At 40.6% G+C, this 72,089-nt stretch overlaps 3 protein-coding genes across 3 annotated transcripts; 2 read left to right on the forward strand and 1 right to left on the reverse strand.

Moving 5' to 3' along the window:
* Nucleotides 1-10,636: 10,636 nt before the first annotated feature.
* Nucleotides 10,637-18,529, forward strand: ANKRD1 (ankyrin repeat domain 1). Its single transcript, XM_054382251.1, has 9 exons — nt 10,637-10,663; nt 12,035-12,214; nt 13,489-13,626; nt 13,726-13,833; nt 14,490-14,588; nt 16,251-16,349; nt 16,484-16,582; nt 16,745-16,843; nt 17,658-18,529. The coding sequence occupies exons 1-9, from the start codon at nt 10,637-10,639 to the stop codon at nt 17,766-17,768; spliced, it is 960 nt and encodes a 319-aa protein (XP_054238226.1). The 3' UTR covers nt 17,769-18,529.
* A 2,738-nt stretch (nt 18,530-21,267) lies between these two features.
* On the reverse strand, nt 21,268-41,844 carry RPP30 (ribonuclease P/MRP subunit p30). Its single transcript, XM_054382404.1, has 11 exons — nt 41,763-41,844; nt 40,755-40,810; nt 39,571-39,627; nt 38,841-38,915; nt 38,251-38,322; nt 31,841-31,930; nt 28,589-28,705; nt 25,190-25,219; nt 24,798-24,835; nt 23,698-23,777; nt 21,268-21,473 (listed from the first exon to the last, which is right to left on the reverse strand). The coding sequence occupies exons 1-11, from the start codon at nt 41,842-41,844 to the stop codon at nt 21,364-21,366; spliced, it is 807 nt and encodes a 268-aa protein (XP_054238379.1). The 3' UTR covers nt 21,268-21,363.
* Nucleotides 41,845-48,239: 6,395 nt separating this feature from the next.
* Nucleotides 48,240-71,738, forward strand: HTR7 (5-hydroxytryptamine receptor 7). Its single transcript, XM_054382491.1, has 2 exons — nt 48,240-48,766; nt 70,988-71,738. Exons 1-2 carry the CDS (start codon nt 48,240-48,242, stop codon nt 71,736-71,738), a joined length of 1,278 nt encoding a protein of 425 aa, XP_054238466.1.
* Nucleotides 71,739-72,089: the final 351 nt, after the last annotated feature.

Below are 72,089 nucleotides of genomic sequence, written 5' to 3' on the forward strand. Positions count from 1 at the left end.
AGAGTAGAAGGGAGAGTCAGCAGCTGCTGAGGTTATTAGTCCTCAGCCCAAACTCTCCAAGCTTTGACCCTTCATGTTTTCCCTGAACTTACTGGCTCCATGATCATGAGGCTACAGAGGCTGTAGAGGTGGTGTTGCCCTTGCTTTGACAGGGAAGTGTATTTGCAGCTCCATGTTTAGCTCCTCGGAGTAGCTGAGTTTGTCCACTTCTGACTGATACTTCTAACAGTTAACATGACTCCTCTTTCTCACTTGGGACTATTATGACTAATAAATACCTTATGACATTTTTGTAAAGGTACTGTGAGTAGCTATTCCCTTTCATCTCTCATGCTCAAGCCAATTTAATGAGGTAGGAAGTATGTTAATTAAGCTCAGAGAGCTCACTGCACTTGTTCAACATAGTGATAATCTCACAGATAACTGTTCTTGCTACCTGAGGAGAGATGATTGTGGAGACTCTTCTACACTTAGGACAAGCAGAACTCAGTTATTTTTTCAGAGAACCTGTGTCCATTTCTTTCCTGTGAGCAGAACTGGTATTAATAACTTGTTCCATTCTTGTGGTTGAGTTTTTGTGTCTTGTTGACTTTGGTTAAATACCCAACCAAAAGAGACATGAAAAAGCCTTGACAAAGAGAAAAGCTCTGTGCCTCAACGTGGTGAAGTTTATGGCCATTTTATTGCATCTAGCAATGCCTGCCACACAGATGCTTTTCTTCCTGTGACACTTCTTTATGAGCCAACTCACTGGCTGACAGCACACAACCAGCAGGACATAAGGGAGATATATTTGCTGGTGAAAGAGAAGGTAAAATGGTTGTTTATTATCTTAAGTTAACTGGGGTCAAGTCCAGTATAACTATGGCATGACCTTCTGTGAAGATGCTGAAAGCAGTACCTGTTTTGTGGTGACTAGGTTTTCAGAAAGCAATGAAGACTGATTTATGATTTTGGAGATTTCTGTTTTTAACTGATGGTGCTCCTATGTAGCCATGAAATAGCTCAAGGGATTCGTCTGTTAGTGTCATCTCTGGTTTGGACATATTATTACCTTCACCCAGGTGGTGTTTAGACAGTTTAAGGTAAGAGTTGATTATGGAGGAAGCATCTCAGGAGACTCTGAATTTTAGGCCACAGTCTTCAACCGTGTAAATTATTAACTTTAAAGCTTACTACCTGAAAGGAGAAATAGAAAGAATATCCTAAGTCCCTACCAATTTCTGATGACTAAGAAATTGCTGTGCTTAGTTTTATTTTCAGTGAGAAATGGGTAATTAGTCTCTGAATGTATTAGATACTGCTTACAAAAGCATACATTTCACTGGAGTACTTCTATGCCAGGCGGACAGCTTTGGGACAGTCCATCCATGCAAAAATGTGTGTAAGGAAGATGAGCACTTCACTGCAAGTACAGAACCACTATGGGTCCTTCAAAATTGCCCAGGCCACTTACCTTGGGCATTTACAGGCGGCAGAGGTTACAGCATTTTTGATCTCTTAGCCTGAGTTTGAAAAAGTTCCCTTATAATATTTTTTTTAAAAATAAAAATGCTGTATAGATGCCAATGAAACACTATCACTCTGTGAAAGCTGCTACCACACGTCCCTGCCATTATTTGTAGACTATAACAAGCAAGAAAATGTTTATATTTTCCCCACAGTCTGAAGGCTCCATTAATATAGACAACTGAGATCTTCCCAAGCAGTAAATAATCATACCAATTAATGAACATGTAAAGAAAAACCCAAAGTAGAAAGAAAACATGCACTTGAAGGGACTATTCCTATGCATGTGTGTGCCTCTAATTCTAATAGTGACAAGTGGGAGATGCCCACACAAACAAAAGGAAAATACCCTGGGAGAATTCACCACGCTGGATGGAAAAAGGCCAGCTTGGAACAGAGTGGAATGCATAGAGGGATTTAAAGCAGGATTACAGATGCCTGTGGCAACTGCTCTCAATAGTCAGATCAAAGAAAAGTAGAATGCTTTGATAAGAGATTAATGAGTGGCATTCTCAGATGCACAGTTGTAATTGGAAAAAAAATAATTACATTTTAACTCCTTATTTCAGGTATTCTGCTATTTGTTTCTTTTCCTTTCCCCTACTTTCTAGTTTTATTTATGAATGATTTCTTTTTCAATGTCTTTGTTCTGTTGCAACCAACCATCAAAAAATATGCCATTATTCTTAGGCACTCACCAAGAGTTCTGACACAGGACATGAGCTTGGAAGTGTGGTGTTAATTTTAGAAAGACTAGGTGACACGCTGCTGCAAAATGGTAGAGACAATCAGGCAGCAAGGCTGCTGCTTTTCTGCTTTCAGCATTTCTATTCCACTTTCTACCAAAACTAAGAACTGCAGAGAGACTGTGTGAACAAAACAAAACAACTGGCCAAAACTGTGCTGTGTTTCACAAGCCACACTTCTCTTGGCAAAGGTCATGGTGATTTCTTATTTCCTTCAGACTCATTGTCCCACTCATGCTGCTGAGTGGGAAAGCAATGCCCTTTCCCCTCCTCATCGTGCAACATGATACAAAAGCATAAGGTTACTCAACAGAATTGAAGAGCCTGGTCTGAATCAGAGTGTCAGAGAAGGGAGCAGCATCTTTGCTCTGTTCAGATGGGAACATCACTGAATATATTCACTTTTGTGGTCAACTAATGAGAACCCTTGGCCATCTGAAAAGTTTGGCACAGGTAAATGAGAATGCCCTTCAGTAATCTCATTATCTTGTTGGTCTGTTTTTGTTTTGTTTGGTTGGGTTTTTTTTGTTTGTAGTTTGGTTTGGTTTTGGTTTGTTTGTTTTATCCATCAGAAAAAGGAAAGTATGTTTCTGTTTTCTTCACCACGAAATTCAGTGTTTCATTTGGATTAATGCTGTCCTGTATCCTCCCTCTCAGTGCCCTGGAAGGAGGAAAAAGCAGACTCTCCCTGGTGTTTCTATCGTGTTATAGTGAGAACAGCCTACACTGGATTTGACACACATGTGGTCTAAAAGACATGAAAAAAACCCTGAAGCTCACAGAGTGTTTCTTACAGGGTATGTGAGTTAGATGCAGGCAAGGTATGGGTTTGGCACAGCCTCAGCAAAGACTACTTAGTCACAGCCGAGTCATCCTTCTATCTCCTTAATTTGGATAACAACCAATTCTGGGGGGAAAAGGTTTACTCCATGGTCTCCTTGCACAACTGACTCTGGCATGAAGATGCCTTTGCTGAGAGAAAATAGCTATGGGGGAAATTTCTGGTATTCTCTCTTGTCAAATAACTTACTAAAAATAGTGCCTGCAGATGAATACATTGCATTTTCTAAGCCCAGAGAAACCAATTTAGATCACTCACACCTCTTTCATGAATTGCCTACATTTCCTTCTGACATAAAACCAAATACAGAAATCTCATACCAAAGGGTCATAACAGGCTCTTGTAAACTTCCATGTGCTACAGAAGGGCACAAGGTTTTTACCAAGTTCATCATCTAAGATAAATTTGCCTCTGGGTATGACACTTCAGAGGAAAAAGTGGACTTGGAGGTATTTTGTTTGTTTCTGTTTGTTTGTTTTTTAATTACTCTCTTCTCTAAATGAATATCAAATTACATTTTTAATATATACACTGTGCCTGTTACAAACTGATTAAAAAAGGGAATATTTATTTTTTTGTCTGTGCTTGCAGTCCAGAAATACTTACCCTCTAACCCTAAGAGGATGACCAGCGTAATATGATGTAATTCCAAAGTTGCACCAGTGCTTCTCTACCCTCACTGGTATTAGGAGAATCAAAGGAAATATTTGTTAAAAATAGCTTTGATGCAAATCCAATAATATCTCACTGCCAATGAAACCTCCTGCCATGTGTCAAGGGTTAGGGCTGGGTTGGCCCCTAAACAAGTGACAGATGCTCTCTATTAACCCCTCTCTCTTCCCAAAGCAGGAGAGAGAGGAAATAAAGGAGAGATACTTATGGATTGGAAAACTAAAATAACTTTAATGAAAGTAATGATAATATAATGAGATATAAACAAATATATATATAACCAATATTGCACCCAACCCCCCTCATTTTATGTCACTGTCATCACTGATGCTGCAGGCAGGGACTGGGGAAGTCCCAGACTGGACTCAGTGGCAGATGGGAACCAGATTCGGGATCTGGATTCAGGGATGCATGCATCAGGATTGAAGGTAGAACAGATAGAGTCTTCCTCAGATATCTTCCATTGAAGAAGAGAACTTGATCCTTGTGATCCTTCAGCTTTTTACTGAATATGACATAAATGGAATGAGATACCTTGTTGGTCACTTAGGCTCATCTGTCCTGTCCACTCCTCCCTTCAGGTGCAGCCTTGGTCTGCATACCAGACTTTGGTACTAACTATAAACACTGAGAATTATCACTACTAGCAGCAGATACTGTGAAAACATGCCATTGCCTTCAGATAGTGCAGTTATTTAGGAGAGACTGAGCTGCAAAATAAATCACTGAACAGAATTAGTTTTGTTTGAACTCAAACCAGGATATCAAGAAAAGGAGTGGGGGAAAGCTTTTCTGTAAGTGTAATGTGAAGCAGATTTATGCACTGATATTTTAATTACAATATGTTAAAAGTAAACAAAACCCTCAAAAAGGCTTGGGTTTTTTCCAGGTAAAAGTGATTTTCAAAATCTCCTCATGTTTTTCTAACACTGTAGAAGATATTGGTTTCAACAAATGAGAAAAAGAAAGGCTGCTCTGCCTCAGCATATGTATTATGCCAGTGTAGTGAGATACTATTGTTTTGCAAAGAGATTACAAAATCAATGTTCTGTGAGTACGTTCTTGTATTTTATTAGCAAAATCCATCCAACTCTTTCTCACCTTGATTCCCTCACCTCCCTTTTATTCACAAGATGCAGAAACCTCCCTGATGCAGTCCACCTGCCTGGGTTGCATCCAAAGATCTCACCCACCAGCTTCAGTGCCAACAAAACAGAGAAGCTCCTTTTAGTTTTTCCTAAGCTCCCAAGATAATTTGACTGTCTGAAAAGGATGAAAGAGAACAACGCACAGGCTGAACTGACTCCATTCTGCAAAAACAGGGGGCAGGGTTAACCAAAGCTTTATCAAGAAATAATCAGATACATTACATGCAAATAATAGCAATCCATGTGGCTGGGAGCAAAGCAGATCTTTTTAAACAAGACTCAACAGGATAAGAGGTCTGGTTGAGAGCAGCATTTGTGTTAATGCAGTTTACTTGGGTCTTGCCAAAGTATTTCATTTATGGGATATATTGGTATGATTAAAAAGCGGGCATTATATGGAATTAAAACGATGTACTTTGGAAGAACTAAAAACTGGCTCACTGACAGATTGCAGAGTGGTGCAAGTAATGAGTGGAACTATTTCCAGCAGATTCCCACAAGGATCAGTTCCTGGTACAACATCGTTTAGTATTTTCATCACGTGTCCAAACAATGATGTGAAGTCAGCCCTGCGATGGTTGGGGGCTGGAGCAGTTACCACGCATGAAACGGCTGAGCCAAACGGATTTGTTCCACCCGGAGATGACAAGGTTTCAGGGAAACTATGAGCAGCCTATCAGGCAGTTATGAAGAAAGGAGACCCAGGCTCCTTACAGAGGTCTGTGGGAAGAGAATGAGACACCACAATCAAAAACTGCAACAGGGGAAATTTCAACTGTATATATGGGGGGGGAAAAAATAAAAGTCACTGTGAGGGTACTCAGGCATTGGATTGGGATGGCCAGGGAGGTTATGAAATCTGTATCCTCGGAGGTTTTCAGGATCTGATTGGACGAGTTCCTGAGCAACTTACTTGTATTCAGTTTTAAACTTGTTTTAGGCAGAAACTAGGACTAGAAAACCTCCCAAGGTCCTCCCTGTTATCACATGTTTTGACTATAAGCTGGTCAATGCTGCCTGGAGAGTGATTTGGGAATCCCACGAGATAGCCACTTCAACCTGGTCTGTAATGTAATGCTGTGTATCCTGAGCTGCTATTTTTGCTGTCCGTGGAGAGGACAGCTAGGACTTGGATTTTTTTCTCCATAAGCAAGGAACTGTCCTGTACATGCTATGCAGCATTTCAGAGGGATGTTTCTACCACCCAAAACTATGCAGTCCCCTTATATTTACACAGCAAAAAGGCACTGTACTACCAGGATGAGAGGAAATGCTTCAGAGCTTTCAGACAAAGGTACAGCAAGATTCACTAACTGGAGGCTTTAAGTAAAACAATGTAAAATTCAAAATAAAAATAAAATTAGAAAATGTCATGGCTTCTCTGGAGTGAAGTTGAATTCTCCCCCACTGCCAGTCAAAACCGCTAGCCATGCATTAATGCAGAGCACTTGGCAAGCACTGGATTATGACTCAAGTGACCAGGATTTGCAGGCATATTCTCAGTGTAAGGATAATAACTTCCTCTGCATGTCTCTACTTTAAGCACTTTTCCTTTCCTGACTGATCTGGACTTGCTCTGCAGTACTTATGAACAGCAGAATATGTTTATACAACTCCACACTGATAAGGAAAAGCCTTTTTGAAGCAGCTGAAGGAATATTGTATTTCCCTGACCACACAAAAATGTAGTCAGAGGTTATGTGAACAGAGCACTGGCACAGGTGTGCTGGAGCAGCACGACCTTGACTGATACCACTGACTAGAAAAGTCAAGCAGCCAGCAGATAAATCCATCTGACCACAGACAACCACCTTTCTGGTGTGTGTTTTGCTGCACTTGTTAACTGAGACCCATTAAGGCGAATCGGGCAGATTCAGATGCCATACAAATGGCATAATGATAAAGCTCACAGCCTCAGATAAATTCAAATCCCTTGTTTTCAAATAAAAATCACAGGGTTGGTTTTTTTGTTTGTTTGGGGGGTTTTGGAGGGTTTTTTTGTGTGTGTTTTTTTTTTTAATTATGTGAAATCCCCAATGCTAACATCATTTGAGGATGTTTTTAGCAATACAACTATTGACTCACTGCTAGTTCAGGTTTTGATACCAAAATTTGTGCTGGCCAGGCCAGCAACCTAGGAGTTCTTTATTTCTTCAATAACAACTGATCTGAAGATACGCAATTACAGCCTCATGCTTTAATTTAACAATTTGTCATATTCTTATCTTTTACTTGAGACTAACTTCATATTCCTAGGTGAAATAGTTTTGGGGTTTTTTTCCCCCCCAAAGAAACAATGTGTCTCTTTAGCAGTTTTATACACAAAAACAGACATTGATGAGAAATCTGCAAGTTGTTTTAGATGATGTTGCCATTCCCTGCTCATATTAGAAAAAAATCACTAAATTGAAAAAGTTAGAGCATGAGTGATATAATTTTGCATATTAGAGTTTACTCTTACCAACGATGGTTTTTGGCAATAAATATCAGAGTATATGTCAGACAAATAAAAATATTTCTTACCTCTTATAGAAAACACACTGCTAATAAAGAGGAGAAATATACTTGTATTATATTTGCAATATACTTGTATTTATTGCTCTGTTGAATGTGGACATATGCAAGGTATGCTAAGAAATAAACAAGCCATTACCTACCAGCAGATCACTAATACAGAAGTAAGCTACAGGTTACTGCTTCTTACATGTACCTTAGCTATGAATTTATCTTTAACTGCACATACGTGGAACATAGTTTGCTGGATTTGTACTCTCATAGGTGCATAACCACTCCCCAGCAACTGATTTTTTTCATACCTTATTTAGTAGCAGGAGATGGACAGAAACAGCCAGGCACAATGGCATTCCAAAGGGCAACATCTTCAGATGCAAGGGCAGAGCCAAGGGCAAAGTGCTGGAAAATATAAGATAGCTCAGTACAGCAGTGATGACATTGAAGACATGATGGCAATATACTTGACAGGAGATGGCAATATCATCTGTGTCACACATAATGCTTTCTCTCTACCATTAATCTCTTAAAAACCAATGTATTACCAAAATTCTTTATGCTATTCCCGCAATTTCTCTTTTGATAGCAGGGTGTGCCACATAGATTTTTTTTTCCTCTGTCATGCTGAGCCTACTGCATTTTTGGTTTTCTCTCTGAAGTTTTTTTGGGACAATATCCAATTGCCTTGCCTCTTGCAGATAATTGCTCTGCCCTTGTCCTTTAGCAGGTCAGCAGGAGTTTTGCAGATTCCCTTTACACATCTCCCACTGACCATATGTTATTACCACCTTAACAAGAAACCACTTGTTGAAAGGTGATTAAGTAGTTACAGTCCAGCTCATTATACTACTTTCCCTTCCAATATTAAGCAATAGTGATAAGCACCCAGCTGAGAGTCTTGGCTGATATGAATTGGTGCATTTCTACAATTTCAGTAGGGTTACCTTGCTTTACACAACATTTAGCTTAAAAGCTTTTACTGTTAGTTTAATTTAGGTTCCAGCCTTCAGTTAAAACAGGTTTCTCAGTGCTATCCTTTTCACACAGACTCAGGATAACCAAGGAAGATTCTTTTCTATACTTTATTATTGAGTCATCAGGGAGAGGAAGTTTTAAAGACAATTCCTGAATTATCTCTAAATAAGCTGGGTTTTTTTCTGGTAGCACTCACGACATGGGGAAGTGGGTTTGTGTTTCCCCTCAGAGCACTGAGGCTTCCTGTAAAGCTGCTCTGGCTCTGGATTTACATACCATTTGCAGAAGATGTACCTACTTCAACCTTACAGTTTAGATTTTGCTGAGTCAGTTTTAAACATTAGGCTGCTTATAAGAGGAAAACAAAAATTAAAAAAGAAAGCTTGAAATACAACAGCTTTTGTTCTTACAGCATACCCCTACGTTTCTCTTACTGCATCAGGTCTCTGCTGTAATCTGTTTCCACTGAACCAGAAGTGGTCTTTGCAGCCTGCTATTAGGGCTGTGGATTTCAAGACAATCTCCCAAATAAGCATCACAGAACAAAATAGACTAAGATAAGTTGTTACAGCACATTTGTAATTAAGGAAAAGCCAAACCATGCTGCCTCTTATCATACAGATATACTGCAGGAGTACAAAACTGCCGTGAAAAAAGCCCAGCAGTGTGATTCGGGACATACCACGCAGGGGGAATGATAGCCTGGCTCAACTTGGGCTTGGAAAGAAATGTTCTGAAAAATTCTCTTGCTGCCACATATTCTATTTTAGTTCTGGATCTCATCCTCTAATATCATATATATTCTGAGCAGTAAAGGAACCACTTGATGTTGAGCTTCATTTCAGGGAAAGGGAGGGCATAGGTATGATGGGCACTAGAAGACAAGTTTGTATGTACTCGGATTACTGGAGGATAGTTCAGAGGAGAGACACCTTGAAAGGTCAATGTCAGGAATGCAGCATGCTAATGATGCTAATGATATGAACGACATTCAGGATAGTTAGGTCTTGATTTGGTGAAGCACTTATGTACATGTTGTACTTGAAGCACCTGAGCAGTTGTATTCATTTCAGCCAGGTGACCCAGATGCCTACAGCCAGGCTTGTGTGTCACCAGACAGGAGCTCCAAGTATTGCAGAATGACAGAACTGATTTTTATTGGCACTTATCCACACTCTTTAAATGCAAAGATTAGTGCATCTTCCTTTTATACAATTGCTTCCAGGATACTCTGATTAACAGCACAGGAAACAGCTTTTCCGAAGGACACAATTACTCCTTTTCCCCAAACACACACATCACCTGTCTGTATCATATATTTATCTCCAAAAAATGGACAAATCACTTCTGTGCCCCTATTCTCTCATATCCAAAAAGAAAATACTGCGTGGGAAAACAGAATTAATTTTACCTTTTTTTTTTTTTTTCCTGGCATAGTAGGATATAATTTATTATTCTGTTTATGATCACTGACAAAGTCAAAGAAAAATGCAAAGCTTGCTGTTTTGAGATCGTTACACTGATTGTAAGTTATCACGTCATAGGCCCCTTTTAGCACCAGAGACATCATTCTGACTTAGTAATCACTTCAGAGAATTCCTTCCAACAAATATAGAAGGCTGTCATCATGATGAGAAAAATCCTTTCCCCTAAAACTGTTTATCATTCAAGATTAAACAGCAATGTGAAGAACGGCTTTCCGAGACTTAAGAGGTCATAATCCATTTGTCAGGAAAATATTGCTACAAGTATTGTACATAAGCCACTTACCATTTCCAGTGTCTTACAGTCAGTTGAAAACATCAGTTGAAAAAACCCCACCAACCAACAGATGAAGTTACAATGCTATATCAACAGACAGCTGTCCTAGTGGGCACTGGGAACAGAATGACTCGCATTGCTGAGTGGTGCAGTCATTGCCAAAGGAATGATGAGCTCACATTTCATTCTGATTCACATACTCAGTGTGGTTAGACTCTGAGGCTCACCCTTCCTCGCCCAGCTGACGCCCCCTTCCCTCACTTGACACCAGATCTGGCTCGTTAACATGTCTGGAATGAGCATGAGCCTACCCAAGAGGCATACTTGGATTCCCAGGTTGGAAGATTATCTCATTCAAGCACAGTTCTCCCAAAGATATATAAGCAAAGCTAGTGTGGCGGTGTCTGCAGAGGTGGTCTGAGCACTTGGGAGTTTCAGCCATACAAGGAAACATCAAACAAACATCAGCAAATATGATGACCATGAAAGTAGAAGAGCTGGTAGGTACTTTCATTTATTCTATAATTACTTTTCCTTCTAGACTGTCATTAGGTCAGGCAGAGAGAGGCAAGCTCTGTGGATCATTGAGGCGATTCAGCAGGTTACCAGTACTGCTGTGATCTAGGTGCAAACTAGTATAAACTTCAGGTGATCCTCTTACATCCTTACTTCAACTTTTCCTTGGGAAGGGGGCTCACCACTGATACAACTACATAGCTGTTTGGATTTGCATCAGAACATAGTTCACCTGGAAGAAAAGACTGACCAAAATTTAGCTATGTGCTTTCCTTGATTTTAATTTTTTTAGAAACTAAAGTTTATGAGGCTAAAGAAGCTAAGTGTGTGATCACACTGAGTAGTTCCAGTCTAGTAAGGGACTGGGAGGATGTATAAATGCAAGGAAACCCAAGAATGCCTGATTTAATCCATAAACTGGGAAAATACTGGAGCATCATGCAGAAACAGCTTTTTCCCCCCAGATGACTATGCTAAGATGTTAACTTCCACACTACCTAACTAGTTAATGCTGTCTTAAAGTCTGTGGCAATGCCCTGACGTTTCTCCAGTGTTAAACTGTAATGAACACATTTTTTACAAGGTATTTGAAAGGAAATGCAGTTTAGGCCACATCAATTTACTGAAACACTTCCAAAATAACAGCATCTACTAAGTTTAACAGGTGCTCTCTTTGTACATAGTTAATGGAGCATCAGAAATATTTCTCTAAGCTACTGAAAGCTGCACTGCTGCTTAGCATCACTTCTCTTCTGCGTGGGAGCTACTAGTGCTGAGTGCTATAAATGGGGAATTTGGTACTGACAGCGTTGGGCAGAATCAGCTTTGAAATTACTCAGCAATCCATTTTAACTGCACTGGTTGTGTTTCAGTAAAAAGAAAGCCTCTCCTTCCACTCTACCTGCTCAGTTCCCCTGCTCAACACTCACAGGGTGCTGGTGGCTGGTTGGCTTGACTCCTTCCACCACAGCCTTTTACAATGTTCTGAATGAGTCTGATATGCTGCCAAGTGAAGAAACAAGAAAATCCTGAACAAACAGGATGCTTCTCCCAGCTCTTGGGCTTTTGTCAATACAGCAGCATCCTGGCCCCAGACAGACAGGTTGTTGAAGCGTGAATTGGCCTCATGAATCTTGATCCTGAAAATGCCAAAGAGGGGTTGCTGCCTGCATGTTGCCTGCAAGCAAGATTGCTCTAGCCATTCACATATATGGTCAATTCAGGCACAGAGTGAAGGAGGTCTGCACTCTGTCACACACTCCTAGAGCAGGACAGGAATGACATGCAATTAGCCACAGGGTGGCTACTGCAGTCATGAAACTGCTGCTTACATTATATCATGTTTGCTTTTACAGGTGACTGGGAAGAAAGCAGATGATAAAGAGACTGGCAGCTTCCTCCCTGAGGACTTCAAAAATGGAGAGTATGAAGCTGCTGTAAGATTAGAGAAGCAGGAGGACCTAAAGACAATCCCTGAACACTCACTGACCCGAGGTGATCTGGCTTATGAGAAAGAGAAAAAACGAGAATCTGAGGTAGGCTCTTGGGCTTTGTGCTTGGCTTTTAATCATCCTGTGTGCACTTTCTGCTGCAGCCCTTGATGTGTTGCCTCTAAGTTAGAAAAACATGCATGGTAGGCTAGACAGACCCTCTACCAAAGGAGGTTTATCTAAAGTCCATTGCAGGCCATGGAAGCAGGTAGTAACACTGTGAAGCAGAACCCAAACCTCCCCCTGTTCAGCCATTTCTATCTGAAATTCTTGTGGCTCCCCTCTGCCCAGATTCACCTGCTGCTGGCTGCCAGTAAATGGCAGGGGGCGGGGCGGGGGGTAAAGCACAATTATAGCTAGTAAGACACATTCAGTTTGCACACCTAATGACTGCCACCAAAAATAATGATCCACAGTCCACTCAGCCAACATAATTATTTTCCATTAAGTCACTGAGCTACAGAACAAACCCTAAACACAGAGAACAATAAAAAGAAGAGGTGGAAACACCTTGAGTAAGAATTCAGTTAAAAACCCCTTATACCATATACCATACCGAGTGTCACCAGTGCATTTACCTTTAATCATACCATGGGACAAAAATCTGTCATCTATATTTACCACAAGTTCCCCCTTGTTTGTGAATCTCCCTCTGAATTCAAGGACACCCTTCATGTTAGCAGTGCCCCATAATGACTGCATGCAGGGATGAAGTCTTGGAATTTTTACTGAACTGCTCTTCCATACATACTGAGGACATTCTTTGTAGCTTACCAAAATGTAACACTTGCTGACTGCAGTGCAACGAGAAGTATAAAACTTGCTCTTCCCTTAAGAGTATATTTTTAACCAGAGATGATAAAGTTACAATCAATCAGGGCCTGCATTATAAAAATGGGTGAAGAAAAAACGCCTTGTGGAAGTCAGCTAAAATTGCAGGGTTTTTCCCCCAGCTCTCACAAGCTGCATGTGAGATTTCTTACAATTGTTGGGCCAGAAGGGACTGCAGTGGTGCTCCAACTCCTGGCCTAACACCAACCAAAAATTCATGACATCTAGCCTGCAAACACAGGCTGAAGCAGTGCTTAGAAAGAGGTTCGATGTGTATGTAAAACAACAGATGATGGAGAATTTCTCACAGCCTTAGTAACTTACTCTACTCAATTAGCTCTAGCTGCAAAAAAAGAAGACAACTTATTTCAAAGTACATCCAGTCTTAACTGAACTCAGGTGAATAGTGTCACATGTTGTCCTGCCACTCTGAAAGGAAGAGGTAGTCACATTCAGCTCAACTTACTGGCTTCCTTGATTTGTTTCAGCTGAAGAAGAAGAAATTAGAGGAGAGGTCAAAACTTGAAAACTTGGAGGATCTTGAAAAAATTATTCAGCTGAAGAAGAAGAAAAAATACAAGAAAGTGAAAGCACCTATTTTAAAGGAACCTGAACCAGAAGTTGTTGTAAGCTATTCCAAAGTACCTTTTTTTTTTTCCCTGGGAAAACATTGATGGGATTTTGTGCCACACACATTTATGCTCTGTACTTCTTCTTTCCATTAGACAGGACCAGTGGATATACCCACATTCTTCAAAGCTGCACTGGAGAATAAGTTGCCAGTAATTGAAAAATACCTGTCAGACAAAGGAGATCCAAATGTCTTTGATGAGGTACAATCTTCCCTCTTACTGCAGTCTGCTACAGAAGAGAGGTTATTACAGGGCAAAAATAACTTTTACCATTAGGTTTCATAGTTTCCACACTTATAAGGAGGAAAAAAGTGGTGGTGGGGAAGTAAATAAACACTGAAAGTTTTGTATATCAAGATTTTTAGTGATAAAGGGGCCACTGGGACCCTTCAAAATAATATTGCCTCAAAATAATCTTTATATTTAAAAGAAACTTGTTGGTGCCCAGGAGACTCTGTGACTTTCTGTAACAGCTGGTCTTCCAATGCTGCAGATGAAGAAACAAGAACTTTGCCTGCAGAATGAAAAGGAATTTGATAGGGCCCATGCGTCATAATGCATGAGCTACATTTGCAAAACACAGTGCACCATGTTGGATGGTGGAACCTCAAGAGGCATCATTTTAAATTTGAATGCCCTACTGCAGATATTTCTCACAACCTTTACAATGCTGGGTAGTCAGCTATTAGGCTGCTATTAAAATTTAGCAGATTTCGGGTTTCAGAAGTATTTCCTCTTGAAAATGAATCAGCATAATGGATGTGTTTGCCATCATCCTAGGGAGGAGGGGAGAAAAGATTTAAAGCTAACTCTTCGTGCCATGTTTGATATCTGACTTTGCTTTTTTTAATTGCCAGTACAAACGGACTGCATTGCACAGGGCATGCTCTGAAGGACATCTAGAGGTAGTGAAGAAGTTGGTGGAAGCTGGAGCCAAGCTTGAACAGAAAGACATGGTATGAACAGTTTTGGGCTCCCCAGTTTAGGTGGGACAGGGATCTGCTGGAGAGGGTCCAGCGGAGGGCTACGGGGATGATTAGGGGACTGGAGCATGTGCCTTAGGAGGAGAGGCTGAGGGACCTGGAGCTTTTTAGTCTGGAAAAGAGAAGACTTAAAGGGGATTGAATAAATGTTTATAAATATCTGAGGGCTGGGTGTCAGGAAGGAGGGGACAGGCTCTTCTCACTTGCTCCCTGCGATAGGACAAGGAGCAATGGATGTAAGCTGCAGCACAGGAGGTTTCACCTCAACACAAGGGGGAAGTTCTTCACTGTAAGGGTCACAGACCACTGGAGCAGGCTCCCCAGAGAGGTTGTGGAGTCTCCTTCTCTGGAGACTTTCAAGGCCTGTCTGGATGTGTTCCTCTGCGACCTGACCGAGATTGTATGGTCCTGCTCTGGCAGGGCGGTTGGACTCGATGATCTCCTTGGGTCCCTTCCAACCCCTGACATCCTGTGATCCTGTGAACATCAGCTTGCACATCTTTCAAATAGTTGTTCAGCGTTTTGTAAGTGCAAAGAGAAGCACCATAGGAGTGCTTCTATGTAAAGGAGGAGCATTAAAAGGTATTATAATGCCTTGTAAGTTTATCCTTAAAATACTGCTGCTGAGAAGAGGTTGCAGGAGGGGGTGTCTGCCTCCCTTAGCTAAAATAGGTGCTGGAAAACACAGGAAGCAGAGGAACTCATTAGTTAGTAGACTGCCACAAACAACAAATCCTAATGCAGGGTAAGAGAGCTAAGATCAGGCTACCACGTCAGCCTGTTAGCAGGTATTGGAGGTCCCAGTGTCCCACACATGCACCCAGGGCTCAGTGAAACGTGTACATCCTCCACCGGGATTCCGAGGCTGTGCTCGGGAGAGACTTCTTCACCTCCAGGATGCCAGCCACGAGGGTAGCTGAGTATCAACAGCTCCTGCAGCTGGTTTTTTGCTCCTCTGCTCTCAGCTCTTTGTCCACTTGGTAAACAGTTGGAACCAGCCAGCCTTGTTCCCCCTCTCTCAGCCCAGCAGTGCTCAAAGAATTTGTAAGGAATAGGAAGAACAATAGACAGGGCAAGACCTTCAAGGGACATTCCATCCCTTACAGCAGATCTAAAGGCAGAGAAAGTAAATTTTGCAGAGGAAAAGGGTTCTAAATTAACTTTGTGGATTTGCATAAGTTGAGTGGGGGTTTTTTTTTCAGTTTTGACTTTTTTGTTTGTTTGTTTGGTTGGTTTGGTTTTTTAAAAAAGAGAACTATTGTTTCCCTTGAGCTTCATTTTCTATGCATTTTAAAATGAAAAAGGCAGAAAAAAATATTAAATAGCACATACCAGCCATATACCCAGCTAAAAATAACTTCTAAATTGACAGAATAGACAAAAACACACTTGCAGCAGCATTGCCAAGATCTCTAAGAGCAATATGCAGGGAGTGTGAAGAGTGAGAAATCACAGTTCTAAAGAAATTAGGGCAAAATAAGAAAAGCTGTTACTAGAAACAACTCAATGATCACAGTGAACTCCTTTAGGTCATATTGCATGAGAATGAATTTGGATTAATTTAGAAATTGATTAAAATGGATTTTTTTTTAATGTAATACTAAATTCTATTTCAATTTGTTTTTCCTGCTGCAGCTTCAATCTACAGCCCTACACTGGGCTTGCCGGGGTGGGAACCTGGATATTGTGAAGTTCTTACTGGACAAAGGGATAAACAGAAATGCCAGAGACAAGGTATGGGCTTCTGTGACTGCAGTTTTTTAAATCAGAGATGAAAAGCTGACCCTTACTCCAATTTTTGGCCACCATTCTTGAAGCAGTCTTTACCTGTTCCATGCCACTGACTGCTTCCTCCTCCCATCTCTCAGCTGCTTAGCACCCCTCTGCACGTGGCTGTGAGAACAGGTCAGTATGACTGTGGGGAGCACCTCATCGCCTGTGAAGCAGATCTCAATGCCAGAGACAGAGTAAGTACCAACTTTCTATCTGCCAGCAAACAAGTAGTGTCAAGCTGCCATCTGCCTGGACAGCTCCACTTGCCTGCAAAAATCCCTAGCTACTTGGCTGGGGCTGGATTGTGGTGCTGGACTGGTGGGACTGATGCTGTGGTCCATGTCTTATGTCTGTAGGAAGGAGACACACCGATGCATGATGCTGTGAGGCTGAACCGCTACAAAATGATCAGGCTTCTGATTCTGTATGGAGCAGATCTAACTATAAAGAACTGTGTAAGTAATAGCCAAAAAAAAAAAAAAAAAAAAGCAGTAATTAAGAATGCTTTAGAGTAAGTTTTCCTTCAGAGCAGGTTCATTGGTTTTAAGGCTGGGAGAGACTTGTGAACAGACAATAAGATCATATTAAAGTTAATTAAAGCAGAGCTGACAAAGGGCAAGTATACCTTGTGGGAGGTCAGGGAGAAGAGGAAAAATCAGTACCTCTTCTAAAACTAGAACCTACCAACCCAAACAACATCACACCTTCCGATGATTTTAATTACATATATCATATATTGAAAAGATAGGTACTGCCTCTCTGCACAACTCCTGGGCTTCAACTACCCTGCAAAGATCTTAGCTTGTCAGAGAAATCTCCTTCCTGTTAAGCCCACAACCAATGGCAAGCCCAAGCTCTACATCTGGATGACTGGCTGATAAGCTGATTGTTATGCAAAAAACCTCTATGCCTTAACCAAACTTCAGTTCAAGAAGCCTCACACCTAACTCTGCTCACAGCCAGATGCATTGCTGGAGCTCTATGACCACTTGTTAAAACATAGCGTATCACAGACCCTTTCTCCCAAACCCAAACCAAGCAGCAGTAGGATGGACAATGTGTTTTACCAATGCCAGTCAATGTCTTTGATTGGTAATCAATCAAAATTCAATCTGCACAGCAAAAGGACTCTGACCTGAGGGATGCAAGAATAAGTCTGACCCAGGGTGTCACATCTGGCAGATGCACTGCACAAATATTTAAGGGAGAATGGAGTCAGTAATCACTGGCTGAAATTAAATCTTGCTTCCCCTCTGCTTTTTTAACCAGCAAGGGAAAACTCCCATGGATCTTGTTCTTCAGTGGCAGAACGGCACCAAAGAGATATTCAACAGCCTGAAAGCTAATTCCTGTAAGAATGTCCATCTAGGCAAGCTTTGAAGAGACAAATCTTTTTGCTACTTTTAAATGCTTCATATGATCCTGGAGGAGAATAGCTGTGAATACAGTATTTTTATTGAAAATATTTATGGTACTGAATTGTTTGAGGTACCTTCACTGAGCACTGAAAAACACGTAAAGAATTTTAAAAGCTGAGTGTTAAAACTCCACTGGTTCTGTAATACCTTTATTTATTACTATTTATTATTTATTTCAAAAGTTATTTTTAATGATTCTGAGTATTACTGTGGCTTTTTTTGAGCTTTACATCCCAATGCAATCTTCGACAGCAACATAAATCTTTTGTCTTAGAGAGCAGTGTTTCCAACTATATTAGCAAATTCCCTCAAGCCTTCCAATAGCTCTAAATAGTGAATAGTTGCAACTGTTGCCTTTTCTCTGCCAAATTCTCACTACTAAAATGTTAAATGAATGTTGATACGTGGAATGGAAGAAGGTGTACTGAGGTGTCAAGCAGATTCAAAGCAGCAGTTGAGTAATTGGGTTTACATTGGGTTTGTCAATTGTGGTTGATGAAGAGCTCAAGGACCAAGCTCCAACCATCATGTAACCACCCACTGCAGGATTCAGATGTAATGTTATTAAAGCGAGAGGAGAGAGTATCAGGAATGTGAACTTTTTTTTTAAGCTAGACTACTGTGAAGTCTGATTGAAGAATGGAAAACCAGATTATGTATATTTGTACATTTGTACTGCTTTTTCTGTACATTTTGTACTGATCTATTTCAGACTAAATAAACAGAGTGTTTCTTTTTATTTGCTGGAGTAGTGATGAACGCACACAGGGCAACTCGGTCTCTCTAAAGAAAGTTCATGTTTTGGCCTCTGTAAAATTCTTTGAAACATAAAGAAAAGTCTCAGCTGCCTAGAGCTGGCAGCCCTTGAACTATCTCCCTGCCCTGTTCAACAAATGCCATCTCTTACTTCTGTTAAATGGAAATACATATACAAAACCAGAAAGACTTTATCTCAATGTAATATGATGTTAGTTTCATTACTGAGTTGGATTTAAAAACTCCGTTTCTTACCAAGTCAGTACTTACTATGTGGAGCATGAGATAGCTTCAGTTATCCATGCCAAGGGAGATTCCAAGTCCTGCCAGGCTAGGCAGGCACCTATTCCTTTGAAGCAGAGCATCTTCACATGGCCACCAGCAAAAGCATCAACACTCAGTCTCACTGGGACATTACACACTGCATTCAGTGAAAATCCCATGGTGTGGCCTCCCAGCAAAATACGCCACAGGCTCCCATACACCTTCATCAATCCATGCTGGTTGGCTTCTAACCAACAGGCTTTACAGCTGGCCAAAGCAATATCCTGGGCAACAAAGTAGGATCAGGAGGGGACAGCAATATATAGTTGTTACTGGAGTGCCAATTGTAGACACTAAAGTGAATTTAGACACCCCACAATGGAGCAAGCAGAAGAAAACGCCTGTTCTGTCTGCAGCCAGCTATCCTAGACTGAGGCAAACAGCTTTAGACAAATGACACTTTTCTTACACAGACACTGTAAATTGTGAGTGTCACCTTGCCAGCCACAAGCTTTGTTTGTGAACACACTCTTCTCCATAAAAGTTATGGCACACCTCTGCAAGCCACTACTTCACTGCTTGTTTCTGCGCAATTACCCAGACACTGGGAGCATGCCTTGCAGGAAACAGAAACGACATCAGTGCTGGGTAACTCTGTTTATCATCCTAACCAAAAATCATTTCAATTTTTCGCACAGCAAAGCGTCCAGAACAATGAGCTTCAGGAAATCTGGGGAAAAGAAACTTTTCAGTCAGTTTCAGAAGTGTTGAAAGACTCAAAGAGCAAAGCAGCAGACTGTAAATCAAGTCAAACAAATAATAACAATTATCTCTAGCATTCAAAAGCCTCTTCCCACATGCTAGTTACCAAACAACTTCTGTCACACTCAAGGCAGGTTATTCCTTGGCCAAGGCAAGATTGTAACTAGTGACAGAATGGGAGGAAATGGCCTCCAGTTGTGCCAGGAGAGGTTTAGATTAGGAAAAAATTCTTCACTGAGATTGGTCATGCATCTAAACGGGCTGCCCAGCAGATGGTGGAGTCACCATCCCTGGAGGTGTTCAAAAACCATGCAGATGTGGCACTTGGGGACATGATTTAGTGGGCATGGTGGTGGTGGATTGAAGGCTTGACTTGATGACCTCAAAGGTCTTTTCCAATCGTAATGATTCTGTGATCCAGAAGATAGCGCCAGATAAACACATTTTGCTGCTTCTCAGGCTAGAGCATCATTTTGGAGGTAAGGCCATAAATTACAAACTACTGTATATATATATTTACCTATACATCCCAATACCTGTAATAAAATAGACTTGAATCACAAAGACAAATATAATAACAAGGTAAAGGAAAAAATATTTCTCAAATGAAGAAAAAGCTGTTGTGATTTAGTCTACTGAGAACTTCATCTATTCTGATCAGTCTACAGACTGACCAACTGCAAGATTCTTGCAATATTTTACATGCTATAAATTCAACTTCTCACCTTGTTGTCAGATGCATATACAGAAGTGGAATATCCACAGTAAAGCTGGCAGGAGAGTATCCTGACTACATTTATATTGGTTTAATAAAAAAGAAACCCACCAAAACTTCTGTCAACATTTGCAGGAGCTCTGAAAATGCTCTGCTGATTATAATCTGTTAGGCTTGCCTTTTTGGCAGACAGACTAGGTTTACTGAAGCATTAACAGGAAGGAAAATGGAAAGGGAGGAGGCAGCAAAATGAAAAGTCTCATCTACAACTCCGCCAGACCAGGACACAAAGAAGGAAATGATGCTGTAAAAATGATGTGATGTGGAGCCTGCTAAGGCCTAGGTGAGACACCTGTTTTGCTGCAACTGCAACATGCTAAGCACACAGTGTAACCTTGGGCTCTTCTTATCTGTGGTAACCATCTCATGTTACTGCTTGGTTTTAGGAGCTGCAGGACAGGCATGGCCTTTGAGATGTATCTGGCAGGTCAGGTCAGTTTATCTCAACGTAACACAAATCCAAGACATCTCCTAGCAAGTGACAGATCCTGGGATCTTCTTTGTAGCCACTGATCACAAAAGAATGGGAAACCAGATTTTTACCTGTTTTTCTTTTTACTGGACAAGCTACTGAAGGTAAACATATACTGGCCAGCAGTTTTAAGGTTTAGTACAGATGTTTCAAACTTGAGAAACCATTCAAGCTAGACTTTGAAGACATGTTCTTAGAAACAGTTTTAATAAAAAAGGAATGAACTTGTACAACTGAAAATTTCCATGTATTAGAAACATTGTGTTGAGTTGGCACCAACTCCAGAGGATGTAAGACATGGAGAGAGTTTCTTGATCTTGGTCAGAAGCCCACCATGTTTCAGATGTGGTGAACTAGCACTCAGTAGTCTCATTAACACAGCTCTCCTTACTTGGAATACCAAAAGAACAGTTCTTGTCTAGGCTAAATGAAGTAGTAAGGGAGGTACTGGGCTGGCTGGAGGATGGGGAAAGACTGAGCACTGGGTAAAGGTGGGATGGAGGCTCCTGTTGACAATTGGTTCAGTCCTCAAGCTTGAGTTTTAGCTTTTTTGAAGGCTGGCAGTGTTGTTTCTTCCTCCTCAACTTTACGAGGCTTCTTCACTGTGTACACAACCCCACAGGCACTCTTCCGAGTTTCTGGAACATACAAGGAAAAGATGCAGGATCTCAAATAAAATGACACTAACACATACTCATTTCAGGAGTCTGTGCCCCAAAGCACAGTTCAACATGTTTAAAAAACAGATAACAGATCCTGCAAGGGCTGAAAGGCTGTAGATACAGAGAACCATAAGCAAGTAGGCCTAATCAGTTCAGTAGTCATAGAAGGACAGATTCTTGAAGCACTGTCCAAAGCAATTCTGCATTTCTGAGCAAAACATACTGTTCTTCAAAAAACCCACACAAATGTATTCACAAACCCCGGGATTCTGAAACAGACTATGCTGGCACAGCTAAGTTGGCAGAGGTTCCTCTATACATAACAAGTAAGTGGCTTTATATAATTTAAGAACAGTTACAACATCCTCAGCATTATCATAAAATACTGCTGTGTGATGTTACCAAACTCCTCACAAGTTTGTTTGCCAAACAATCTAGTGAGCCCAATCAATTTTCATAACTACTGGTGGGAGGCCTCTCTGCAAAATTTGAGGCAGAAGAGATCCCCTACAAATACTGTTAAGCAAAGAGGCTCTGCAAGAACCTTGCCAGAATGCATTGACTTATTCTGGGCTAGTATCCTTTGGTGGACAGGGAAATGACATCTGCTATTTAATTTCACACATAAGATAGATGATGGTCTTGAGAAATTCCACATAAACTTGACAAATTCTTCCAACACACTGTGTCTGTGTAGATGAGTAGCAGGCTGAAGGGCGACCCTGTTCATAGAAATGCCCTCTCCAAGAGATCATAACTACCTGCTGAGAATGACAGCAGGTTCAAGTTTCAATTTTACTGAAATAAGAGATGCAAACCAAATCCTTCTGTGCCTTTGAAGCTTAAAGCGATCCAAGTTATTGGGAAGGTGACTAGAAATCATATCTACCTAACAAATCTTGGCAGAAGCAGAAATTAAGAGCATGATGAGACTATTCAGTTACAAAGTTAAACTACCATAAGAATAAGCAGCAGAAATCAAAAGACACTAAGAACCAATAAACAAGCATATGAATGGGAGGGTTGAGATAGAGAAACTAGTGCTATAGTGGTGGTGGAAACCACAGCCCAGCTGGCCATGGGACAGGAAGGCAAGCTGATGTACCATGCTTTGGGACCAAGGTCATTTACAATCAGCAGGTGTTTGTGTTAAATCCATGAAGCTGGCCTACAGAAGGGCTGAAAGAGGGAGTCTTACAAAGATAAGATGGCCCTGTTTTGGCTAAAACTGATGAAGCAAGGCTCAAATAACAAACGCCCAACTTCAAAGCAGCTTTTGAGGGTCAGGGTGCTCGAACAAATACCTTTGACTAATTAACTGTAATATTAAAATTGACACCCCTCAAAGTGCTAATGAGGAGAATCAAGCACATGCTAAACATATATGACTACGTTACTCAACATTCCTCCTAAATTATGTTAAATGTCACCTAGAAGGCAGGGACAACATGGGCTGGGGTATAAAACCCATGAGAGGAACATCACAGTGAGTGCTGCCTCTGTCATCAGGAAGCACACGTGCCACTGACACTGGTACCAGGGTCAGTTATGGGGGTGTAGCATAGGCCAGCATAAGCATCACTACCTGCTGTTCACAGGCTGTGATCCTTTTCCTCCACCCACGATGGAGACACCTTTCTTGGTGACAATTTGTCATTCAATACATGGATGAACTTGGCCTGCATTACTGTTGGAGCCACCGTGAAGGTTTGCATCTCCCACTGTGTTGGATGTTACCCAGGATTTGTTAATCCTGAGACCATCTTTTTCTATTGTGTTAGAGCTACAGCAAAGGTGTGCATCTCTGGCTATAAATGCAAAACATTATGCATTCCTCAACTTTCTTGAAGACAAAGATGTATTTTCTGCTGGTGTCACTGTGATCAGAATTAGACCATTTCAGAAATATAAGATAGTTTCACTATGAAACATGAACAGGCAGATCTGTGTTTTGACTAAGAAGTTTATGACTCATTAGTGTGGTTAAGCAAGTACTCCAATACACACAGTGCCATCCGTTCAGCCACTGATTTGCTAACATGGCACAAAAGCTCCTCTTCATGCACTGGACAATGGAGCTAAAACCTCAAGCTGACTTGCCCTGTAAGGTCTTGGACCTTTAGAAAATATGCATTAACATGAGCTTAGTTTAACAAATATATATGTTACTTAGATGAGCTTCTGTGTGCTTTTCATTTACCTCCATGAAGTATGGTGGCTCTGCAGTTGGTAGACACAGCTGCCTTGGCTTCGCTTTCTGACAGGCCAAACAGCAAACCTCTGTCACCCTTTGTTCAGGATCAAAATGCACAGAATAGGGAAGTCTGTCTGCACTTAAGTTTGCTTACTCTACAAATCACTAGAAATTAGCAAAGCTGTAACTCAAATTGGCATTTTGAATAACGTTAGCCAGAGAAACTGAGGCACCCAATTGTCCTGGCTGCAGTTCCCCAGCAGCCCTCCTGGAAAGCTCCTGACAACATAAATTTTCTCCAGACAAGAAGTTGCACTCTCGAAAATAAAAGCCTGTCAACATGGGAACATATGCATAATCAAGCAAAAATAATTACTCAGTTGAAAATTTCAGGTTTGGGGAAAGGACACTGATACAAGCAGGGATGATACCAGATTAGGTATGTTAATTAGGATTGAGCCTGACTCCTTTTGTTCAGGAGGAAAGAAAACATTGCACATAAAATCCTTCCAGGCTGCACAATCTCCCACACAGTTCTCACGACTCAGAGCATGCTCCTCTCCTTTGAGGGACAGTCCAGATACACACTTGTGGTGCAGGGAGTGGGAAGTAGCAAAAAATGCATCTGAATTCCTCGAAGGGGAGAAAACACACTCCCCTTGGTTTCTAGACCAAAACCACTTATTTAAGAGCAGATACATAAAAAAAGACTGCAAAATTCAGAACAGAAGTAACCAGCACTCAGGCACCTTTTCTTTACTGATTTAAGTATGATTTTACAGCTTCTTCTACCAAAGATGTGACACCTTGAGACCATGAGCAATAACTTCTGGTTTGGTTAACAGTATCCATAGATTTTTAAGGGTTTTATTCCTCTCTCCACTTATACCCACACACAGTATCAATGCATATCACAGCAAAACATACCTGCAGCTGAACACAGATATTACTATTTACAGTGACTGCTCTTTCTACTCCATGACCAAGACCTCTTGCCACTTCCACACCCACTCAGAGCCCTGATTCATTGAACTAGTCACCAACAAGCTCTGTAAAAGTTCAAGGAGCGTGTATTTCAAAACCAGTTTGATTTGGAAAAAGGATACAGATTAGCCACATCGTAAGGACCTCGTAGTTCTAGAGGCTAAAACAAAACAAAGAAGGTTGGATATGTGCATGCATCCTCTTGCAAGCTGACAGAACGTGAACATGGAAAGCAGTATTAAATGCTACATAACAGCAAGCTGCTGAAGATGCACTAGGAAATATAGCAAATTCATCTGAGAGAGAACTGTCATGGAAAATACTACAGCAAAAAAATAACCACTCTACCCAAACAAAATCCCCCCCAAACCACACAATAAAATTTGGCAAACCAGACTGATTAGCATATACATTAAACATATACAAGTCGTAATTTTAAGTAATTAAAGCTACATTTTCAGACAGATAAATCCTCAAATGTTCTTAAAAAAGACCCCAACAACCTGAGACTTACCCTTTCAGCTGCACTAGATATAACAATGTTCTGGAAAACAAAAGAGGACAAATGTTCATCTGTCAGGCAGCATCAAGAAATGAAAAAAATAAAAATAAAAGTCAGCAAGCAGTAAAAACTTCATGAGCATTAGCCAAATTCAGGCTCAGAACCCAATTAAACGTCAGAGTACCTGATATCCTCAGATGAAGTGAGCTCAACAGTGTGGATCTTAATTCGGGGACATCAATAGATGGAGGTTATCTCCCTGTCCACTACAGAGGGGCACAGGGACAAGCACTCCCTTGAAGTTACAAACCTCTCACAGATAAATGTGTGTTAAATAAGCATTGCACCTTTTAGAGGCTAAACAGGATAAACAGCAGAATGATAGCATTAAGCAAGCACCTATTAGCCTGTGTCTGTCATAGTGAACTTTAAAGGGACCTTAAGGGTAAAGAAGAAAATACAGAGATGCATACACTGTGTTAAGACATGTCCCCAGTATCTACACTAGCTGAAAGAGGCTCCATACAAATGACAATTCAGCCTAAGCTGTAACAGACTTAGGAGTCCAGGTTACCCTAGAAGGAGTTTAGGCAGTTTGGTGTTCCCAAATTTTCAACCTACTCTCTGTATTGCAGTACAGCTTAGCCTTGACCTCAGCTTTCATGCTTGACCTTATTCCAACTCACACTGGTTCAGGAAACTGAACTGTCTGCAGCCAGGCAGTGGCTGCCAACTCATGCCATACACTTACTTCCCTCAATACTGACACCCCCCAGAAATTCACTAGGCAGAGATGTCCTTCTTTCTCTCCCAGAGTGTTTCTGCAAACCAGGTATGTGGCTGCCTGGGGGCTGATAGATACCACAGCTCAGCTGCCAGTGCTTTTCTGATGTAAATCTCCAAGGATGATCACCCAAGGGAAGACTGTTTTGCATAGGCAGAAACTGCAGCAGCAAAAAATTCCTTTCTCCTTTTATTACACTGAATAAAAAGCTTTGGGAATTCCTGCTTGAGTGGGTGGGAATAGGAACTGTACTGAGGCAGTGAAGACTTTCTCTGACATCAGCACCATCAACACATCACACCACCTCCGCTTACAAGGTCGGGTTTCTGATACCTTCCCCTCACCGCCTGGCTGTCCTGCCACCTCCCCAGCACTGGAAGACAATGCTCTGTGTGCAGCTGGAACTTAACATGTAGAAGAGCTATCTGCATGGAAATGACTGCACCTTCACACCGTGCCAAAGGTTTCCTGGTGCACTGAGGAAGAAAGGATGGGACAGATAACTCTCCCTTAGTGAAGGAAAGCCTGAAGCAGAAGCAATATGTACATCAGAGTCACTTAACAGTACATATTATCGTGGAGTCCAGGACGTTTCTTTCTGCATGTTTCACCTTTAAAATGACTGCACTATGTATCCAAAGAGTGCTCTTGAGCTTCAGTAGCCCTGACTGCAAGAGTTTGCTAGGAAAAATCAAGTTCCTGACCCTAGATGCAGCAACCAACACCTGTCTCCCAGACTCATGAGAAGCTCCTGGGGAAGCTGTGTGAGCCATCTTGAACCAGTGCAAGATCCTGGTTCACCACTGTGTATTGGAGATATGCTCCTCCTGGCTGAAAGGCAACTGGCTTCCAGTTAGGGGTTGGTAAGATGGGAGAATGTGGCAAGAGTAGACAAGAACAGCACTGCTAGCAAGTGGAGAGGCAGGTAAAGGCAAATCCAAGGGAAGGGCTAAAGGGAAGAACTCAAAGGCTAAACATTGTCTCCCCAAGTAAAGGAGACAGCAGCTTGTTCAGTACGCTGCTCCAGGCACAGTACCCACACTCAGTTACCAAAACATGGGAGGCAAGAGACTGTGGCTACACACACCTTCTGTCTGGAAGGGTAGGTGAGTCCCTCCCTCATTCCCTGCAAATTTTAACATGTTTTAAGGACTTTGCTCAACACCAGCACATTTCTGGAAGTTCTTCTACCCTACTACAACAGAGGAACAAATGGATCCAAATCCTGTTACTTGTTCAGCAACTACAGGTTAGAGACTGCAAGATCTGTGTGCCAGGTTCTAACTCCAGCAGGCTAGGGATCAGCCATCCCACATACCATTAAAAAAAGGCCTTTGCATAACTGATGAAAAGAAACTACCAGGGAGGGCTAATAATCATATTTGGTTGCTCACCAGCTACTGAGTCTGGAGGCAAAAAATACATCCTAGCAGTCCTTTCCCAACTCTTCCAGTGTCTAACAACTTGCCAGCTCCAGCTGATTTACCTTCCAGGCACAGGTGACGCACTGCAGTGATAGATGCAGAAATAAAGGGCAGTGTGCACAGACTGAGTGTTCAAATGTCTCACTTCCTCTGTTAGTGACATCGACTGAGCTCATGCTCACAAATCAACAACCCTATGAGAAGCACACCTTTTAACTGCACAAAGGAAAGTGGAGTGCTGGAAAAAGGAATACCAAGTAAAGGAGTTTTTAAGTGTATGCAACTTATCACCAATCAGTATTTTGTGCAATTGCTTTCCAGAGCTGGACTTCTCAGGAAAAGCCATGCAAATATTCACTTTCTTGTGTTAACACCAATGGAATTATCTGTTTGACCCCACTCTGCTGTCCTGTGACATAAAGTGCCATGCCTGAGGGGCACTGAGGTAGCAATGGATCTGACTGTAATTGGCCTTCCAAGCTGTACGTCTCACTTCAGACTACAATCCTTTTTAACTTGGGTATGCATGACAATATGCTTCTCTAATAAAACAAATATCCCAACAAATAAACAATACACGACCTGAGATAATATAGGCAGCTTAACCTTGTAGCCTGGGAGGAGGTAAGGTATGAAAGCAATGGATAACAATCATCTGAGCTGTAAGCATTATTTTTCCCTTGGGTTTCAGTTGCCGGTAAGAATGAAGTTGATCTGACTGCAGCAAAGCCAGCTGGCTGCTGTGTCTGTTTCACACGCTAGGAATTTACTAACAATTTAACAAAACAAGATTTCTACTTTGTTCTTGTTATTTTTCAGCCCCCCATATTCAAGGTATACTATTAAAAAAGAGGTTTTGGTCGATCAGAAATATGAAATTGGGGATTTTAAAGAGATGCATGGACTTCACTTATAGTTCAACCCTTAGATCTCTGGCACTTCTTTGTTTTCCTCCATACCATAACAACAGATAGATCCTTTTTTCAGAACAATCTTAACAGTTTGACACTTCAGAAAAAAACATGCAGTGGTATCTGGAGCTGGAATAGTTGTGCCCTTTTATTAGTAGAAAAAGATTCAGTCACAGCTTCAGAAACCCCAGCATCAAACTAATTTAAAATGGCTCACTGTACAACTGCAAAAGAATTTGAACTGAAGAATTTGAACTGAATTAATTAGCTCGCTTTCAGTTTGGGAGCTTACCTTCCCTTTGCAGATCTGCATCAGGCTGAGTGCATTTGAAACTGTGTATCTTCTCATTGTGGAGTCTTTGATGGCAGGCGTGTAAAGAAGTTCAAAGTAAATGCCTCGGTCTATTGCCTTCATGAAAAAAAGAGTGATCAAAAATGAAAAGGAGAGAAGCACAACAATCTAACAACTGCTGTCTATTATTGATGTAGCTTATTCTCAGTTTAACTGTGTTACATATGAAAAAAACATTGAAGCAGAATTGTTCCAGCAAGAGCACAGAAAAGCATGAAAGTAGTGGTGGGGAAGATTGCACTGTACACCAGAGATGTACTTGAATCTTGGTATAATGGATAAATGAGACTTGAAAGGAAAAACAGCCACTTGTTAATTGTAATTGGCTTTCCACTAGCACTGAGTTAAGGACACAGGAAACCACTGCTGGTCAGAAACAAGTTTTGACGTTTTGAGGACTCTTCTTCAGCCCCACAGCCCTCTAAGGAAGACTGCCCCTTCCCACAGCACCTCTATCTTCCAGATGAGGAATCTGTCCCCATATGAAAGCTGCAATGATGAAGACCCTTCTCTCTTGTTTTACAGGATACTCTGGTATTTGTGGCAACATTAAATAACAATGAGTCACAGGAGAGGTTCCAAATAATAATATTTAAGGTACTTTCAGCTGTATTAAAATCCTTTGCTATCTGTCAAAGTTCTGAAAACACTCAGCGACAGATTAAGCAACTTGCTGTAAGACACTGAGTTAGTGATAAAGGCACAATTGGAAACTAGGAGTTCTCTGTTCCATTGCCTATGGTACATTTGCCTGAAATGTTACTCTATGCTTTATATTCATATTATTAAAAAAATGCTGCAATGTTGATACTGTAAGAATTCAGTAATTAAATACAGATGGAGCTAGTCCAGATACCATCCATGCAAGAGCAACAGAAGCTATGCACACATCAAATGTTTTACACAGAACCGGTCCAACATCTGCAAACAAGAAAAGAAGTCTGAATTTATCAAAACTGAAACAGGTGAAGGCAATGCACCAAGCTCCCTTCAGGCAGATTTTTAACTTCATCTCCACCACTTCACCTGCCTGCCAATCAGTCTGCCTGGCATAACCACCAAAATTGAGTGCCTCAGGATGCACAAAACCAGTCTGACAGACAGGGCGCAGTGTGGAAGTTTAGAAGTAGCTTGTAAGGAAAATTCCTGCAAATAAAGGGCTCAAAGAGCCATGCAGCTCCTCATCAGAGCCAACTGCTGGAGTATTAGGCAGACGGGGTACTTTGAAACCACACTTCCCACAAAATTGTTACTCTAAGTGGAGTGTTGAAATTCCCAGTCTATAGCAAATTCCAAAGTAGTACTTTTGGTCTGTTCCAGGATTGGTTTTAGTTATGCTAAAATGTTTATTCTAGGTCAAACTTTCTGTAGAAGAGGAATCAGGATTTCTAGCCAATTCCAAATTTAAACTCTTAAGCACCAAGAACTACATCATCAGCCCCTGTGTAATGAACCTTGACATATAGTCATAGGAAAAAAACTAATTCACCTAAGAGCATGTTCAGATTAAGCTTTCTGGCCAACTACCAATATCAGGCAGAATTCTATTACCAAAATATTGTTGATCCGTACTGATAGTCATCTTGTGTCCCACAGCAGATATTTAGCAATTCCACATTTGGCTTATTTGCCAAGACATCCTTCGTCCACATGTGGATTCAATACAGTTGTCCCCCAAATAACTGGCATGATACCCTTCTCCCAAACTGAACATGTCTTTCATATTCTTCTGTCTTTTAAATCACAAAATCATAGTATCATTTTTGTTGGAGAAGACTTTTAAGATCATAGAGTCAAACCATTATTTAACTCTACCAAGTCTGCTACTACACCGTGTCCCTTAGCACCACATCTGTGCATCTTTAAAACATCTCCAGGAATGGGGATGCAGCCAAATCCCTGGGGAACCTATTCCAGTGTTTGATGGCCCTTTCAGTGAAGACATTTCTTCTAATATCCAATCTAAACCTCCCCTGGTGCATCTTGAGGCCACTTCCTCTCATCCTATCACTTGCTACTAGGGAGAAGAGAACAATGCCCACCTCACTACAACCTCCTTTCAGGTAGTTGTAGAGAGCAGTAAGGTCTCCTCTCAGCCTCCTTTTCTCCAGACTAAATAATCCCAGTTCCCTCAGCCACCCCTAATAAGACTGGTTCTCCAGATCCTCCACCAGCTTTGTGGCCCTTCTCTGGACCTGCTCCAGCACCTCAATGTCTTTCTTGTAGTGAGGGTCCCAAAATTGAACAGTGCTCCAGATATGGCCTCACCAGTGCTGACTACAAGGGAAACAGTCACTTCCCTGGTTCTGCTTGTCACATTATTCCTGATACAGCCAAGGATGCTGTTGGCCTTCTTGACCCCTTGAGCATACTGCTGGCTCAGGTTCAGTTAGCTGTTGATCAATACCCCCAGGTCTTTCTCTGCTGGGCACCTTTTCAGCCACTCTTCCCAAAGCCTGTAGCTTTGACTGGGGTTGTTGTGACCCAAGTGTGGGATGTGGCACTTGGCCTTGTTAAACTGACCTTGGTCCATCACTCCAGAGTGCAATGCAGATCAACACTCCCTCCCAGCTTAGTGTCATTTGCAAACTTACTGACAGTGCATTCAATCCCCTTGTCATGAAAATTAGTAACGTGCCATCTAATGCATCTACCTTGTTCTCACACAATCTTCTGAGAAGACTAAAGTATGGTTAAAATAATTTAAATTCAGATTTTGCTTCAGTAGTGTTGCTGCGGTTCTCTGCATTGATGTAGTTCTGAAAAGTCATCACAATCTGCATTTCATGGCACACTTTCCTTTATAATGTCCAGTTTGCCAGGGCTGTTTATCTGTTATGACACAGATGTACCAGTTCTAGTTTGGCAAGCAGCTTAGTCAGCAATCACACTGCATCTCACTGCTTAGCAAATAGTGGCCTTAAGGCTCTGTTTCCACTCCTTGGGAACACCACTTCTCTCTTCTTAAGTGAGGGATATAAAGGAGAAAAAAATAACATATATCATTGTTTATTAAATGCTGCAGGGGAGGCCTTGAAGTGAAGGACATCTGAAACAACACTATACATCATGAAAGAAAACAAAAGAACCACCCAGATGGGAATGGTGGGAGGGAAATGGTAGGGAATTCAACTCAGACTGACATTAAATACAGAGTTTAACAGCAAGAAAACAATTTAGATGTAAATTTACCATATTCACAGGGGGCCTTCGGAAGTAGAATGGCAGCTTTTCTGTTACATTTATGCATACCAGGTCCACATCTAGGGTTGTGCAAGCAATCTACAAGCAAAGAAATAGGAACAGATCATTAGATATGCCAAAAAATGCATAACCATCTTCAGATGCACTCATATTCTCCTTCATTTCTTAATGCAACAAACGCCTCTCGAGGGGGAGTTCAGTTTTAAAATTAAGAAGTACTATACCTTGCAGGTATGCCAATAAAACAGCAGGGTTGCAGGTGCACAGCTTGAACATTTCAGGCACAAAACCCAAGCCTTCTCCTAACTTCTAGAGCTACTTTTCCTATAAAATAGTGGCCAACTCAAAGGCAAGATTTACTGATTTGTTTTTATCTGACATAGGACATGCAGAAGCAATGTTGGGTTTTGGTAAAAACACCTTGCAGCTAATGAAGGGCAACCCTGTTTCAAAGGGACCAGTCCAGAAACTGCCCCATGCCCCATCACTCCAATTCCAGTCTAGGAACTGTTTGTTTTTACAATTAATTATTTTTACCAGAGGCAATTGAGGAAAGACTGAAGAAAAGCAGAATGTTAGACAGTGACTGGTTGTGCCACATGTTCAGTGATTGAGGCCAAAGGGTCTCACTTTCCTGGCTGGGTAGGAATATGCAGCCCTTCCTGAAAGCCATTTCTCTGGAAGAGTCTGAAGATGGTATGAGAGGTTATAGTTTAAAGGCTTAACTTTGAACTCACACCACAATTTACAGCCTGTATTGAAAGGTGGAAAATGAACAAAAGGGTGGAGAATCTCCACAGTGAAGTGCACATGAAAGGGAGCCCTTGATTTACATATAATCTCACACACACAAGACATGGGAATATATGTGCCTGCCCCATAAAGATGATTACACAAGGCCAGATTAATGTCTCTAAGCAGTGCTGTAACAAAAAAAGATAAAATATGCTGAAGAAATTGAAAAGGAATTTTCTATGCATAGGGGAACTCTCTGCATTCAGAAACTTGCCAGCAGCTGCTCCAAACACACCTGGGCCACATGCCAACCATTCATTCCTCCTCACACCAGCATGAAAGTGGTAGGGGTTGTGGGGAGTTCCAGGGCTGGGCTGCTCTAACTCAGGGCAGGCTACTGCTTTGCAAACTTTGTCTACATGGAATGTGGATGGGGAAAAGAGCAGAGGCTCAGCTTTAGGCATGTGTGTTCCTTAGCTAGAGATAGTACTCCCTTGTACACAGGAGAGCCACAGCATACATGGAGACAATTCAAAATTCAGCAGACCACAGGGGATTTTTGATCTTAAAATGTCTCACCAGGCCATTGAAACTAAACTTTATCTTCACTCCCTACCTTTACCAACTTAGGCAGGTCACAGTTGGAACGCGTTGCATAACACTAAACTTGCATACGCCCTGCTACGGCCAGCTTTGCTCCTTTTCTTATGGGGAGCACAAACTGCCACCTAGACAGGTGATTTATGGGAATGTGGACAGAGCAAATAGCTCTGAATTGTGTCCTAGAAAATGTCAGTGAGGAGGAGAGAAAGATGAAATTGCCCTATGTGGTGAGAAAACAAACCTTCCTAATCAGCTCCAGAAACACTGGAGAGCTCTTTTCTGCTTTGGAAATTAAGCAAAGCGGAAAGGGAGCGACCCAAGTGTCAGAATGTCTGAATTCTGAAAACACCATCAAGGCAAAACAAAATTAAGAGTCATCTTTCTCCATGAGGAAGAATTCCTGCACTGCATAGAAAGATGGAAAGGAAATTTGTCAAAAAACACTCCAATATTCAGCCTAGCTTTGGCTCCCAGACAGGTCACACAGGCAAGTAAGTTAAGGTTACCCTGCCTACTGAAAGGATCTGAAGTGCAAAGTCTTTACAGAGGAAACGATATGCAGCAGTTGCACAGCCCAGCACCTGCCCAGTCGCACCGCAGGCAAGAGCCCCATCTGCTGGCAAACTCCAGACAGCCAGAAATAAACACAAGACGCTGCTTGGATGGCTTGAAAAAAGCTATAGGAATAAACACTGAAATCTGGCTTTGCACTACATCCTCTCACTTACATAAGCAAGTTTTTTAGATACTGGTGATATGCTAATTGCTTACAAACAGCAAGCACAACTAACTAATATCATTAAACCAGTCAGAAATACAAAGCAACAGACAGACACCTTATTACTGGCATGGAGTGGGCATTCCTAGTGCAGGCCAAAACAATCCTCTTGAGAGACTTAAAGAAGCAGCATGTTTTACAATTATCTTGGCAAACACAGCTTTCTCACACCCCTGAAGATACGACTTTTTTGGACAATTTGAGCGTGTATTTCAATACGTTTCACTGCCACACTCAGTTAGGCACAGACTGGTTTGGGGCTGTGCTACAATTAGAGCATATCTCCAAGGCTCATATATTTCTTTTACAAAAACATAAAAAAAAATCCTGTTCTATGGAGAATAATCCATGTGCAAAATTGCTGATGAGAAAGATGATGGTCTTGAGGTAATGATGAGTTACCAACAGCCACTTTTAAAATACGAAGTTAAAAGACTCATTCTAGAAGGCATTACCCTTAACAGTGAACGATCTGTAAGAACCAGAGCTAAATGTTGAAACTCCATGCTGAACATCACTTGTACCAGGTTCCCTGTTGATACCTCCACAAAATTGACCCAGCTCTCCAGAGAGTTAGAAAACCTAAAAACTTTAAACAAAAGACAAACATATAAATTTGCCCTCAATGTGAACATGAAAGGATGAAGTCTTTCACCTCACATGGTTTGCAATAAACATGCTTGGATTCCCTCCCCAGCTCAAAGTGCTGCCAGCACGGAAGCAATGAAGATGGTCTTACTGACAGCCCTGCATTCTTCCTAACTGTGGTAGTTTTAGGCTATGCCTTCAAAATTTTTCACAGATTTTGAGCAGAAAGTAGTAAAAATGTAAATAAATCACTATTGAATGTAAAAAGGAAAATAATGATTATTCTAAACAATTCCATTGGAAGGTTATCTCCCATAAGATTTGGTTCCCAAAACAATTTCTTGTCTCTCTTTTTGCTTCTTCGCTGGGGAGATACTAACAGGCTTTGCTGACCTTGGCTGCAACACTTTTATTTTGGTTAAGTCTAACATATCTCTGCTTCTCTCTCTTTTCCCTTTTGGACAGGGAGGGTAAGGGGGAGACAGGGAGGCAGCTTTCCTGGTCTTTTGGCCAGGGGGTTCCTTGTGCTGTTTAATTATAAATACCTGTAAATACTGTATATTTGTACATATTCATTGCATTTCATTGTAGATTGCAGTTTTGCCTGTAAATACATCTTCCATTTGCTTCCAAACCATGCTAGTCTGGCAAAGTTAATGTGTGTGTGTGTAATTTTCAACCCACCACACTAATACACTGTCCATCACCTGCAAGGGTGTCAGCTCAAACAGCTGCTCTCTGCATTGGCCTGCCCAAAGCACAGCCATCCTCTTTGTGCCAGCACAACTATCTGTGTAGCTGAATGCTGAATCAAGAGCGGGAAACTGGATCTGCCTGCAAAATAACCTGCCACAAACCAGCAGAAATGTATTCCTCAAACCAAACTGCCATGTACCTAAGCAAGCAGCTTCAACAGCAGAGCAGACCTGCAGAACGAGTGGCTGTTTCAAGTCAGCTGAGATACTGCCACAGCTGGATGTCCAACTGCAGCAGAACTCATGGTATGTTTGAAAACAAAATATATCCACCCTTAAATGAGAGAGCAATCCCCTTTCCCCCAAAAGCAGTGTAGTATGTCCCTGATTACCTGGCTTTGGGTGCTTGTTTAAACTGATTGAGCTCTGTTGCCAGAAAACGAAAGAAAGAGGTGGAAAGTGGTCCTCAAAGTGTTCAAAAACTATTCACTCCTCCCACACAGAAATAAAATCAGTCAGAAATTAGTTTCACTAAGCTGTAACTGTTCTGATTAATGCTTGAATTCTTCTGCTGAAAGATTCTTTGAAATTCACCTTCTTCTACAGCCTTTTGCATTGTATCTTACTTGCAGTAGTTCTCAAAAAAGGGGAAAATTTAGAACAAAAAAATCCGGAAGAATATAACCTTAATGTGTCAAAACAAGTACTCAGCAGTACTAGAAAGTAGCTTCAACTTATTTAAAAAAACAAAAAAACAACCCAAAATCCTCAAAACAAACAAACATAAAAAACCCACCCCCAAAAAAATAAATCAACAAAAAAAACCCTAAACAAACAAAACACCCAACCAGCCAAACACCAAACAAAAACCATACTCAGTTCTATACTGACAGGCATACTTTGAAAATAAATGCTGGCATTCTTCCAAAGAGATTCATGTTTGCTTTTGGTGTCTCTGAACCTTCTTCACACTGCTTTAAACTGCATGCCTGCTTGCTGACTTCAAGACTAACAGAGACAGGACACTTCCACCTACTCTTCCAGCTCAGAGTTAATGTTATTATTTATGAGCTTGCAACAGGTCAGCCATCAAAATTTCAGGTTTTGTAAGAAAAACATGCAGAGAAAAAGATAACTTGCTTCCAGTTACTCCACTTGATGACACCACTCACATCAGCTGTTCCCAAGTTATTAAAAATAAGAGACTGAAATAACAAAACCTTATCACTCACGAAGCCAAGCTGAGATCATTCTGCCTCGGATGGCATTTTACAGTTAAGAATTTTCTGGTAGGAAGGGCCTATTCAAGATATAGCAGCTATGGGTAAAAGTTGGGAAACAATATGCTTGGTGCTGTTAGTAATGGCTGAAGAACTACTGAACATTGCTGTATTTAGGTATGACCTCTAAATAATAAATGTCTTCTCCAGTCAAACACCAGAAATGGACCAAGCCAGTTCACGGTCAAACATATCTGAAACACCTTGTTTTCCTAAGAGTACAGACATAACAAGAGAATCAGTAGTTCTGTTCAAAATAATTGCATTTCTACTAGCATAAACCAATGTGAAAAACAACAGCACCCAGTTAAAGTCACAAATTAGTCCTAAGTAAGTAAAACATTTAAAAATTATTTGACTCCCCTATTTTCACTCACTAATACACCTGGAGTGCTACAACTGCTACAGATGTCAGCATCTGTTCAGTAACAATGATACAGCAACACCTTCAGCAACTCACAATTTTGTGAGTTTGTCGGTTGCAAGTTTGCTTCGAACAACCAGAACACAATCTGACTGAGAAAATGACTGTCTGCCCTTCAAGTATCTCCCCAGTGGCTGCTCTGCTTTTGTACAGCCTCAATGGTTTCTTGGCAGGTGAAGTAACAAGCACATAAAGTCACGGAAGTAAAGCTTCTCTCACTGGAGTATTGGAACATGCTTAACAAAACCAAACCAGAAATCCCAGTCTGGCAATGAAGCTAGGACCATTATCAAGAATCAAGAAGGTTGGAAGAGACCTCAAGGATCATCGAGTCCAACCTGTCACCCTACACCTCATGCCTAGCTAAACCATGGCACCAAGTGCCACGTCCCCTCCCCTCTTGAACACCTCCAGGGATGGTGACTCCACCACCTCCCTGGGCAGCACATTCCAATGGCCAACCACTCTCTCTGTGAAGAACTTTCTCCTCACCTCCAGCCTAAACCTCCCCTGGCGCAGCTTGAGACTGTGTCCTCTTGTTCTGGTGCTGGTTGCCTGGGAGAAGAGATTATGGTGAACCAGGCATGCCTACTTTTGGAAATTTTATCTGTTCGTAAGATGCTATGACAACCAGAACTACCTCTGTCTCATAAACTCCTGTTCCTATTTTGATTTTAAATGAATAAATAAAGGGGAAATCTAAAGGAATCAGCTATTCCTTTGAAAGAACTTCCAAGAGAAGACCTAAGACTAAGAAGAATACCGTAACTCTCAGAACCACATTTCACTTTAAAATCTTTCCCACTATTCCTGGCATTTCAGAAAGAAGGAACAATTAGTGCTAACAGAAGACAGCAAATGTGTTTTGTGGAAGCTGACACTTTGAGAAATCAAAGTTCAAGACGGAAGTTAGATACATGATGATAGCACATATATATATGCAGAAAAAAAGAAGGTTGTCTTCTCTCCTCACTAGAGAGGAATACTCAGTTTAAGACACAAAGGAAAACGAGTGCAGGGGGCATACAAGCCTGTTCATCAGGTAGATGTTTCAGACTTTAACCAGTCACCTCAAGGCCTTGCAGCCTCCTGCAATCCCTCTCAATCTTATCAGTCTATCAATGGAGAAGGCAGCCTACATTGCTTAATTAGCCCCATGATATGCAGGCCTGTATAAATGAAAAATTTTTAAAAAAATATAAAAAAATATATATTAAAACAAAGCATATACTCAAACTAAGCCAAGGCACCTGAAGTTTCTGAGCAGGCATTATTGATTAGATGACTGTACTTACATGGAACAGTTTCTCAGTCTTTGGAAATACTGCTATGATGTCAAACAACCTTATATTTACAGATGTTGACCTCTACAAAAGGAAGAAACAATTACTACCTTGAATTCCAGCAGATGCCAAAGCTATGCATGATCATTACTAACAAATAATGACTAGAAAATACCCTTTTCAAGTAGTAAAAGAAGGTCAAAACCCAATAATCATCCAATTGCATATCAGGTCTTTGCTGTGGGCCATACTACAAAGTTGTTAATTCTCAATTTGAGCCTTATCACCCACCTGGTAAGACACTTAGATCTTTTGTTCCAATCATGTAATACTAAAGCATAAGCAGACACTGGTTTACACAAAGTCCAGAAATCAAAAAATCCAGAACTGTTGTCCCATCTTAACAAATAATCAACAGAAGCCACATCCAGTCTTCTAAATCTGCACCTCCTCGTGATTTGCTAAAGATGCAATCTGAGACATCACTGCTGAGTGTCCTATAAGATCTTCAAAGTTCTCCCCACACAATTTCCAAAGTTTCACTCGTTCATTGAGAAAATAAAATACAAATTGGAAAATCAATACTAAATAAATATACTTACTAAGATATTACAGTGGGAAGGATCAGAAACAACAAGTGTTAGCCGGGTTAGTACTTTAATTCTCTTAGATGTCCCCTACAAAAAAGAAATAGTACAAAAGACTTTAAAAGCCCCAAAGCAAAAATGGTGTGGTGATTTTCTCACCCTGTACGCTACAAGAGAAAATGGTGCCTTGCCTATACTAATTTTCTGAAGCCTGTAGTTACATTTCTGTACTATGCATTTATCTGTTTGATATTATACCTGCCCGTTACAAAGAACAATTTGCCTGTGTTTTTCTGAGAAAGTGTCACTTGAAAAGAAAAAAAAAAGGTAAGTAAATCAATAAAACTAAAATCATGCAGAAAAACCAAGCATGCTTTAATATCGTGGTAGCTCCCCAGCCAGGCCACAACTACAAGCATTAACATGTGCCAATGATTTCAAATACAGACTAGTTTCATGACATCCAAATTTTGTTCTGTCAAAACCAAGGAGTTATTTCCAAAACTCAAGTCTCAAGAATTATACTGTAATTATTCACCTACAAGAGGATTAAAAATTGACATGAAGCAATTATTTTAGTAATTCCATAATGAACAGAGCAAGTCTATTGTTCTTCCAATACTCAGAGTTTTAACAATCAAGCAGCGGACAAATTTACCTTTTTCTTAGTAACATGTAACACACAAAATCACATATACAAACCCACCAATTTAAAAATCATAACTCAGAATGGAACTAGACTTACTTGTACAATAGGCAAAGATGGAAACAACTCTGAAAGAGATACTGGCTTGACAATTTCCTTAAAAGGGACCAAAACAAAGTTATTCAAAATGCCATGGGTTAAGACTACAATGTAAACAAAAGCTGGGTTCTAATCATAAAAAGAAGTTTGCCATACTAACAAAACTATTTCTCAGGGATCATATGCAGACCACATTAAAAGTTAACCTCAGGGCAATTATACTGAATTGTAAAATGGGAGTAATGGAATAAACGCAGACATTTGTACTCGCATCTAAAGCTATTTGGGAACACGTAGTAATAAGGCACATAACACCACCAAGCTGTGTGGTGCAGCAGACACGCTGGAGGGAAGGGATGCCATCCAGAGGAACCTTGACAGGCTGGAGAGCTGGTGCAAGTGCAAGGTCCTACATCTGGGTCGAGGCGATCCCAAGCACCAGTATAGGCTGGGCAGTGACTGGCAGGAGAGCAGCCCTGAGGAGAGGGACTTGGGGGTGCTGGTGGACTCAACATGAGCCATCAGTGTGCACTTGCAGCCCAGAAATCCAAACAGATCCTGGGCTGCATCAAGAGAAGCATGGCCAGCAGGTTGAGGGACGGGATTCTCCCCCTCTACTCTGCTCTGGTGAGACCCCACCTGGAGTACTGTGTCCAGTTCTGGAGCCCCTATTACAAGAGGGATATGGACATGCTGGAACATGTACAGAGAAGGGCCATGAGGCTGGAGCACCTCTCCTATGAGGAGAGACTGAGAGAGTTGGGGCTGTTCAGTCTGGAGAGGAGAAGGCTCCAAGGTGACATTATTGTGGCCTTCCAGTATCTGAAGGGGGCCTACAAGAAAGCTGGGGAGTTTTTAGAATATCAGGTAGTGACAGGACTGGGGGGAATGGAACAAAGTTGGAAGCGGGTAGATTCAGACTGGACGTAAGGAAGAAGTTTTTCACCATGAGAGTGGTGAGACCCTGGAATGGGTTGTCCAGGGAAGTGATTGAGGCCCCATCCCTGAAGGTGTTTAAGGCCAGGCTGGATGAGGCTCTGGCCAGCCTGATCTAGTGTGAGGTGTCCCTGCCCATGGCAGGGGGATTGGAACTAGATAATCCTTGTGGTGCCTTCCAACCCTGACTGCTTCGATGATTACAAGAGAAAACACATTAAGAACAATTAACCCCTGCAAAAAATTACCTGTTTCTTTTCTTTAAAATCAATGACATGATTAAGAGCAACTGCAGAATATCCCACTGAAAAAGCAAACACATGGTAAGAATATTTTGTACACTGAACAAAGGGAAACAAATACAAACAGAAACCTTGCTAAAACACTCATGGTTCTCAAAATTTATAATCACACACGTTTACCTTTCACATTTATCTTCTGAAGACTACTTTACAAAAAAAAAAAAAAAAAAAAAAAAAAGGACCTAAAATACAAAAAAATCTGTTAGCTTTTTAACATATCCCAGCTCTGACAACACTTGCTCAGTGTCAAAGCTTTATGAACATGAATACTTATGGTTAGGGTCCCCAAGGATTTTGCCCTAGTTTGGGCCTGTTGATGGCTTTCTTTAGGGAAAATGGTTAATGACATTCAGGATAGTTATTAAAAATTACAAAGGGCACAGAGTTGGGAGAGAAACATCTATAGAAGACAGCAAGGTGAGCAGTGGAATTGATGCTCACAAATTTGTCTCAAAGACCTCCTTCAGCAGGGATGAGAGGAAGATGGTACACTTGCCAAACACTGGCCAGGCAGCATCTGGCCATACAACAGTTTTGCAGAACAAAAGATTTAAGCCATAAGAAACTGCAGGCAAAAAACCGTACCCACGCTGGGAAAAGAACCGCGATCAAGCGGCAGAGCCGGAGTCTGCAAGACACAACATAAGCTTTCCTTCCTAGTCAGCACTGGGCAGCCCACAGACCTTGTCACTTCACAGGCAGAAAAATGCAGGGGAGAGGAGCGACGGGAAACCGGCCAGGGAAGAGGATGGCGAGGGTTAGGCTACAGGAAGGGAAAACACATCCCAGAGAACCACACTGCTCACACCAGCCTGGTGGAGCTGCCGCCTGCGTCCTGCTTCCCCTGTCGCCAGGCCCAGTCCTCCCCGGCTCAGGACCATTGACTCCGCACCGGAGCCGAAGCCCCGGGCCGGTCCTGCCGCCCACCGCGCCATGCCCGGGGCACTGACTCACAGTGCGCTGCAGCCTCTAGCAAGCTCTGTAAGGACTTCTTGTCCAGCCCCTGCGGGAGGTTCAGATCGGCGAAACCGGCCATGCTGTGCACAGCGCCAGGCGTGTCCGCGCACGACTCTCGACACCGCCCTACGACGGCCCGCGGCAGCCTGGGCCTTGTAGTTCCCTTGCTGTCCCGGACAGGCAGCGCCCTCCGCCCGGCAGCGCTGGTATCAGCCCGAGGAATTCGCCAACTGCAGAACCGCAGCAGCAAAGGAAGGGGGCGGTGTGCTCACGGCGGGTGCTCGTCACCCGCAGGTGCTCCACCAAATGCTGCAATAATCCAGGGGAAAGCCGGTGTAGTGAATTTCTCGGCTCTCAGGCAGGACTCTGAGGAAGATCAAACTTGTCTCTGAGGCTGATCAAATCTGGCTCTTTGCCACACTGTCCTGCCGTAGCAGAGCAGACCGAGGCACACGCTCTCCTCGGAGCCATGACGGTTTCCCACCAGGTGGAGCAGTAACCTTGCTCCTCGACTCAAGTACTGCCAGTTAAACTTGCTGAGCTCCATCTGAACGCTGTCAATTCAACCAACCAAAACAATCCTTTCTAGTTATTGAAAGGTTTTCTCTTTCATATGTTAACCAAAAAATGTGTAACAAAGCCCCAAGCTGCCATGTCAAGCGATATCCCCCTCAGCCCAAGGGCTGAGGAATTGTAATAGACCAATACACAAACTCACATTCACTCTTCCACACTATTACGAAAAACACAAATATCTTTCTACCACTGTAGAACAGTACAGAATATGTAAAATACAGGTGGCAACTCCCACTAGGTGTCCTTTTTTTGTTTGGGGGTTTTGTCTAGAGACTTAGAGTAGCTGCTGAAGACAGCAGGTCTCCATTTCCCATCCAACTTCAGGTGGCACTCCAGGGCCTTGGACAGGATAGGAGTCCTCAGCTTTTTCTTTCTTTGAACTGGGCTAAATATTCACTTAGAGAAGTGTTTGGGATATCTGGAGCTCTGAATTCTTAATAAGGCAAAAATGCTTCTAACCAAGGCCAAGCTGTCAATGCCACCAGCTTCTAGTATGACCCTGCCATGCCAGGGGACTTGTGGCTTATTTCTAACAAAGAGATCCCCATGGTTTACAATTCATGACTGAGACACATAGTGCCTTCTTCACACGTTTCTGGCATAGCTGTTTGATGAGTTACAAAGATCTGGATTAGTGGTAGCTGAGAAGTTACTTGTAGGTTGGAGAGACTGGACTAGGAGTTCAGGTAAACAACTGCCTGCCACATCTCTGTGACAGGGAAAAGACACCTCACTCTGAAAGGGAAAAAAAAACCCAGCTAGTAAACAGTCTTTCTTCTTACCGCATCTATGGCAGCATTTTGTTCTTTAAAACACTGGGTCAAACATTTGAGTAAAGGAGCTCTGTTTTGGCCTATATCCACCAGTAAGGTGCTTTTCTATGATATTAAATCAGTCACTACTGCTACTCGGCCAGCCATTTAAACAAGCAGCATAGTCTGAATGGTATTGTCAAAGCTTTTCTTTGATGTGTGTGTGTCTTTGATTGACTACATGATGGAATTTGAATGTAAGAAGCAATCCATAAACGTGTATCAGCTATTTTGGAATGCCCCTACTATAACAGTGTTCAAACAGGATTAAGCATCTTTTGTGTCTGGCAGTATACAAGCAACACAAGCCTTTCCTTGAGGCACTTAAAACGGAGAACGTTTAAACAGATCTTCATGCAGAAGATCTGCAGAACTCTATTTGCTGTAATGCTTTAAGCACTTTCACAGCATCAGGTATCATGAATCATGTACTTAAACCAGTGTACAACCTTATTTACTACATTAATTACTTAGGTCTTACAACTTTTATTTATGCCAGCCCTGGTGGTCTACTTAAAATAACTTTTTGGTCCTCACTGTAAGTCACAAACTTCTAAGGTGCTTTGTTTCATTGATGTTCTAAAGTCCTCTTGATGGAGATAGATCTCCTCCCTCCAGGTGTTTTCTTTCTCAACAACTTAGACCTCAAGACAGTCCTTTCAGCACACTTTTATGCAGAAACCCTAATATGTTTTCAATAGGAAGCCCATGGGAACAACTGTTAAGTTGGGGGTTTTTTTTGCTTTACTTGTGTGTAACACTCAGGGAGATAAGATGGTACTATCTCAGCAACTCAGTAGGATGAATGTCACAGTCACTTTTATCACTTGATAACCTCCTTTGTAAAGGTGCAGACTAAGTTTTCAGGGATTTGAGCTGTTTTTCTGAGCAATACAGAATTTTGGCATAAATTCCACCTTTTTTGTTTTCTTTTCAGACGACAGCTTACTGTTGTATTTGCTGATTCCAAAAAGGGAAAATACTATTTCCCATTTAAGTTGCACAGATGCAAGTATTTATTTTGACAATGATAACAAATGCCAAAGATGAAAATGGCTACCTCTCTGTTTTACTGCCTGAGAGTGGTGATGATTTATTTTCACAAAGACAAGAAAAGACAGAAAGGAAAACTGCAGCTGCAACTTAAGAAGTTGGACCAAAATGTTATTTGCTAGATGTACATGCTGGGAATAAAAATTGAGGTTTCAGTAAGCAGTCTCTGATAAAATATTCTAAATGTTTTGATAATATATTTTCCCCAACACCAACGAAACATATACCTATACTTTATTTATTGTTCCAAATAGCAAGACTTCACCAGACTTATATTGGGGTCCAAGAAAAAAAAGAAGAAAACAAAAGCAAAGAAAAAAACCATTAACAACAGACAAATTAAAACAATGGCTTATAGACTGTCTCAGGCAAGGAAGGATAAAAAAGGGGATGATGAAAAAGGAAAAAGAGTGAGAAAAAAATGTTCCATGTATTTATGGCATTGCATACTCATATTGTGCTACCTTTCTGTCATGCATCCAAAACTGAATTGTTTAAGAAGAGGAATGAAGCAGTGCCTTTAAGTTTTTGTGCTGAGTACAGCTGTTGTTTTCTAGAAGTGGCTGTATGGAGGAAAGAGTTGATTTTCAACACTTTCTGCTCCAGGGCTGAAGTTCTTGTTTTGCACTCCTTGACTCATTTTAGTCAGGGTGCTCCAACTTAGCAAAGACCTGCTGTGTCAACAGACACTGCAAGAACTAAGTGCTCCAGAGAGGGACAAGAATCCAGAATTTAGTGCAAGTTCTTTCTATCCAAATGCTTTGATAGATACAATCTAGACTTACTAAGTCAACATGTGCTGGGGAAACTGGATTTCCTTAGCTAGCTCTGATGATGTCTGTCTCATCTTACCTCACTAACACAGGAGCAAAAAACTAATACCAATAACCAGTGCTGTATTATACAATTAGCATGAATCACAAATGGAGAAGATGTTGAGTGATTAACACTATTTCTGGAGGAGGGGGAAAAAAATAGAAGAAAAAGATTCCTTTTATTTTTTTTTTAAGTGGGGAAACAAAATGGAAATATCACAGATGAGATTTACAAATAAAATTCATTATCAGTTGTGAATAAAATAGTTTAACTTCAATAAATGCAGGAAGAATGAGGAAAAAGGGCCTTAGCACAGAGTTAGAGGTATACAGAAATATAAAGTGTATAAAAATATGAAGAGTATAAAAATACACAGAGAGCCTAAATTACCCAGAGGACAGGATGTTACTAAGCTCAGCCAGAAAACTGATTTTGTTATATTTATGGAGCCTAATGGCAGATAGAAACATTATACCTTGGGGGGAATAAATGCCAACTTGTTATTCTTAACACCCGATCATTTATGTACACTCTTTGGAACAGCATTTTAGAATTTGTAAATAGGGTGCTGAAGACAAAAGTACACTTGGAAGGATCAACACCTACCTTCAGATATCATTATTTTAAATACATAAAATAGATGTAGTCCCATACACTGGAGAAGTGAAACCCTCTAAAGCCCTCCAGGAAAGTACCTCACCAGATGCAGCCCAGCCCTAAAAACTGGTGTGTTATTCTGGATGTGTCCTAATGAAAGGCTTTTAAGGAAGAGGTTTTAGAGAGGTGTCAGCTGCTTCATCTTGCTGAAGTTTCCCATCTTCTCTTCAATAGTTTGTAAACCCCTTTCTTCAAAAATAAGATTATGGGAGTAAATACAAAGAATGGTGGCATGGACCTTTGAGAGGGAAGAAAATCAAGTGATTAACTTCTAATGAAGTCTATGGGAATTTAAGGTACAGAATAAAAGATGAAGCTAAAATCCTCCTTTCAGGTTGGAATGGGTAAGAGTAACAGACAAATAATAAAGCATATCATCCACTGAGTTCACTTAGGGAGTCACGTTCCAGAAATGTATTAAAAGGCTGTCAAGAAGAGTGACTGATGTAATGAACTATGTCAACACATTTGCAGGAAGCACCATATTATAATTTGCTTTGGCTTAGTGACATTTTAAGCAGCTAAAAAATTGCTTTTACAGTGAGTATTAAACTGTACAGTATTATCAGCTTTTAAGATACAAATTTATTTTGAACAATTTTTCCCAGTTCCTATCTCCATAGCTGTACTTCAGACACTATTAGTAAAAAAAAAAAAAAGTATTCACACAGTGAGGAAATAAGTCTCCTTTCTCCACCTTTTGCCTTAATGCTTTAACTTATTTTGAATTACCCTTGCCATTTCTAAAGATATTTTTTTCCTAATATTTGCTTATCTGGGGACGAGGGAAAAAAGGACTTGCTTTATTGTGAGTGGACATGGTGAAGCGCTAGCCAAGTGTAGAAAAATATCTGACTGAATAGAAAAACACTTTCAGATTGATAATGGCAAAGGGCTGACCAATTAGACCTCATCCTTGTCATGTGAAACTTGCTTATTTTATTATGTTTGTCAAATCAAGATGTTGGGGTGAAAGGGAAGGCAAGCAACTGAACTCCCAAACCCTGCTCTCTCCTGGTTGTGTTTCTGAATGCAGGAGACTGCCTGTTCTTAGATTGTGTCAGGCACATTTTACCCCAGTCCCTCAGTCTCATGCAGGTTCATGGAGGAACTGGGCCTCATTCATGGTGGAAAACCTGTTTTCAAAACTAGGTGATGCTGACATTTCATCAAAACTAAGATTTTTTTTTTTCCTAATATTTGGATGCTTGTTAGGTCTTTCTTCAAAGCATATTTTAATGACTGTATGATGTGATCTCATACTGCAGCCTCTCATACTGTTGGAACACACAAACAGTTCTTCCCTCTGTCTGTTGCATATATAAATAAAACTTGCTAATAGGGTTGCTGCCTGCAAGACCTCCCCTTATTCAGATGTCACTGACATTGCTCCAAGGCTACTGTTCCATCTGGTCCTCCTTTCATTTCCTAGTTCATCTGCCTTCTGTCTCTTGTTGGAAATGCAAGGAAACACCGAGGAGGAGGTGTTTGCTGCTTTTAATCCTTACTGTCTAGCATATTACTATACCAAGAGGTATAATATTCTGCTGGCATCCCAGAAGTAACTGACAACTCAGATAGTTTTCACCCCACTTGGAGGCATGAGTGTGACTCAAAGAATGGAAAAAGCCAGTGAGTCCCAGAAATAGGCTAGTATCCAAGAAAGCAAGGGATCTGCAGGAAAATAATCTAATTCAAAGCAATGTGATTTTGTTGTTGTTTTTAACTTTCCCTAAAGGATTACACATGGAACAGGGAATGAACTGAAAATAATGCTACATAAATACTAAGAACAGAGAAAATATAGGTAATGGGATTCACATTAATTTAGTAGGAAGGAGGATCTATAAGCCTGTGGATACTTCAGAGATGACAGCGTTGTTGGAGTAGATCTTACAAGAGCAGCCACTATCAACTCTCTCAGCAGCAGCCAGGGTCCAGTGGGACCCCTGTACATTTCGACAGTGCAGGCAGCGGCACTTCTGAACCTGCTGATCCAGACGCAGGACTGCATCGGAGCAAGCACGCCGGGGACTGTCACCAGTCTCCGACCGGAGCAGCTCAGTCTGCGGTCGCTTCTGCTCGAGGCGCGCCCACCAGCTCGCAGCTTCTCGGGAGAGAGAAGAGAGGGGTTCCCGAAGCGAGCCCCGCTTGGAGCGGCGGCGAAGCCGTGGCCCGAAGCGGCAGCGCAGCGCGGCTGCGGTGAAGGGGCGCTCCTCCAACCTGCCGGGAGGAGGCAGCGGGAGGGGCGGAGCGGCTCCCACCGCGTCCCCCGCCGGCGGCGGAGGAAAGCAGTCGTGGGTGGTGGGCAGGGAGAGACCACCCTCCCGACCGCCCCTCTCCTGGCGGGCAGGGGGCCATGACGCCGTGCCCACCGCTCGCCCGCCCGGAGAGCGCCGTGGGCAAGCCTGGCTGCTCCGGGGGAAGTTGAAGGCTGGGACCCAGAGCCGGCTGCGAGGGGGCGGGCGACGCCGGGTGCCCAAGGAGGAGTCCGAGCATCCCGGCTGGCGGGGAGAGCGGGCGAGCGGGCGGCCGGGCTTCATGGACAGCTCACGCGAACATGGTCCTCGCCCTCAACGGCAGTCACCTCTACGGTAACCTCCGGCCCTCGGTCCTGGAGGACCCGCGGGCGCTGAGCGGCGGCAGGATGATCGCCGACTCCTGGCCGCCGCGCAGCCTGGCGAAGCTCGGCCCGTCTCCTCCCGCGTCGGCCCTGCCCACGGCGAGCCCCCTCCCAGCCAACGACTCCCAGTGCGGGGAGCAGATCCTCAGCTACGGCAACGTGGAGAAAGTTATTATCGGGGCCATCCTCTCCCTCATCACCCTGCTGACCATCGCCGGCAACTGCCTGGTGGTCATCTCCGTCTGTTTCGTGAAGAAGCTCCGGCAGCCCTCCAACTATCTCATCGTCTCGCTGGCCCTGGCCGACCTCTCAGTGGCCCTAGCCGTCATGCCCTTCGTCAGCGTGACCGACCTCATCGGCGGCGAGTGGATCTTCGGACGCCTCTTTTGCAACGTCTTCATTGCCATGGATGTCATGTGCTGCACGGCCTCCATCATGACCCTCTGCGTGATCAGTATCGACAGGTGAGACACCCGGCGACCCGCCCTGCCCTCCCGCTGCTCCTCTTACTCCCGGCAGGACCAGGACCAGCAGCACCGGTACTGGCACCGGCACTGCTGCCCTGCCCGCCTCCCCGGGAACCTGGGCGACTCTGGGGATCTGCTATAAGCGGTTCCACCAGGAGCCTCTGGAAATGAGCTGTAGCCATGCTAAAAGCGCGGAGAGAAGCGAGAGCAAGCTTCGCAGCCTGTCTTGTGCGAAGGAGCCTGCGGGAGCAGTCCGTGCTGCCTCCCGCTGTCCCAGCCAGGTGCCCTCTTATCCCTCTGGGAAATGTCCCTGCTACCAGTGCAGTCAAAGTGTCAGAACAAATCCGGTGATAAACTCTATACGTTTACTGTGGCTCTGTACAAGTAATGGGGCATTTGCAGTCAGCTGCTTTAGAATTTACAACGTATGTCTTTAAACTGCTTTACACTACAACTAGGTTTGAATTGATTCTTCTGAAGCTGTGACAATGTAACATCGTTGAGTTCAGTGGAGTTTTACCAGATCAGAGAGTTATTAAGGGTTTATTTTACAACCCAAGAATATTTTCATTTCAAGTTAACAGAACCATTTTTGACAAATAATATTTTATTTGAAAGAAAAATTGCTTTCAAAGATTTGTCTGCTTAAAAATTTCTTCTGTCCTCTTAAAACCCAAGCTATGGTCATTAGGAACTTAGCTTCCAAAAGATACAGGCACTAGAGCAGTATGGAGGTGTATACAGCCTGCAGACGAGGATCATAGGCATTAATATCTGATGTTAAGGCCATACCTAAATCTCACATTTACTCATGTCTAGGCTCTCTTCTGTAGAGTATGCTAAGAATTCTAGCATCTAGAGGAGGACTGTTTTCATTACAACTCAATGCATTTAGCAGCAATTGAAGAACTTCTTAAGTAGACTGTAGAAGTAATTTATCGAGTCCAATATTCAACAGTAGCCTTGGCTGTCTACTTCAAAAAGTTAACTTTCTGCAAAGAAATACTCTTTCAAAAGAATTTCCCACAATAACTGAGGGTTGTTTCCTGCCAGGGAGGATCATGATTTATATTAAATGCAAAACTTTAAGTCCTGTATAAGCATCCCCTGCATTGATCATCGATGCTTTTTATTTTGTGACTGAATACTTGAAATCTTGAAGGGATGAAGTGGGGTGGGTTTTTTTTTTTGTGTTGTGTTTTTTTTTTAATGTGTGTGCTTCTGGTTGTTGTTTGGGTTTTTTGTTGGTTTTTTTTGGGGGGGGCAGAGTGGTGGCCTGTTTGTTGGGTTTTGGTGTGTGGGGTTTTGTTTTGTTTTTTTTTTGTGTTTTTGTTTGTTTGTTTTGGGTTTTGTTTGTTTATTTGCTTTGCTTTGGTTTTTGGTTGCCTTGAAATTTGCTGTCTTTTAACTCCAGCATTGTAAGAAATATGAATAGGCTTGTCTACCTTCCCAATATTATTCTGTTTTTCTAACCTGTTTTAAGACAAGTAATTTAATTTTTCCTCTCTCTTCACATAAAGTATTTCCATCCGTCTCTGACTTCTCTGCCTCCATTTCTAATATTTTTGAAGGCATTTTAACAGAATTAAGCTTTCTTACCCAAGTAAGTCTGCATGACTGATTTACACAGTACAGCTGTATGCTTAACAGGGGCTTTGACTGAACCAGTCACAGTGACTACTTAATCTCTTGCTGTCTGCTTTCCATTCTCTTTCCACTTCCCTTTTCACGCAAAATACCAACAAGAGATACAGCTATGTATTTAGAACAGAATATAACTTACTATGAATGTCTGATTTTCATGAACAAGCACTGGTTTAAACCGGAATTATTCTCCTCTTGTCCTCAATTCTATCACTGGATGTTTATGGAACATGTTTTCTTCATCATTAACTATACTGTTGTCTATTCCCTGCTTGAAATCAAAATTGTGTGAATCATGATGCTTTAACCTATGTCATCTAAATCCATTACATAGCCAAGATAGGTGATGCCATAAATAAAAGGAAACAAGCCAGCAATTCATTAGCAAAATGTCTCTGCCACCTGGCAGTAAAGTCTCCATGATTTGTAATCCTATTTTTAAAAAAAAATCATCTTATACTATTGTAACACTCCTTGGTCACGCCAAAATCTAGCTTGGGATGTTAACTGATTTTTGAATAGTGAATATGTGCAAAATATGCAAACCAGGGAGAAATGATGAAAATTAAATGCGAATGATTAGATGTTGCCAGTGTAGCATTGATTTTAATGATACCATCTTATGGGTAGTTGTTCTTACACTTAAGAAGTTAGGGAAGTTTTGAATGATCAATGAGAGGGATTTATCTCTGAAAAAATAAGTACCTTCAGATAAAGTATTGTATGTAGTATAGGAGCTTGCAAATCACCACATATACAGCACATTAGAGTGTTGGACCACTTTCACAAGGACCTTTTTTCCATGGTTTTGATGGAAACACTTGCATATTTATATTATCTAAAAGAAGATCTCCAGTGATGCAGCCCTCATTATCTCAGTTCAAAGTATACAAACAGAACACGAATCAAGAAATCCAGAACCACAGAAGGAGTGAATGAAATTCTTTGTCCTTCAACTTGGCTGGTATCCATAGTCCTGTTTAGATACACTTAAACTTTATAACACAGTCACCTGTCCTGGGGGCACATGGAATACATTTGTTTAGGGAGAAGGGTTAAGATACAGTAAAAAGGAACATTTTTGAAGTGTAGTTATGAGTTGCACTGCCACCTGGCACCTTAGGACAGTTTAGGAAGCCTTTATTGTGATCCAGTAAAGTCTCTTCTGAAAGGAAAGATGAGGCTATAGCAGCCAGTGCAGAGACAGCAAGTGGGTATTTTAAAATTTTCATTGTTAAGCGTCTAGATTCTTCCTGAAGTAGGTAAGAGACTCAGTTGAAGATAAATATCTGAGAGAATGTTACTATTGACTTAATCTTAAAACAAAACAACAACAAAAGTTGTTTGTTAGAAACAGGCAAGATTTGTAAGGAGAGGTATTAACTTTTATCAGACACAAGAATATATAAAAAGAGTCTTCAAGACCCTTCCAAAGAGGATAAAGTGAGTAAATTAAAGAGATTTTTTGATTTGTTTCCCTTGTGTAAGTATGTGCTGCTCAGCTCATGCCACTGAGAACCATGAAATGCCAGCAGCTGGCAGGCCCATTGCACAGAGAGTTTTTTTGCTGCCCTTAGTGGTGGATGTATTTTTCAGCTGAATTTATCATCTGGAAAGCTCTGAAAGATGCAGATTAGCATGGAGTCTATGAATGGGTTTCATACTGCTGGAAAAAAACCACAGCAGTAGTATTTCCCCAGTCAGACACATGAAGCCCTGCTCTTACTTTTGAAGTAGCTTCTACTCTGAGTTGTATAAAAATGGAGACTGGTTGGTGTTTGTGTGCCATTATGGGGATCTCTAGCTTTGTAAAGGATGCACAAGAAAGAATCTCGTCTGAAAAGATAATTTCATTTTCCACAAAGAAATAAATCTGTGGAGATGATGAGATAATGTCAGTAATGATACCAAGATTTGGACTGTTATGCTATTCTTCAGATCATATCTTTCCTATTATTTCACAACATGAAAACTTCCACAGATCTTTAGTCAGGGTGACCTGAGATAAGTATGTTATTTTTGAGGCGTCTCTATCTTATCTAAGCCCTTTCTTTGGAAGAAGGCTGTCTGTTTACAGGCAAGTCTGGCAGAGCTAAACCAGAGGTGACAGAGGGATAAGAGTATTTCTCCATTTTCAAATTTTGTAAAGATTAAACAGACAAGACATTTGATATCCAGATAATAATTTATACCTTCACTATAATCACCATCCATGATAGCTCTGGAGAGAGGTGGGAGTTACACAGACTTTGGCAGGATAATTGTGCCTCAGTGACCAATAGTCTCCTTTAAGTATTTCTTATTAGTGTGCTTGCTTTTTTTTTTTCTCGTAAGGGTCCCCTTTTCTGTTTCTGAATTAAATGATATCACATTTACATTACTTTTCATTTAAGAGTGAGCAAACATTGGGGGTGAATTATGAGGAAGAGATGCAAACTGTATCTTAGTGGGTGAATGAACATATAAAGGGAATTGATTTAATTTAAACTGGTGGTGTTTGTATGCTGATTCATCATGTTTTTGAGAGTATCCACTGGATAACTGCATAGGTAGCAATTTTAAATTCAGTTCAAGAATAGCTCTTTGGCTTAGAAAGTGATAAAGTAACATAACTACTCAGAGAGAGCTGATGAATTATAACACTTTCCCCACACTCACACAAATAATGAAGCACTTTGGGGGAACTTTTCCAGTCTGCATTTTAGCCAAGAATTCATGAGTATTCCAGAGTTCCATTAAATTGATGAGGATTTACAGTGTGTATGGAAATGACACCAAAGTGTGCTTTTCTGTTGAGCATGAGATTTTTGTATGCAATGATCACTTCTCTCTCCCTCCCTGTTTGGTACCTTTTGCCATACTCCAAGTAAGTATGAATACTTATGCTTCACTTTAGAATACGTCAGTCCTTAAAAGCTCACCATTTCCAGTGTCCTTGGTGCATGCCAGGGAACTGAGGTGTCTCAAAGTGCCTCACAGGCAGAACTTGGGATTAAATTTAACTAAAAACTTAAGCACATTAAAAAGAATCCAAGTGTCTAGATTCTGCCTATATCCAAACCTTATAATGTGATCTGAAAACTCTGTCAGTGATTTTGGAAGCCTAATGTTAACTTAAGAACCCTGCATAGTTTCCTGTTCAGTACCACCTTCAGGCCATGGGTGGGAACAGCTGTGGTCTGTTCTGCTAGCCCTGCTTGGTTCCTTCAGAAAACACATAGGGAAAAATGTGTCCTATCTGTAAGATGGATATGACAAAATCCATTTTGGATCTAGAATAAATCTGGGCACCCAGCAGCAGTGCCCACTGTGGCAGTTTGTTCAGTATAGCTATTTACACAGAAATTACTGAGGGATCAGGAAAAACCTGCAAGGAACTATAGGCAAAGTGTGTGATGGAGTTAATGCAGTTAAGGTCTATACTGCAGAAAAAGGTTTTAGGATCAATATAACAGCTAATTGCTAACTACCACCACCATCAGAAAAGCCATTCTTTCCATTGTTCAGCCCAAACCCCAGCTGTACTCCTAAGTCTGTAAATAACTTGTCTACTTTATGAAAGACACAGGCAGCACTGGTACAATAAAGTGGAAAAAAACAGATGTATTTTCATTCCTTTTTATGTAGTTCTTCCAATGTAACCCACTTAACATTCTTCTACAAGTTTCTCTTCTACAAGGATTTTCTTACTGAACAGTCCTGCAATTACTGTTTTATTATTTACATTGGAAAGAGGTACAACATAAAGTTTTGCTCCCAAATTCTGAGATTAAGTGAATTGGAAGTTGGATACATTTAGTATAAGGCAGTGCAATGTGTACCTCACTCAGAGCTAGCTTCAAAAGTGTAAATGAAGATGAGGTGTTTTGCTGTACTAACCAATCACACTTCTTTGAGCACCTTTCTGTGACATTCTTAGGTATCTTTTCCCATGTCATGTGGGCAGCCTCCAAGAGGTGAAGTTACTTATGCAGTAACCTAGTCTTGGCCTTAGGAATTATTTTGCTATGACTTTCCAGAGACATTATGCTTTATGACCAGCCTGCCAGATACACAATAAATAAGATGGGAGGTAGTGATATTTTATCAAACACTGATTATTTTGTGAAGACTTAACAACTCAGGAGAAAAGGTGGGAGTTTTTTACCACCACAATGAGTGGAAGTTTTGTCCTTCTCTAGTGGGAACAGGCATAAAATCTGAAGTGTGATAGATGTGTCTTGTGGCTGCACAGTAGTAGGGGCTGACAAAGTTTAGGAAGGTAAAAGATGCCATAGAAAAAATTTGTAGACTGATTATTGCTGCTATATACTGGCTGCATTTATGTGGTGTTAATGAAAGGGTGTCATGAAGTGTGGAGCTGCAAAAGAAGCTCTGAAAAGGTGACTGCAGCTGGTAATGTTCCAAGGTATGCATGAATGGGGAATTACAGTTTAGTCAGCACCAGGAAACATGCAATTAGATCACATTTATGTGAATGCCTTCTCTTGACATTGGATATTGCATTCCCCCCCTGCATTTGAAACTATCTTCTGTTTGCTTCTACCAGGGTTTAACACTGGATGAGTTTTCAGAAGTGATTTTGGGGTCTCTAATTCTTGGGGGTTCATCCAGACATTTCAAAGGAGCCTGGTAGTCAGAGGTAAGGGAACATTAATTCACATTTTTGCCAAGCAGGGCATTCTGGAGACATTAAAAAAAATATTTTCTTCCTGTCAAGTTCATAAATATACTTTCCATAAATGAGGTTGGATTTGCTTCAAGATTCACAGGAAAAATACAATTCTAGAAACATTCCACTTAGTTTTTGAAGAGAGAAAGGAGTTTTCAGAACTATCTCCTAATATAAATCACGAAAATGCAAATACCTATCATACTGGCATGATGGTGTAGTGTAACCTAGGTACACTGGTATCAAACTATATTTTCCTAGAATGTTTTCTTGAACTGAATGAGTATAGTAGAATGAAACATCAAAGCATTTGTAGTCATTATATTGTGTTTGAAGCAAGACTACTGTGTCATTGGTAGCATGCTCTCACAACCTTCTAGGGGAAAAGAAATTAACCAAGGAATGTTATTTGAATTATCTGGAATAATTTTATCTGAAACTTATTTATAAAAATCCTTGTAAATTATATAAGGGTAATATCTTATTTCTTTAAAAGAAATCCAGTATTATTTTTAATACTGTTTTTGAATTTCAAAGAGTTTATTGAAAACATCTGTGGCAACTTTTAAAACAGAACATCCCATTTTATCTGAAAGTGATATTGTACAGATGGTCCTGTCTTTTGGTCACAAATATCTATTTTTCCTTCTTTGTCAGTATTTCACACAAAGATCTGGTCCTTCCTCTGTGGACTAGGAAATATGAAGAAAGGCAGCTGTTGTAGGTCTTGTGTGAACATGAAAGAGCTTGAGAAGCAGTTGAATCTGCCAAGATGCAGTTGTTGTGCGAGAAAGAATGGGGAATAAAATTACAAATTCTCGTATCTGAGTGTACAAAGCATGAGCATCATGAGGCAATTCTCAATGCAGTTCTGTCCTAGGAGTCACTACTGTTTGTGAGGCAAAGATAATTTCTTTCAGCTGGAAAGCTGCAAGTTTTAGCTTTTTTGTGTTACACTGAACAGCCAACTGTTTCTAAAGGACTGATTCGTGGTGTATCTATTCCTAAGTATACTGAATATAGGAAAAAACAGGTGACATCTTTTGAGCAAACTCTTACTATAAAGATTAAGCTTTCCTTTCCAAAAGAGTCCAGTAATTAAATATGTCTTAGGGATGGTTTTTCATAAAATAACAAAACTAAAGAATACAGAAGCTTTGATTTTCTTCTTGCTGCTTAATCAGGTGCCTTTATATAGGACATCTAGTTTATCTGGTCTGTATGGGTGGTTCCATATATATGAGCATGTATGCAACTCAGGTAGTGATTCACCTGTGACAGTAAACAAATTTTTTTTGGGGTAATGTATGGAAAAGAATGAAATTTCTAATAGTTACAGCTGTTCTAATAAGAAACAGAATTGAGATGTGCAGGGAAGTCAAGTCAGTACTGAGTATATTCTTTTTGTCTTTCCACTGGCCTCTGCTACTAAATTGTGACCTAGCACCAGAGACCTCTGAGGGGGGTTAACATCATCATGGATGGCTATTTCATTGCAAAACATTTCCTGAGTGTTTAAACAAAACCAACCCAAAACATAAAACCACGAAAGGACATTACAAAAATAACGTTTTATTTTCTTTTCTTTCTTTTTTAAAAGGAGAAACCAGGGCAAAGTCTATTCTTAGAGGTACATTGTGTCTTGCTGAAAAAGCTGGCAGCAAAGTTTTTTCCTGAGATATATTAAGGAAATGGGTACTTTTTTGGTACTGTCAAAAGCTGAAACCAATTTTTTTTTGTCTCATGAAACTCTAAAATATAAGCAAAAGGAAAATTAGTTATCCATTTGTGTTTATAGTGGCTTATGTTCCTTTAAGGAGATTATGGGAAGTGGAAGTAGAACCGTATGAAAAGCAGCAGTTTTCTCACATTAGAAGCCATTTATCTTGCAGGCTGTAGCAGACTGAGAAGCAAGCATCAGCTTGCCATGTATTAACAGTGGTGGAAAAAATGCTCAGGGATGAGAGGAAGACTGGACAGAATTTGTTGTACCTCAAGACATCAGAAATGTGGCCTATTGGTGCTGCAAGTTAAATTGAGCCACAGATACAGAGCTTTCTTTAAGTACATTGTTTATAAACTGTTCACTAGGGACAACGTATTTCAACATTTGATTTGCAGATCTCCAGAGAGGGTGACAAAAAGTAGCTGCAAAAACACCCATCTGTTGTCAATAGTGTCTGTTTACTAGCTATAACTATTCCCATACCAGAAAAAGCAGGGAATTTTGAATCAAAGCGGCCGAGAGAATTTATTCTACTAACAGGTATTTAGAAATTGGCAATAGGCAAAAAAATTAGAAAGGGGAAACATAAGGCATGAGCACAGGTAACAGAAGTATGTGATGCTAAGCTTACTGGAGAATTTGTGCCACAACTGTCATCATGAATATAAATCAGGAAAACATATTGTGATTGTCAAGAAATATTTCAGATACACAGTACCATTTGCCAGAATAATTTCTGTAAGCAGTTCTCCATGTGGGTTGTTAAATTTTGTTTATTTGCTCTAGAAGTTGACATTTAACAAACAGCTGAAGTATGAAATCCATGAACAAAGTCAGAGCGTGTTGTCTCACCATGAATTGCTTGGAAATATTTATACCCATGACACAAAACAGCTTCTGACAAGATGGAAAGCTTTTCTTTAATAGTTTAACAAGATGTTTTGATGCTAAAGATAGTACAGCTTTGGCTCTAAAGACTTTATTTTTTTTCCCCCCCATTGTTACTTACTGCATTTTCACTTTTACCCTGAGAGTCTGCACTGGCAGACCTACTTCTTAGCACAAGCAGTTTTAGCAAGAATACCAAATGTAGTCTCTCAGGAATGTATTGTCTCATATTAAAAAGCTGGTTTTGCTAAATGAGTTTGGCCATTAGCAGAACACAGTCTTCATTTCTAAAAATAACTGAAATTAAAATAGCATAGTAGACTGTTTGTCTGTGAATTAAACAATGCAAGAAGGAACTTAAACATTTCCAAAACCTGTCACTTAACTTGGAGCTTCTGCACTGCTTCCTAAGTGCTGAAGCAAAGGGATTGTCTTATCAAATATCCCAGATAACTGCAGTTTGTAATGAGCTTCCTGTGAAGTCTATAGGCTAGCTGTGGTGATTTGTCCCACACTGATGTCAAAGTTCTGCTCCTGATTTCAAACGCACTTTTGAAGTTGTCAGCATGGTAATAAGAACTGATACTATTGGAAGCTTCAGGCACAGCAATAAACCTTGGTATTTTAGTTTTTATCCACACAAGGTTGATCTCACCGTGTCACTTAAGAACCTCAGGGTTGCTAACTTGCTGCTGAGAAAAGTAAAGGGAAGGCATACTCACTGAGAGATGAAAAGAAGGGCTTCTTTCTGCTGGTCCCACATATTTCAGTGCTTTCATGTGTGGTGTAGCACCTGTAAAACAAATAGAGAAGCCTGGGATCCTTGATGATCTCCAGGTCTTGCTATCTCTACAGACTTTGGAGGAGAAGATGGTCTTTTATCGGCTGTGTCTATTTTTGGTTCAGCATAAAGGTATTCTAAATTCTGGGGAACCTGAAAAGGTCCTGTAAAATAAATGTGACCCCCCCCACATAGAATGAGCTGGACAAGTGGTCACTTGTGGATAACCAGGGGGTGAATCCAACCTGAAATTTTGTCATTCTGTACAAAAAGCCCAGGAGAAGAGAGCCAGAGGGCCAGAAAGTTCTTTCTTGACAGGAGAAAAGCAAAAGGTTTTCTGTAGATTGGATGTACTGTGTACCTATGAAGTTTGTGGTAGCAGTTTGCTTTGTGTTGAAATTTGCTCTGTATTTTAAAAATATTTAGTGTTGCAGATTTTGCATGATTTTAAAATGGAGGAAAATGATGAAAGGCATCCTTGAAGGAAAAGAATATACTGCAGTGAAAACTCATTTTGGGTAGACCCTTATTCAACAAGACAAAAAGGACACCTTATCCTGGCTAATCTTTTGTCAGGTTTCCTATAGAGAGATCTCAAAGCTTACTTGGAGCTGCCTTTGGAAAAGCAGAACTAGTGACATCTGAAATGAGGAGTCTGGACTCCTGGATTTGGATTAAAGTTTACTGAAGCAGCAAGCTGGAAAAAGGCAGTCACGCAGAACCACAGCATGGCAGGTCTGAGCAAGACCCAGGAGGTTTGAAGTTCATGAGAGTGGAGGACTAGTTAGCTAGAAAGAAGTGGTGTCCATTTAGCCATTAATGTCTTCATTCCCAAATGTGCTGGTTAAAATGAATAAATATTATGACAAATTAACTATTAAATATTGTGGTCATAAAGGTCTGAATGTATGGTTTCACCCACAACAGTTTATGGTTTCCTGAAGTTATTTCTTATCACCAGATGTTTATCCCCTTCAACCTTCTTCTTCAGTTAAAGAGCACCTGGAGCTGTGTATTTGAGGATTGTAACTGATTGCAAGGGGAAGAACTACTTGTAAAGTAATATTACATTTTTACAATTTGTCTATTTCCAGTTTATAGAGGAGAACTCGTTCTGACCAATTCATTTACGGACATTAAATTCCAAAACATCACTGAGCAAGGCCTTTTCTGAGATAAATGACATCAGGCAGGAGCTTTACATGTGAAGGGAGAACTGAGGATCTGGTGTATAAGCATGTTGTAAATAAATGTGTTAGTTAAAACACTAAATGTTAAGAAAATAAATGACATATGGTTGAGAGATGTGGTAGCTAGAGCAGAGCTCACATTAACTGACATGAAAGATGATGAGACATGACAGTCTTATTCTGCACCACATACTGAGCAAAAATATACTGCTAAAAAAATCAATAAATGGCAAATAAATAGCTGCTTGTATAAGTTAGAGGGAAGGAATCACATTATTATCTTCTAGTAAGTCCCCATTCCAGAAGTTTCTGTTGGAAAGGACTGTGAATAACAGGTTTGTAAAAACTTTGAATTGCAGATACACAATTTGATCGATCATCCTGCCTCTCCTTGATACCTTTCTCTCCTGCTGTGTTCCGACCCACTGCCTCCCTTTCCAAACCAGGTTATGATTTCTTCCTATGACAGGACCTATTCATAATAGGAAGTGGAGACATGCTTTTACTACTGTAAAGGACAAGCAAGCCCAGAGTCTACACGTATTGTAGGCAATCAGAATGGGATGTTCTGTTATAAAAATATTTTATGCAATTGTAACAATTTTCCTAGATTTTACTTTGTTACAGCCATTAGAATGGCAATTAGAATTATTTTCTGGCAGTGTCCTCTTTTGATACTTCAGAACAAGCTGGTTCCGTTCATTTGCTTGTATGTGAGCAGCAAGGTCCGGTTCACTATTGTGTTTCAAACAGCTCAATTCAGGATAAAAATCCTGTGTAGAATTCAGAATGAAGGCCAATTTTAAAGCTTTACTGGAACACAGCACAAAGCACTGCTAGATACCTATCTGGATATGACTTTGAGCAGAGATAGCTTCTTCTCCTAGTGCTTAGACTAGAGTTGTACTTGGTTGCTCATACAGTGGAAATTTGTCACTAACTGCCTACCTCATGCTTTGGGTACTTTGGTTGTTTGCCCCCCCTTTTTTTTTTTTTAATTGACCCTGTCTTACAAAAATTCTTTGCTGCTATTCTCAAGTAAAGCATCACTGATCTAAGTTAGCTAGGGTATATTGGTGTATACTTTCTAATCTCAGACTTTGCTATTCAACAGAAATAACTTAGATGCTTTGGCTGCTTCACTACCTCAGTTTGCCATTTTTCACTTTTATTCTGTTAGTGGGTTTGCTTCTTGCTTTCAGACATAATTGCATTGAGAGTTCCTTTGTGAGGGGATTACATTAGTGAAAAGTATTTTACACTGAACTGCAGTTAAAATATTTTTCGGGAAAGGAGTGCAATTAAACCCCACAGTGCCCAGTTTCTAGCACCAGTAGGTAGCTCTGGATGACATTTCCATGTTATAGAAACCTAGACTCTGTACAGACTCTATACAAGATGTTTTACACATCCCAAAGTTTTAGAAACAAGACTTCTAATTGAACTTGCTTTAGACTCAGATTTTCCTGTATATCTAACACATTTTATTTACATATTGTTTGTTTTGGTTTGTTTGTTTGTTGGTTTTACACATCCCAAAGTTTTAGAAACAAGACTTCTAATTGAACTTGCTTTAGACTCAGATTTTCCTGTGTATCTAACACATTTTATTTATATATTTTTTGTTTTGTTTGTTGGTTGGTTTGGTTTTTTCCTGCTGAATTTGGGCAAAAAAATAAAACTCGAGGTGAACATTTACAATTCTTATATACCAGATCCAGAGGAACCTAGCAAAATCTTCATGTGATTTTTGACAAGTTCAGACCTGCCCTCAGGCCAGTACAACTAGGGACAAAGCCCAAACTGTCCAAGTAGATTAGTTCTGTATTGAGATTCCACCATATGACTATATAGGTGTTCCCTAGGGCTCTTGCAAAATTGCTGTGGAGAAGCAAAGAGGAGAATTTGGACCAGGTCCTTCTAGTACTCTTTCTGTCTAGAGAGAGGGAGAGAAAGAAGGGGGAAGTAATCTATAAGGAATTGTTTCTTAAGTGCTTCATCTGGAGATACATTTGTATTCAAGGAAGGAAGAGCAAGGCCATAAATATCAGCACATTTAAATAGATATTCCCTGAAGACACTTTGTTTTAATCCAGCGGTATTAAATACTTTGTTTTAATATAGTGGTTCATCAGACTGTGATTTTTCATTTCATTCATCACTTATACTGTGGAAGTTTCCGAAATGCTTCATTTAATCATGCTAAGACATCAGTCATGATTTTCTAGTTAAAGTTGTAGGAGGCTTTCATTTTGAAACACCATTATAACTTTCAAAATAATTCCTTTTAAGCTGATGCTTAGTGTCAATCCAAGCATGACTCACATAGTGAGGCTGGAAAAAATCACCTTAGCCATTTCTACTTCATGGGAATCTGATGAGGGTTTTCTTTTTGAAAAAGATGCTTTTTCATAGCTCTAAAATCAAGCCCCAACACATTTTAGTTGAAGGTGTCTGTTAGCTCACCTCAAGAAACACAACCCCCACCCCTGGTTTTCAGGTTCCCAGAGCTCTCTCCATCTCCTTGTGCACTGAGGGATTCTCCAGTGAAAAGCAAGGGGCACAGGACACCTGAGTCTTATGCCAATATGGTGCCAGGGAATGGTCATAGCACTCAGGCGGGCACAGGAGCTTAGCAGATCTGCATTTTTGTGTTGTTGAGCAGCACATCCCTGTACTGTTTTGACAACCTCTTCTTCCTGAGAACTGTTTAAAGGCCTGGTGTCTCATTCCCAGTCTGAGACTCCACCATCCACCCTGAAAAACTCTCCAGGCTGCCTCAGCTGCATCCACATAGGCATCCTCTGATGTGGATCTGCTGGCACTCTGGTACCCTCTGAAGATCCTCCTGGAATTTGCTCTGGTTTCAACTTGTTTTTAGCAAATACATCCTGAAATCTACCTTGCTGCCAGACACAAGGGGGTCACCTGGTGTATGTGCATGGTAGATTAATACATTGGCCAAAGTATAGGCACAGATCCTGTGGGCTATAATCTGCTTCTGCTCAGCTAAGAGGTGTTTGTTCTGATGCCTGACAGGGTACAGAACTGAGGCAAAACACGCTGCAATTTCTATTACAGCTTACTTGAATGCTTGCACAGAATAGGATGGACCCAAGGCTAAGGCATGTCTGGTGGTTGTGTCCTGGCACATCTCCTGTGGCCTGAATTGAAGCTGGTAGGCTGGCCTGTAATCATGAGTGCTCATCTTTGCCACAGGACAACAACAGTCAGGATATGGGAGAGTAAGAGATCTGAACTCTGTTAGGAAGTCAGGAGTCTGAGAACTAAAACTGTCTCTGAAGGCAATAAAGGGAAAACCCAGAATGTTAGAAGTACTGCAAACTGACAAAACCCTGAAATCTTCATTGGCTTTGGCAATGTCCTGAGTGTGAGGAACAAAAGGATTAAGATGGGTGGAACTTGAAAGAGGAAAATAGGGATTTCCAATTCCTAATCTGAAAAATGGATTCTTTTCCATTCCTCTGTTTTGTTTAGCTAATGAACTGCCTCTTTTTAAGAGAGCAGGCATTTAATCTCAGCTGGTGCTTCAAGAACTCACATCTTTGCTTAACGTTACTCTCCTTCACAGCAAAGGCAAAGCAATAAATAAAGCTTTTATACTGGCAAGTATTAACTCTGTGGAGCACTTCTGCCTATCAGCTGGGCAACTTGGGCTATCCTGATGACAACCAACTCATATTTTTCTATACTGCTTAGCCCATAGGATCGAATTAAGTTCAGTGACTTGAGCCTTATATTCAGTTGTATAGGTGGTTAAGGCCAATGAGCAAATGAATCATCTAAGGCTTCAGATCCTGTAAACATGTAGGCATTCAGCAACAGATCATCATTAACACCTGTCTTCTGACAGACTGCAATTGCCAAAAGGACAGCGAGATTTATTGTGCAGGAGGTAAAAGTGCTTGGGAGTAAGGATCAGAACATGAAATTAGCTCCTCAGGAGCTAAGGCCTGAAGTAGAAGAAGGAAAAATAAGAAAAATATGAAGCTGTGAAGTTATGCAATATGAGAGGAAGAAAGTCCCTGAAAGTACAGAGAAAATGAAAGGAATGTAAGAGTGGAGAACATAATCTTCTACTATGCAAATTACATTCCTTTAGATATTTAATTTTGATTGATTTAATCCTCCCCCTCTACCAGGAAAGCCTACAGTTCTTGATTTCCATAAAAAATAACGCCCCTAAAATTTTTCTTTTGAAAAATGAAAAATAAATCAGAACGTTTACCATGTACAATAAAAATATAGTACTGTATTCAGTATGTACCCTATCTAACAGTAGGTTTGAATGTCTTCCTCTTGTAAAGTAAATTTAAGGAAATAGGTTTAATGAAGAGCAAGATGAGGGATAATGGGAAGTGTTAATCTTGCTGAAAGCAAACCAAGTATTTAATTCTCATTCTTCCAAGTATAAAAATCACAGTATTGCTGTTTCAATAATAAAAGTGATGCTGAAATTGTATGGAACATGAAGCATAAGCATCTAAAACAATAGATATAAACCCATACATTCGAGATTTCTCACTCATTACTGCATTCACTATCTACTAAGAAGGCTGAAGGAGAGCTTTAACCCTTTCTAGCAAATGCAGTCAAGACATGGGAGCTGGCTGCTGTGATAAGACTTTTTATAAACTATGTAGTAATTCATTACATAGAAAAGATGCAGCGTTTAACTAGATGGAGCACAGGACTGTTGAACAAAGTTTTTTTTCCTCCACTGAATACTGGTTTGATTTTGTTAGTTCTGCTGTCTCAGTCTAACCGTATTAAAATATTTAGGTTTAAAGTCACCTAATTCATATTCTGAAGGCTGTTATATATGCAATTAAATCAGTAATTTTGTTCTCTTCTGGGAAGGAGAGAAGTATTTTACTGCCTCTGAAATATCTTCCTCTTCACAGCCAATAAACTCATGGTTACCATAATATGATTATGAGGCCAGCCTGTACTGCAGAAAGCCAGGTATCAGTGCTGCCATACAGCAATTAACAAGGTTATTTTTCACATTATAACACCTTAGTCATGCACTGCAATGCTCATGCCTCAGTACTTAAGTATTTTTATGTTTCTATCCCTTTACTTCCATCTCAATTATCTATGCAATGGGAATAGTATTTCCCCGATCAGTTTGTATACCTCATTCTATTTAAAACCAGGTCTATGGGACAGAACATCTCTTAGTGTAAACACAATATCTTTGAAAAGAACAATTTCTGTTAGGTGGTTTGACATAGCCGTAATAGAAATAATGTATTTGATCGTTGCTTCAACTTGTTATATTTATATTTACTGTTTAATGTATCAAAGTATCAGGAAAAAAAAATCTAGATTGATCCTTCACTAGGGTGAATATTTCTGAGTGCTGGGTAGCTTTTAGGAATGCATCATACTCCTATTCTTGTGAAGCATCTCTTAATGCTGCATTGAATTAAACAGAAAAATTATGAAAGATCATGAGGGAATCACAGCCACTGAAGGAAGATCAGTAGATCAACATCATTCTTCCAAATAAATCATTACTGCAGGCAAATTGTTAGGCAGAATTCTATAGCTGTGGGTTGGCAAAGAAACTGATACAGGGAGATACGGGAAGCTACTTTGCTAGAAAAAGCACAAAAGGAAGCAAGTAAGCATTTTTGTGCCTGTGAAATAAAATAATTTTATGGCTCTTTTAAAATACAAAAATAGGAAGAACTGAAAGAACCTGAGCTTAAGCACAATTCTTAGTCAGATGGTAAGCAATAACAAAACAATATGTCAAGAAATAGCTAGAATACGCATCTCTATCATTTTCCAGTACAGTGCTTCAAATTCTATTCCATACCAAGCCAATCTGGTTTGTTAAGTCAAACAGTGAAGGATGTTAATCTGACTCAGGAATAATCAGTTAGATCAAGTCAGTGAATTCTGAGAAACAAATGTGGACTAATTAGAATGGAATTCTATCTGCTTATAAAGTACATGGAGACCAGGCACAAAGGAATTAAATGTGTGTGCTTCAAAAGCAGAAGAAGTCATGCTGATGTCATGGTGCATTCAATTTATTACTGCATTGGGCAGCAGGCTTTGAAACAGTTTTAATGCTTTTGGCTGTTAGGTTTTCTGTTACTCTGTGACTTTGCTCACAGTGAGAAGCAAGTCCTTTTACTTTTTTTTTTTTCATTTATCTTTTAGCCATGTAACAGAGGTAATAAAGACAGGTTTTGGACACAGGATCCCAAATTGGACCATCCTCTTAGTATTTTCTTTCTATTGTTGAATTTGGTGTAGCTGTTAAGCCTCAGTTTGCTTTCTTCATATTGGAAAAAAAAAAAAAAAGACTTGACCCATCACAGTTTCCACTATAGCAATGAAAAAACCACCATTTTTCTGGCTTTAACATTTCAGCTATGTTTATCTTTCTCAGGGGAAAAAAAAAAAAAACCTCAAAGGAAAGGAAATGAACTTTGCTGCTGCTGATAAAAAAAAATCAGGTTCACACACACAAGTTATACCTGGATGATGTGAAATGCTATCATACCTGACACTGCTGATGTTTTTTTCTCACAGGAAAAAATGCTCTCTTCTTATACATCTGCAGAATTACTAATCAATTCAGCCATGAATGAGAGTTATTAATGTGAATGATAAATAGATGGCTATGTTGACTCACTCTGTGGTAGTGCAGATAAAGCAAACTACTTTTTGCAGTTTCTGGGATTAGGGAATGAAATGAAAGTATTTACAAGAAAATAAACCATAATGAGCCTTTCATATTTTAAGTATAACAACATCTAGTGGGACACAGTGGTGCGGTCCAGTTTCCAGTTTGATAATCACTGTGCAAGCAATTAAATATGACAGCCATCACAACAAGCAAACAGCTAAGACAAACGGAAAGGGAAAGAGGGAATACAAAGCGTCATGGAGTGCCAGAAACAGACACCAGGGTCAGTGGGTACCTGTTCCCTTTGCCATGTACCATGCTATGGTCCATATCCATCTCAACACTTCCTATAACATTCAATATATTGAGCATGCTGTAATAAGAAATGCCTGTGTGAGCTAGAGTTCATGTGAGAATTGAGGCTTTTTTTAGCCCTGTAGGATAAAAATTATTTTGTGTGGCTGTTGTAATGCATCAGTATTAAAAAAAACTAGAATGAAAAAACCCACATACTGAATGATCTCAGGTGCAGTCCTATACAGTTATAATGGTTTTCCATTAAATTGTCTATAACGATTGCCTTCTATTAAATGGTGGCAATTTAAAGGTACCAGGAAAGAATACTGGAACTCAGGGAGTCAATTATTTTCTTTTTTAAGCAAAAGGAAAGAAAGGACTTACTCATTTACCTTTTTCATTGCTGGTGTTCATTCAGTGAAGGTGCCAAATGTCAGTTGTATGCAACAGCCAACAATATCACCCCATGAAGGAAAGACTCCTTTACCTACCACCTACATTTGAGCAGAGTTCCAGAAGAGATCATTTTTCCTCCCTAGAGCTGGGCACCCTGAGTGTGTCTCACCCCTGAATCATAGAATCTTAGAATGGTAGGGGTTGGGAGGAACTTCTGGAGATCATCTAGTCCACCCCCCGAGCCAAAGCAGGATCACCTAGGGCAGGTCACACAGCAACGCCTCCAGGCAAGTTTTAAAAGTCTCTGGAGGAGACTCCACAATCTCTCTGGGCAGCAGCACAAGAGGCAGCTTCTGATGCAGTGTTGAAGAGGAGGCACTGAGAAAAGTTTTAAGAAACTAATTACACCTCTTCCTACATGTGCTCTGTCCCTCACCATTTGCCTTCCTTTTTGTCTACAATTTCTGCTCTGATTTTGACAAGGGACTGTTTTTTAAATTCCAGTGTGTAGTGCAAAAAAAAAAAATTCCTATAATCTTATTTTTTCGTTGTTGTTATTTTCTTTGTTTGTTTGTTATTCACCCTCTAGACATTAGTGACAAGTTCTTCTTCTCATTTTTGTCCACTCACCCAGGAGCCTTTCTTCTTGGAATGACAGCAGGACCATAGCTGGAGAATGCATTGTGCTTCTCATAATGTTGCTTAACAGTTGTTTGCTGTAGCATCCTGCACTTCAGCATTCTGCAGACAGCATCAGTCAACACTGAGTGAGAAAATGCCATAGTCAGTTTATCAGAAACAAGGGCCATGAGTCTGTGATACTCTGCTTTTGGGTGGTTACCTAGATAAAGTCCTCACTGTGCTAGATGCAATATGGATCGTTGCCCTGTCTGGCAGAACCATGCAATCAAGAAGTTCAGAGAAGGAAGAACAGGAAATAGCGTTGCCCTTCTGTTACAAGCAAGAATTGAGGAACAGTTTCTTTCCCACAAGATCAAAAGGAACATCTGTGGCATCTAAAAGAAACAAATCTCAGAATTACAAGTCTGAGACACTTCTTTCTTGTGGGAGATAGCTGTGCTAAATGAAATGGGCTTTTTAGGGAAATTGAATTCTTTCTTTTCCAGCAGCAAGCCTCAAGGTGTTATATATTTTTGAATTATATGTCCTTTAAGGGTTTTTGTTTGGTTTGGTTTTGGTTTGTTGTTGTTCTTGGGGATTTTGTTTGTTTCTTTTGAGGTTTGGTGGTTTTGTTGTTGTTTGGTTGATTGGTTTTAGTGCGTTTGTTGCTGTTGTTGGTTGTGGAGGATTTTGGGGAAGGTTCAGCATTACAAACCATATTTTTACCATGAATTTGGCACAATACTTTTGAAGTTCATGAATCTGTTATGTCTTGGACACTCTCTAGTGTATTGAACAACAGTAGAAATTTACATTATTTTGAAACTGCAAGGAAGTTTTCAAGGACAATAGATTTAAATGGAGTGATAAAAAAGCAACATTCCTTCATTTATGCTTGCTGACTTCTTTTCCCTATCATATTACATTTAGCAAAACGGATAAGGCAGAAAGGATGCTGGTGTATTTTTATGTTAATTAACATATTTTAATTTCAAATCACATTTTTGAAGCTCAGATAGCTTCCAAAAGAGTGGTGCCAGGGCAAAACTAATGAATTTTAATTTTTTTTCAGTATACTTCTGCTTTCATGAATTCTTTTTGTTATATTCTGATGCATGAGAATGCTTCAGTAGGCATTCAGAGTGTAGAACCCACAGATCTGATTTTTACAGAAATCCAGTTTAACTTTTTTTAGCTACATAATAAAGCTCACCTCCTAAGTGTGCTATTTTTAATGACCAGTTGGGTAACAGGTAAAAAAAATGCTTTGGGAAGGTTAGCCAACTTTTAAAAGAGTTTTTCAAAGCCACACATTGCAACTGATAAGTAATCTTTCTGCACAAAGGATATGTTTAACTGTTTTGTAGCAAAATCATGCTATTCTCAGACAAATTTTAAGGGTGTGCCACTCCTGTCCCAGGATGACTCCAGCTAATAACCTTGCTGCAGCTACATTACTGGAAGCAGTACAATGTATTCCTTAGGCAGTTAACTATGGAAATTAACTGCATTAACCCTGCTCTTCTACCTCTTGGAGTGTTTCAGAAAACTCTCAGCATCTTGGCAGCGCAAAGAATTTTGGCTGATGTGCTGTAAACCAGAAAATTCCATGGGCTGTAGAGTTTGTCAGTGGCCACCATACCTGGCCCAGCGTCTATATTCTAGTGCTAACAGAGAGGGGTGCATGAAACAGCCTTTTGTTTTATAAAAGTTATAAATGTTATAGCATAGTCCATGTATCACAATGCTCTAATCCTGGACAATTTTAATAACTGTTCCTCTCTCATGGCTTCAGCAGGCACAGCCTCATTGGTAAAATACTGGCCTGCTCTACGTTTTTTTTTTTTTGCATGTTGTGGAGAATAGGGCATAAACCCCCCAATTCTGTCCTTTGTGTAGCACTTGCCACAGCAGTAATATAAAATCAATGACATTGTTAAGAGCAAATGTTGGTACTCATCAGAACAGATCATGAAAAGATGTTGCTTTTTTCTTCTAGAACTGTAACATACATGGGTGCTTGTGTAAAGCAGCAGCACTGCCCATGATTTACTGCATTGCAGTAAAATCAACAATGCAGCATTCTGCTGAGCCTGGCAAATACTCGTTTAATTTGCTAGGTGAACAGGGAGAGCAAAAAAAATGCTCCCCCGAAAATATTTTTAGTCATGCTACTATATATTTTGTTTGTAATGCTCCAAAAACCTCACTGTGTAACTGAACACTAGTACCTCTTGAAAGCAAAATGCTCGTTGGAAACCTGATTTGAAACCATTCCTTTTAAAAGTTACAAAGTGAATCACAGTGATTTTTCTCAGTATTTCCTTTGGGAGGAGGAAAACAAAGAGCAATTTGAGAGGTTAACAATAACTCATAGGCAAGTTCCAGCTGAGCAGAAAACAAATTTCAAAGTCAATGTTAGGTGTGGAAAAAAGCATCACATAGCTAGAGAGGAAATACAGAAAGCTGAGAGTAAATATAAACCTAGGATATTTCTGTCCAACTATAGGGACGTAGAAATTTTGTAATTTTTTTTTTAGTTAGAAAAAAAAACCCCTAGTTTTAAATATCACAGCTTACAAAACAAGTTGTCAACAGTCAAGACATTATAAACATTTTTCATGTTTGTTAACAATTTACCACCACCACCATAAATGTAGCTTTTTGTAAAACTTTTTTTTTCCCCCCAGGTTTTCTTTCACCGTAAGAGATTTGGTTCAGTAAAATTTGATTCAGTAAAATTGGGTTCAGTAAAATTTGAACACTGAATAAACTTTTTTTTTTTTAAAGTAATTGCATGATGATAGAAAATTGTTGTAGAATTGAAATAATCTACTCGGCATACATGTGCAGTTTGTTGTACCCTTCTGAAAAATGGAGGTAAGAAATACAACTCATCATATCAGTTTAGGGGCAGGGATAACTGTTGAATACATAAAAAGAATGAAGATGAATGCATGCTTGTTTCAACTCACACCAAAAATCATTAGGCTTTGTGGAGTGAGCGGTCATCTATACTCCAAGATTCCATAAGTTAGCCAAATAGAATGTAGGTTTCAGAATTTCCTTGAAAGCCAAAAAATGAAGACTGTACAAATTCATTAAAGTCATGATCCATTATGGCCAGTAGGTGACTACCTACTAGAATAAAAGACCTGTTATACAGAGTATCAACATCAGGGATTTCAGCGTGAAAGACACACGCAAAGAGAGAATTGAAAAAGGAAAAATAAAATCTTAGCCAAAGATGTTTTGTTTTAGGGCAGATTATGTGAAATAACTTTTATTGTCTAACCCCTGCAACTGTGTAGTAACTCTACATTATTGTTCTAGGTACCTGGGAATAACAAGACCTCTCACCTACCCTGTAAGGCAGAATGGGAAGTGTATGGCCAAAATGATCCTGTGTGTATGGCTCTTATCTGCCTCTATCACTATACCCCCACTCTTTGGATGGGCCCAAAATGTAAATGATGAAAAAGTTTGTTTGATTAGTCAAGACTTTGGCTACACCATCTACTCCACAGCAGTTGCATTTTATATTCCGATGTCAGTGATGCTTTTCATGTACTATCAGATTTACAAAGCTGCCAAGAGGAGTGCTGCTAAACACAAGTTTGCTGGTTTCCCCCGTCCAGAAGAAGTGGAAGGGGTTTCTATGAATGGAGTAGTAAAACTGTACAAGGAATCTGAAGAATGTACTAACTTTTCACGGCTCCTAAAGAATGACAAGAAAAACATTTCCATCTTTAAAAGAGAACAGAAAGCTGCCACCACGCTTGGGATTATTGTTGGGGCTTTTACTATCTGCTGGCTGCCCTTCTTCCTCCTCTCCACTGCCAGACCCTTCATCTGTGGTACAGCATGCAGCTGTATCCCACTGTGGGTTGAGAGAATATTTCTATGGTTGGGTTATGCAAACTCTCTCATTAACCCTTTTATATATGCCTTCTTCAATCGGGACCTGAGGACAACTTACCGCAACCTCCTGCAGTGCCGATATAGGAACATCAACCGGAAGCTGTCAGCTGCAGGGATGCATGAAGCTCTGAAGCTTGCAGAAAAGCCAGAATTTGTTCTGTAAGGTCACTCATCCTTTACTAATTTGATGGTTTATTACATGACCTTTCCCCTCACAGATTTGATAAACGAGGAGTTAAGGGAAGAACCAGGTTGCTTGAGCACAGTTAGTGCAGTTTTCAAGAAAGAGAAAGGTAGCAAGGTTAATTCTTGTACAGCCCACCATTTCTAGTGAGCCTGGAGAAACAAGAACACCATCTAAAGAGTTCAGGTGTTAGAGGAATACCAATAATGGGAGAGGTAAAAATGTGTTGCAAAACGTTTGAGTTGCTGGTAAGGAAAGAGCAAAGTTGGCCTAACCCATTTGTTTGGTCTTTGGCTCCAAAAAAGCTTTTAGTAGGTGTGAATGTTGGAT

The sequence above is a fragment of the Indicator indicator genome, chromosome 7 (assembly GCF_027791375.1).
Source record: "Indicator indicator isolate 239-I01 chromosome 7, UM_Iind_1.1, whole genome shotgun sequence".
NCBI classification, from domain to species: Eukaryota; Metazoa; Chordata; class Aves; order Piciformes; family Indicatoridae; genus Indicator; species Indicator indicator.

Excerpts from the sequence above, each read along its gene's own strand:
- HTR7 (XM_054382491.1), top strand. The coding sequence starts at position 48,240 with ATGGTCCTCGCCCTCAACGGCAGTCACCTCTACGGTAACCTCCGGCCC. Across the intron at positions 48,767-70,987 it reads TGCGTGATCAGTATCGACAG|GTACCTGGGAATAACAAGAC; the intron begins GTGAGACACCCG and ends TTATTGTTCTAG.
- RPP30 (XM_054382404.1), bottom strand. The coding sequence starts at position 41,844 with ATGGCCGGTTTCGCCGATCTGAACCTCCCGCAGGGGCTGGACAAGAAG. Across the intron at positions 38,916-39,570 it reads CATCTTTGCCTATTGTACAA|GGGACATCTAAGAGAATTAA; the intron begins GTAAGTCTAGTT and ends TCTTTTTTGTAG. Across the intron at positions 25,220-28,588 it reads TGCAGATCTGCAAAGGGAAG|AACATTGTTATATCTAGTGC; the intron begins GTAAGCTCCCAA and ends TTTGTTTTCCAG.
- ANKRD1 (XM_054382251.1), top strand. The coding sequence starts at position 10,637 with ATGATGACCATGAAAGTAGAAGAGCTG. Across the intron at positions 16,583-16,744 it reads ATCTCAATGCCAGAGACAGA|GAAGGAGACACACCGATGCA; the intron begins GTAAGTACCAAC and ends TTATGTCTGTAG. Across the intron at positions 16,844-17,657 it reads ATCTAACTATAAAGAACTGT|CAAGGGAAAACTCCCATGGA; the intron begins GTAAGTAATAGC and ends TTTTTTAACCAG.